We start from the raw sequence: 72089 nt of genomic DNA, 5'->3' as shown, positions 1-72089 counted from the left end.
TCAATTAATGGAATCCCTGTCAATCAAATTTATTTCCTAGATATTTGATCACTGCGCATGTCTGATAGCTTGTCAATTTCTGAATGTTGTCATCTAAGAATCACCCATTTTCTAGCTTTGACTTTTTTCTTTAATATGATTTCATTTGTAGAAGCATTTCCATAAGATCTGGCTCAAACAAGGGTTTCCATTATCACCATTGTTATTCAGTATTGTACTAGAAACATTAGCTTTAGCAATAAGAGAAGAAAAAGAAATTGAAAGAATCAGAATAGGCAATGAAGAAACAAAGCTATCATTCTTTGCAGATGATATGATGGTATACTTAGAGAATCCTAGAGAATCAATTTAAAAACTACTTGACATGATTAACAACTTTAGAAAACTTACAGGATATAAAATAAACCTATACAAATCATCAACATTTTGATATATATTACTAAAAAAGCCCAGCAATAAGAGAAAGAGAAATTCCATTTGAAGTAACTGTAGACAATATAAAATATTTAGGAGAATACCTGTCAAGATAAACCCAGGAACTATATGAATGCAATTATAAAATACCTTTTATGCAAATAAAGTCAAATCTAATAATTAGAAAAATATCAGTTTCTCATGAGTAGGCTGAGCTAATATAATAAAAATGGCACTTCTACCTAAATTAATTTACTTATTCAGTGCCATACCAGCTACCAAAAATTATTTCATAGAGCTAGAAAAAATAATATAAAGTTTATCTGGAAGAACCAAAGGTCTAGAATACCAAGGGAATTAATGAAAAGAAAGTCAAGGGAAGTTGGCCTAGCTGTACCAGATCAAAAACTGTATTATATGGGGGGTGGAGCAAACTTGGCAGAGTCAAAACAGGTTATTGCTTGAGTTCTCCTTCAAATCCCTCAAACACCTGTAAATAATGACTCCAAACAAATTCTAGAGCTATAGAACCCATGAAATGACAAGTCTCCAGCCCAAGACAGCTTGGATGATCACTGAAAAGGGTCTGTTGCATTGTGCTGAGAGTAGAGCACAGCCCAGCATGGGTTGTACCAGGAAAGACCAGGCTAGAACAGACCTGGCAGAGCAGGCCTCATGACACTGAATCACCGAGCTGTGGTGGTTTCCAGACTTCTCAACCCACAAATACAAAAGATAACTTAGCAGGTCAGTGGGAAAACTCTGTTGGATCTGGGTGAGAGAAGGGCATGGTTGGGCCCCAGCCCTAGGGTAGTGGAGGTGGCTGAGGCAGCAACAGCAGTGGCAGCTTCATCTGGAGATCCAGGCCCACAGAAGGTGGGGGTAATCAAGTGGCTGATCAGAGAGGGAGTGTAGGGATCTCTTTGCTGGTCCTGAGGCAGGATTCTCTTCCTTTTCCCTACTTGAGTCTGGGTCTCAGTTCTGGTTGGTGGTCTTGGGGTGGGGAGGAGTGCTGGTGTGCAGAGCTTGTGGTGGTGGTGGAAAGGAAGTCCTCCTGGTAATTACATGGCAGAAGAGAGTGCTTCAGATCACTCAGAGACCAAAGCACAGGCCAAGAGAAGAGTGAACACCTCTCATTGGATCATATCACCTCAGAAAAACTGAAAATTTGTAGGTGAATAGAAGTAGCTCTGAAAACAGCTGGGCAAAACCCCAGAAGCTTAGGACAGAGCACTATCCACTCTGGAGACAGAGTTCTACCTTTGCAAAGTGCTAAAAAGTCAAGTAATTGGCTGGTAAAATGAGCAGACAATGTAAAAAGCTCAGACTATAGAATCTTACTTGGCAACAAAAAAGATCAAAACATACAGTCAGAAGAAGACAACAACGTCAAAGATCCTATATCAAAAGGCTCCAAGAAAAATATGAAATGGTCTCAGGCCATGGAAGAACTCAAAAAGGATTTGGAAAAGCAAGTAAGAGAAGTAGAGGAAAAATAGGGAAGAGAAATGAAAGGGATGCAAGAAAGTCATGAAAAATGAGTCAACAGGGAGACCCCCCAAAATACTGAAGAAAATAACACCTTAAAAATAGACTAACCCAAATGGCAAAAGAGCTGCAAAAATCCAGTGAGGAGAAGAATGCCTCAAAAAGACAAATTGGCCAAATGGAAAAGAACATCTAGAAGAAAATTATTTCTGGAAAATTAGAATGGAGCAAATGGAAGCTAATTACTTTAGTAAAAATCAAGAAATTATAAAACAGAGCCAAAAGAATGAAAAAAATAGAAGACAATGTGAAATATCTCTTTGGAAAAAGCACTGACCTGGAAAATAGATCCAGGAGAGATCATTTAAAAATGATTGGACTACCTGAAAGCCATGATCAGAAAAAGAGCCTAGACATCATCTTTCAAGAAATTATCAAAGAAAACTGCCCTGATATTGTAGAACCAGAGGGTAAAATAGAAATTGAAAGAATCCACCAATTGCCTCTTGAAAAAGATCCTAAAAGGAAACCTTCTAGGAATATTGTAGCCAAATTCCAGAGTTCTCAGGTCAAGAAGAAAGTGTTGCAAGCAGCCAGAATGAAACAATTTGGGTATTGTGGAAACACAATCAGGATAACCCAAGATGTAGCAGTTTCTACATTAAGGGATTGAAGGGCTTGGAATATGATGTTCGGAGGTCAAAGGTGCTAGGATTAAAACCAAGAATCACCTGCCCAGCAAAACTGAGTATAATACTTCAGGAGGAAAATGGATATTCAGTGAAATAGAGGACTTTCAAGCATTCTTGATAAAAAAAGACCAGAGCTGAATAAGAATCAAGAGAAGCATGAAAGGGTAAACAGCAAAGGGAAATCATAAGGGACTTACTAAAGTTGAACTGTTTACATTCCTATATGGAAAGATGACATTTATAACTCATGAGACCTTTCTCAGTATTAGGGTACTTGAAGGGAATGTACATACAGGCATACATACATGCATACATACATACATACATACATACAAACGTATATACACATACATGTACATACATACAGAAATATATATATGTATGGGCACAGGGTGAGTTGACTATGATGGGATGATATCTGAAAAGATAAAATTAAGTGGTGAGAAAAGAATATATTGGGAGAAGGAGAGATAGAATGGGATAAATTATTTCATATAAAAGAGGCAAGAAAAAGCTGTTATAATGGAAGAGAAGAGGGGGTAAGTGAAAGGGAATGAGTGAATATTACTCTCATTGAATTTGGCTTAAGAAAGGAATAACAAACACACTCAATTGGATATCTTATGCTACAGGAAAGTGGGGGGAGAGGGGATAAGAGAGGAGTATGATAGAAGGGAGGGCAGATTGGGGAAAAGGGTAGTTAAAAGCAAACACTTTCAAAAAGGGACAAAGTCAAAGGAGAAAATTGAATAAATGGGGGATGGGATAGGATGGAGGCAAATATAGTTAGTCTTTCACAATGTGACTATTATGTATGTTTTTTGCATAATGATACATATATAATCTATATTGAATTCCTTGCCTTCTCGAAGGAGGGTGGGTGGGGAGGGAAGAAGGGAGAGAATTTGGAACTCAATGTTCTAAAAACAAATATTAAAAATTGTATGCATCTGGGAAATAAGATACACAGGCAATGGGTATAGAAATTTAACTGGCCATACAAGAAAGTAAGGGGGAAGGGAATGGGGGTCGGGGGTGAAGTGATAGAAAGGAGGGGAGACTGGGGAAAGGCGCAATCAGAATACATGCCATCTTGGGGTGGGGGGGAGGGTAGAGATGGAGAGAAAATTTGTAACTCAAAATCTTATGGAAATGAATTCTGGAAACTAAAAATAAATTAAAAAAGAAAAAGACTATTATAAAGCAGCAATCATCAAAACTACTTGGTACTGTCTAAGACATAGAGTGGCCAATCAGAGGAATAGATTAGGTACATAAGACACAATTGTCAATGACTATTTTAATCTACTGTTTCATAAACCAAACTACTTCAACTTCTAGGATAATTATTTGATAAAAACTCCTGGGCAAACTGGAAAATAGTACGGTAGAAACTAGGCATAGACCAACATCTTATACTATATACCAAGGTAAGGTCAAAATGGGTACACAATTTAGACATAAACATTGATACTATAAGCAAATGAAAGCAAGAGATAGTTTACCTGTCAGATCATGGAGCATGGAAGAATTTATGACCACCAAAAGATAGAGAACATTATGAAATGTAAAATGGATAATTTTTATTACATTAAATTGAAAAGTTTTTGAAAAAAAACAAAGCCAATGCAACCAAGATTAGAAGGGATGCAGAAAGCTGGGAAACAATTTTTAAAACCCTGTGTCTCTGATAAAGCCCTCATTTCTAAAATATGTAGAGAACCGAGCCAAATTTATAAGAACACAGGTCATTCTCCAATTGATAAATGGTTGAAGCATATGAACAGGCAGTTTCAGGTGAAGAAATTAAAGCTGTCTATAGTCATATAAAAATGCTTTAAATTACCATAGACTAGAGAAATACAAATCAAAACAATTCTGAAATACATTCACACATCACACCTTATCAGACTGGCTAACATGACAAAACAGGATAATAATAAATGTTGGAGAAGATGTGGGAAAATTGGAAAACTAATGCATTGTTGGTGGAGTTGTGAACTGATCTAATCATTCTAGAAAGCAATCAGGAACTATGCCTAATGGGCAACCAAACTGTGCGTAGCCTTTTGTAAAGCAATATCACTACTCAGTCTGTATGCCAAAGAAATCATAAAAAAAGAGGAAAGGACCCACACGTACAAAATTATTTATAGCGGCTCTTTTTGTGGTGGCAAAAAATTGGAAATTGAGAGGATGCCTGTAAATTCCAGAATGGCTGAACAAGTTGTGGGATATGAATATAATGGAATACTATTGTTCCATAAGAAATGATGAGTAGGCAGATTTCAGAAAAACCTGGAAGTGAATTGATGCTAAGTGAGGTGAGCAGAACCAGAAGAACATTGTGCACAGTAACAGCAACACTGTGTGATGACTAACTTCGATAAACTTAGCTCTTCTGAGCAATGCAATGATCTAAGTCAATTATAAAAGACTTGTGATGGAAAATGCTATCCAAATCCAGAGAAAAAACTGTGGATTCCAAATGCAGATGGAAGCATACTATTTTCTCTCTCTAGTTTTTCATTCTAGGGGTTTTGACCCTTTGTTCTGATTCTTCTTTCACAATGTGGCTACTGTGGACATTTGTTTAATATGACTGTACATGTACAGCCTATATCAGATTGCATGTCATCTTTGGAAGGTCTGAGTGGAGGTGAGGAAATTTAGATCTCAAAAACTTATAAAAATGAATACTGAAAACTAAAAATAAACAAATAGCTTTAAAAAATCTTAAGATTCAAAAAAAGATTGTATTTCCTAGATTTTATAAAATCTCCCATTTTATCCTGTTATGATCAAATAATAAGCATTTATTAAGCATGTATTCTATGTCAGGCATTGTGCTCTCCGATGAGGATAAAGAAGGGAAAAAATTTTTAAAACAGCACAAACCCTTAACCAGTTTCCATTCTAATGTATGAAAACATGTATATGCATATATGTATTCTATATATACATGTATAAACATGTAAACCCTGTACCAAATCCCATTTGTATGAAACTCTCTCCTCATTGGTGGAGATAAAGGCCTTGCCTTATGTGAGTGACTGAGCAGTATTGGCAAGAGACAAAGAACTTTAGTTCCCAGCCACTACCCCTTTAGGTGTCTTCACCTGAGAGTCCCATTTTAAGATTCCTCAACCTTTGAATTTTCAAGGTCAAGTTGGCTTCTAGCTTTAAGAGAGTATGTGGAAGAGGCTGGGCCTCACTTCAAGTTGCTTAAGGAAGGGTCCAGGAAGTAATGAGAGGAGTGAGAAGTCTCCACCATGTCTCCATTCCCAGTTTGCTACTGTAGAGATTTCAGGGAATTTCCCCTGTGGTGAGATCCAGGATGCTCTGTCCTAGGTGATTTCTGCTCTGATTTGGATAAATAGAGTTCATTGTTGTTCTCTATGTGTGTTCATTTTGGAACTGGTATTAAGTGGGAAAGAGGTAAAGGCCTGGGTATAGAGCTTAGGATTTTCCTTCTGGCCCCTCCACTGAAATGTTAAAGCAATCAAAAGTTAGCTCAATAAAATCATATACCCCAGAGCCCAGGTTAACAATATTTAACAGATTATCTTGATATACTTCTATCCCAGACTTCTCTCTTTGTGAGGAGAGCAGACTGGTGACAGCTAGTGCCAACCTCCTTCTTCTCCTCATGTCAGGAATAAAAAGTCTTGCTTGGAGAAAGGTAAAGGGAGAAGAGGCTAGAGATGTGTCTTCTGCCTCCCTTTGAGATGCACAATGACATGGCTCTACTGCACTTCGTCTCCTTCCCTACATTTGGGGTTGTCTTTTGCTCATACATGCACACACATACTTATGCACTGCGTATCCTGTACACATGCATGTATGTTGTTCTTGTTGTTCATTCAGTCACGGCCAACTCTTTGTGACCCATGATACTGGGCTAGTTTGCCATTTCCTTCTTCAGAGGAATAAGGCAAACAGGGGTTAAGTGAATTTCCCGGGGTCACCCAGCTAGTAAGTATCTGAGGGTCTATTTGAATTCAGTTCTTCCTGGCTCCAGGCCCAGCACTCTATCCACTGAGCCATTTAGCTGCCTCTCTATCTATATATCTGTCTATATCTATATGTAGATATGTATGTTTGTGTTTGTATGTGAGTGTACATACACACAAATAGATTGAACGAAACCATAGGATAGGGAGGGTACTAGCAGCTGGGGAAACTAGCAGAGAAGGCTTCCTAAAGAAGGTGGTGTTTGAGCTTTATCTTGAACAAAGCCAGGGATTCTAAAAGGAGGCAGAAGTGAAGAAAGAAAACATCCCTTAAAAAAAACAACTAGTTCAATGGCTTGGCAATGAAAGATAGAGTGTTGTATGGAAGGAAATGGACCAATATGGCTGTACCATAAAGTGCATGAAGTGAGTAATGTTTAAGAAGGTTGGAAAGGATGGTGGAGCGAAGATAGCAGAGTAAAAGCAGGGGCTTGCTTGAGCTTTCCCCCAAACCCCTCCAAATACATATAAAATGACAAATTCTAGAACAACACAACCCACAAAATGAAAGAGTGAAACAAATTTTCAGCCCAAGACAACCTGGAAGGTCAACAGGAAAGCTCTGTTGCACCAGTCTGAGAGAATAGCATTGTTCAACATGAGCCATGGTGGCACACAGCCTGAACAGGCCTCATGGGACTGAATTACTGGCAACTATGACAGTTTCCAAACTTTACAACCCACAACTATCAAAAACAACTTAGAAGGTCAATAGGAAAGGTCTTTTGGACATGTGTCAGAAAGGAGTGTGGTCAGGCCCCAGCTCCAGGGTGGTGGCAGCAGGGGCTGCTTCTGGAGCTCTTGGCCCACAGACAGTGGGGGAATAGAGTGGCTAATCAGAGGGGGATTGCAATGATCTCTTTGTTGGCACTGAAGCAGGATTCTCTTGCTTTGCCCTGCTTGGATCAGGATCTCAGTCCTGGTTGGTGGTCCTGGGGTGAGGAGGAGTGCTGGTGTGGCAGAGCTTGTGACAGCAGTGGAGAGGGAATCCTCTTCACAGTTCCAAGGCAGAAAAGAGTGCTTGTGGTCACTCACAGACCAGAGCACAGGCCAGGAGAGGAGTAAACACCTCTCCTTTCATCATACCACCTTGGAAGAACTAAAAATTTACAAGTCCCTAGAAGTATCTATGAAAAGAGCTGCAGAAAACCCCTATAGCTTGTCACAGTACACCCTCCACACTAGAAGCAGAATGCTACCTTAACAAAGAGTTAAAAAGTCAAGAAATTGGATGGGAAAATAAGCAAACAGTGGGAAAAAATCAGACTATAGAATCTTACTTTGGTGACAAGGAAGATCAAAATATACAACCAAAAGAAGACAACAAAGTCAAAGCTCCTACCTCCAAGGCCTCCGAGAAAAATATGAATTGGTCTCAGGCCATGGAAGAGCTCAAAAAGCATTTTGAAAATCAAGTGAGAGAAGTACAGAAAAAATTGGGAAGAAAATGAGAGTGATGCAAGAAAATTATGAAGAAGCTTGGAAAGGAAGGAGAGAGATTTAAATTCCAAACATGGCAATTTACATTTGATCCTGAAGATGACATAGAGCCACTGGAGTTCCTTGAGCAGGGGGGTGATATGGTCAGAATTACATCACTTTGGCAGCTATATGAAGGATGGATTTGGAAGGGAGATGCTTTAGGCAAGGTAATCAGTTACAAGGCTTTCACAATAACTTGGATGAAAGGTGATAAGACCCTTAGTAGGTAGGTGCTAGTATGGGTGGATATGAGAGATGTAAAGATAGAAATGGCAAGATTTAGTGACTGATTTTATATATTGGGAAAGTGAAAGTGAGGAGTCACAGATAACACCAAGGTCATGAACCTGAGTTACTAAGAGGGATGGTTGGATACTTGGCAGTAATAGGGAAGTTTGGAATAGGGGTGGATCTGGAAGATGTGATAATTAGTTGTATTATGGACATTATGAGTTTGAGATACCAAGGGACATGCAATATGAACTTGTGCTCAGAGGAGGGGCTAGGGCTAGGTATTTACAACTAGAGGGCGCCTACCTCTTAGGGTTGTTGTGAGGACAAAATGCAATATTTACAAAGTGCTTAACACATAGCCTGCTACATAAAAATAATAATAAGGCACTTAATAAAATTTTGATGGTGTGCATATGTTTGTGTGTATGTGTGTGTGTATATATAATATATATATATATACATACATATATATTATGAAAAGGATGGGTGAAAGAGAGAGACAAAGAGACAGAGACAGAGAGAGAGAGCTAATAATCATCAACATAGGGAGGATAATTAAACCTTGAACCAATGATAACCAATAAAATCACTAATAGAGGTATATCTAAAAAAATATACAGGGCCTAGGACAAAGTCTTGGGTAATGTACATAAGCAATGAATATTACATGGATAAAAAGCCAACAAAGAAAACCAAAGAGCAATCTGACAGGTAGAAGAAGAACCAAGAGAGAACAGTGTCACAGAAAACCAATTTTTTTTTTTAGTCAAGATAATTAGGATGACACAGAGCAAAATGACTAGGGTTTTCTTCTGTCTAGTTAATAGTTCAAACCCTTTGTATTTTACTTATATCTTTATTGTTGATTTCTTTATTCCTTTGACTGATTTTCCAATGACTATGAAGGTTTTAATTTTTGAGGGTCAGAACCATAAACTGGAGACAAGTGTAGGTTTGTATTAAAAAAAAAAAAACCCTCCACATCTCTGTAAACAAGATTTTTCAGAGAGTGAGCTAACCAACCAATTTCAGTATTTTCTTTTCAAATTTTTTTTAATTGCACATCAGAGATAAGTTGGGTATGGAGACCATTCTTGGTAGCTATTTCTTTTTATTGTAGTGAGATTTTATCAGAAATTGATGTGATATTATCCAGGTAGGCTATTTCTTCCAGGTGAATGTCTTTGCTCTTGTCTATTGTTATGTCTGAGGGGAAAAAAGGGTCAATTTGTTAAATAGCACCAAAAACCTTAGAGACACTGGGTATTTGCTCCTTAAAATTCATTACGAGTATCGATTCAATTTTCACTTTCTGTGCTGTTTCATAGGTTGAATAAAGGATAGCATCAAAGAAATATATAATCAATAGAGAAGGTAACCAAATAACATAGAGAGAAAGAGGAGTAACAGGCAGCCTGAATTCTGCACTAGTATCTTCAAAATGTAAAAAAGTGCTTAGGAGATGATATGTATGTGAGAAGTTGAAGAGGAATCCCACAGGATACAAAGGTGTGTGCAATCTAAGATTTTTCCTAATAGAGATAATACCATTACTTGTTATATTAGAGATCCATTAAAGAATTATTTCCTATTTTCCATGTACAAGGCCCTGTATGCTAAGCCACAGGGATATAAATATAGTACCTGCCCTCAAGGAGCTTATATTTTGCTTAAGGGGAGGGATACTACATACAAACAGCTCAATAAATATAAGGTAATTTGGAGAGAAAGAAAGCACTAAAAATTGGGGAATCAGAAAAAAAAAAACTTAATGAGCTGAGTCTTGAAGGAAGAAAATTAATCAAAAAGTGATGGATGAGGAGAAAGTACATACCAGGCCTGTGCAAGTGAACAGAGGCAGGAGATGAAATATCCAGTTTGGAGATCAGCTGATAAGTCTGTTTGGATCAGGCAAAGGTTATATGAGGGGAATGAGATAAAATAAGTCTAGCAAGGAAGATTGGAAACAGATTTTAGAGGGCATTTGAGGCCAGACTAAGGCATTTTTATTTTATCCTAGAGGCAGCAGAAGACTACTGAAGAATTGAGAGCAGGCAATGATATGGGAAAACTTGTGTCTTGCAAAGATTATCTTGTCAGCTATGTGGAAAATGGATTGGAGAGAAGAAAAGACTGGAAGTGGGGGTGGTGTCAATTTGGAGGCAACTACAAAAATGTCAGTGAGAAGCGATAAGGATCTGAACTGTGCTGGTGACAGTGTGAATAGAAAGAAGAAGGCCAGTTTGACAGATATTGAGGAAACAACTTATTGGATATCATTGTGGAGGGAGACAGTCAAGGATGAATCCAAGGTTGTAAAGTTAAGTAATTGTTAGGTGAATTAGGCTGACTTTTCTGGACTTCCTTCTTTTATAGACCTCTTTTGGACATAGCTCAAATTTCAAGCTGTCTCTAATGGTCGTAGTTTGTTCTCTGGCTTCCCAGTTTTCCCTATTTAGAATGTTTCAGATTTCTTCCCTGTTATCAAAACATTCATTTGTATAATTTCTATACTATTATGAACACTATTGTGTTATAAAAAAATGATGAGCAAGATAGATGGTTTAAAAAAAAAACCTGGGAAGACATATGAACTTATGCAAAGTGAAATGAGTAGAGCCAGAGGAACATTATGCATGGTAACAGCAACACTTTAAGGATGATCAATTGTGAAAGACTTAGCTATTCTGATCAAGACTGATCCAAGACAGAAAGACACATGATGAAAAATGCTATCCACTTCCAGAGAGAGAACTGATGAACTCTGAATGCAGATTGAAGCATACTTTTAAAATTTTCTTTATTGTTTTGGTTTTGTCTGTGTTTTCTTTTGCAACATGGCTAATAAAAAAACATATTCTACATATCCTCATTTGTATAATCATGATCAAATTGCTTGTCTTCTTAAGGAGACAGGAGAGGCAGGAGAGAAATAGAAATATTGGAACTCAAAATTTTATATTAATGTTAAAAATTTTTTACATGCAATTGAGAAGATTTAATGAAATAAAATACATTAAATTTTAAAAATGAAATAAAATTATATTCTCTTCTCTGAGTCCCCTGCCACAATGTCTTAGACTCCATGGAGAAATAAAGCTGGATGTAAGAAATGAGCATAACTAGAAGCCAGAAACAATGTTAGAAAAATAAAAAAAAAACTGGGGTAATTTCTCTTTTTCAGGTCTGGGAATAGCTTGTCTACCTGGTGTCTGAAGGCTAGTCCAAGTTCAGCAAGGTTCCTTGAGAGGATTACCACAGCGTGATGAATGTTTTGAGTCATAGAAGCTCAGGAAGACAATTTCCCAATTACAGAATGGTTTGCTATCTGTGTCAGTGAAGGGATTTTGAACAAATCACAGATCTTGAAGTATAATTAAGGACTTTTGACTTTCTAGATAATCACTGTCTACATTTACATGGTAATTTACTTCTGTTACTTCATTTTAGCTGCTCAAAAACAGTCCTGTGATGTCATAGGTAGTATAAGTACCGTTTCCCCCATTTTACAGATAAGGAAATTGGGATTTAGAGATGCTGAGTGACTTGCCTAAGGACACACATCCAAAAAGAAGCCAAGCTCTTATCAAATCCAGACTCCTTTCCAAGTCTTCTTTTCTTTCTTCTCTACTACACTGACTGTCTTTCAAATTAAGGAGGCAGGACCCAGTCTCTTAGAGGAGTTTTCCCTCACTGTGAATGAGAAGGCTATATTTTCTGATAGCTTCCTTTTAAATGAATTAATTTCTACTCTTAAGAGAGTAACACTAGGAGAACTTGGCATTTAGAGGAATCCTTTACTGAATTATCTTTACTACACTAATGCATCCTTTTGCATTATGAATAAGCACCCCACTAGATGTTTTGTACATTCTTACCTCTGTACATTCACTTTTCTTAAAATCAAATGCAGCTTTATGCCTGGTAGTCAAGACACTAGTAATACTCAGAAAAAATTTTTATGTTCAGGACAAATAATAATAATAAATCATATTTATAACACTTTAGGACTTAAAATATTTCCTCATAACAATCTTATATTATTAAACTATTTTAATTCCTGTATATAATTGAAGCTGAGGGGTTAAGTAAATAGAAAAACCACTACTACTGTATAGGTAAAATTTTTGTTATTAGCTGTCTTCGTGCTTGCTTCTATCTCTTATTTTCACATGCCTTTTTAAGGTTTTTCTTCAAATATTGTTGAGGTAAGAACTCATTAGTGTTTTGACCATTTGAAACATCCCTTAAGATAAAACAACCAAATTTTAATTTTGTATTCTCTAAAGAAAAAAAGATAATAAAAGTAACATTGCCATTTGAAGATCTGAGATGAAAACTGCTTAAAGGCATTCATTTGGTTCAAATTGGTATCACTCTAATTAGTACTGCTTTTAATTTGTCACTTTATTGTATGAAACAGGGTTACTGCTAGGGCCTCTAGATATGCATATATGTCAAAATGATTCCAGAATTCCTGTTTCTTTTCCATGCCCACATCAATTACAGCAGATGGATCAGTTTTTCATGGCATTCTGAAGTCTAATAAACAAATTATACTTAACCTGGAGAGTCTTTGAGACTTAGAAATATTCTCTTTCCTCAAAATTGCTGACATTTGATAGATTCATTTGTTTTCTGGATTGTGATGAGAATAACATAATAGCTAAAGGCATATTTTGGAAATAAAAAGAGAGATTCTTAAAAAAAATAAACAACTTCTACTTATTCTAAACTTATTTTTTTATGTGAAGAGTTTCCGATAGACTGCCTGAAAATATTTATCTTCTAGCTTATGGTTGATAATCAGTAATGATTTTGCATGTTAAATGAAATTATCATAACATAGAAAAGCAAAAAAATGCAACGTTTCTAAAATAGGATGCTTTGTGATATGGGATGTGCTGGCTAATTCGTGGCTAATATGAAAATAGTTTTGGTGATTATTCTTGTTTTTGAACATGTTTCAACAATTTAGCAGTTAACACTCATTTCTTAATTCTTGTAGCTCTAAAGATAATTTAATATCTATTTGATACCTGGGGAACTTACAGTCTTTAAAATGCAATGTGAAAGTGGATTATGATTATTATCATCTTTTAATTTGTTAAAAAATTTCAAATTAATTCACATTGGTCAGAGGAAGGGAGGGAGGGAAGAAGGAGAGAAGGAAGAATGGATGGAAGGAATGAAAAGAGAGAGCAAGGGAGGGAAGTTAGAAAACTATCTGTTTAACCATTAAAAGAAAAATAATTTAATAACAGATACTATTACCAGTCTGGCTGTTTGGAAATTGGGTCAGGAGTGGGAGAAAGGGCCTACATCCTTACATGGATCCTTCTAAGAAAAAAGTTATCAGGAATGAGTAGTTGTCAATGGGTCATAGACAGAGGCAACTTTCCCCTATATATCTTAGAGACAAACAGGGACGCCACCCCTGCTGAGCACACTATAATTTGGCATATCTTGCAACATAGAAGCTTCTTTGCTGCTTTGGAAATTCAAGAAAGGACAGCTGATCAAACTATATCCCCACCAGCTAGAAAGATCATGACTAACAACATATTATTTGAATAGAGTAATAGGCAGCATAGAATAAGCAGCACAACGAACAATTCTTCTGGGATGTATATCTTGGCCTTGTCTTCTCTTCCCATCTTTAAAATTAAAATATGAGTTGGATTTAACCAACTATTAATTTAACAGAGTCATAGAATCTTAATGTTAGCAGGATGACAGGCAGGGAAAGAGATGATATATTATTAGAGATCATTTAGTGAAACACATGTTGGGCATGGATCCTCTTTACATGAATCCTTTTTGTACCCCCAGCACTTAGTACAGTGTCTGGTACATAGTAAGTGCTTAAAAACATTCAATGATTGACTATTGGTTTACAATATTGCTTAATATAGGTCAATCCTTTCCCTGGCTGAGCACAACAAGGAGCAACAGTATCCATTTTTTGATAGCTGGGATTATTAGAAAATTTATCCTCATCTGAAAAATTATAGTGATCTGAAGCAATAGTATACTGAATCACAATTTTTCTGATGGAAGCCTCCACTTACCACTCCTAGCTCTACCCTAGGTTCAAGAAGAATAAGTTTAACTCTTACGGCACATACAAAACCTTTAATTGCTAGAAGACAATTATCAAGTCATCCTATATTTTTTCTACTCCATACTAACCATTTCTAGGTCTTTCATCAGATCTTCATGTGACATTGTTTACCAACTAATAATTTTTAAGAATAAATGGCTTCTTCAATGAGTTCTACCATATTGTCTCAGACTATTTGGTAAATGTGGATGCTGTCCAAAGAAGTTCGTTGACATCATTAGGTGATATCCTGACTTGTGCATGAATTGGATTTAATTGAGATAGAGTGGCACAAAGTCATCAGCCTCACTTTTTTTTTTTTGCTAGGGCATGACAAGATATCCAAAATCAAAGACACAATACCACATAGTCTTAGGAGAGCTATGAATAAATGTGGATGGCAAATACTCATCCTCACCTTTCCCTCATCTACTTCTCCTCTGGATAGCTTCATATCGATCTGGAATACATATCTCAGAAAATCCTCAGAGATCTTAGTTAGGGAACCCAGTTCCTTCTCTGCTGAGATGTATTAATTATAGCTACCATTTCCATAATGCTTTATACTTCCTCACAACTGTGTACAATAGTCAGTACCCATTTAGCAGGTAATGAAATTGAGGCTTAGAAATTTTAAGTAACCCATCCATGTTAAGGCAAGTAGTAAAAGACAAAAAAAGGCACTAAATGATTGCCTCTTGATTTCAAGTCCAATGCTCCTTTCATTGCGCCTACATTGACTACTACTAATTGCAACCTTGAAATTCTTCTTTTTAGAGAAAGAAAATTAAAATAGACAACCATAGTGTTAGTCCTACACTACATTCACTTGTGTTTACCAAATTTCCATTTCCTTACACTCATCTTTTTGTTGTTGTAGTGATTGTTTTAGTTTGGTCCAGACCAGTTCCAGGTATAAGAAACTCTCCCTACTGATGCAAGTAGAAAATCTCTCCAATGATGCAGACCACAACTTAGAGTCTTAGAGAGTTTTAGGGTTAGTGGACAGGGGTTAAGAAATGCCAAATGACTTCAAATTGTAAATTCAAAGATGCAAAGGAACTTGGAGGACTTCTGGTCTAAACTCCTTTATTTAACTATAACTTTGGGTATCATATGCATTGGTGGCTCACAGGGAGGAAAGAATAGACATCTCATTGGGATACATAAAGACCTAGAAGTGGTATTGCTGGGTCCACGGGTATGCACATTTTTATAGCCCTTTGGGCAAAGTTCCAAATTGCTCTACAGAATGGTTGGATCAGATCACAACTCCATCAATGATTGCTTCAATTTCCCCACATCTTCTCCAACATTTATCATTTTCCTGTTTTGTCATTTATCCAATCTGGTAGGTATGATGTAGTATTTGATAGTTGTTATGATTTGCATTTCTCTAATCAAGAGTGATTTAGAGCACTTTTTTCATATGGCTATAAATAGATTTAATTTCTTCCTCTGGAAATTGCCTATTCATATCCTTTGACCATTTATCAATTGAATAATGACTTGTATTCCTATAAATTTGATTCAGTTCTCTACATATTTTAGAAATGAGGCCTTTATCAGAGATACTGACTGTAAAAAATTGTTTCCCTGCTTTCTGCTTCCCTTCTAATCTTGATTGCATTGGCTTTGTTTGTGCAAAATTTTTTGAATTTAATTTAATCAAAATAATCCATTTTGCATTTCATAATGTTCTTTATCTCTTGTTTGGTCCTAAATTCTTCCCTTCTCCATTGATCTGTCATGTAAACTATTCCTTATTCTCATATTTTGCTTATAGTATCAGGCTTTATATCTAAATTGTATACCCATTTTGATGTTATCTTTGTATATGGTGTAAGATTTTGGTCTATGCCTAGTTTCTGTCACACTATTTTCCAGTTTTCCTAGAAGTTTTTGTCAAATAGTGAGTTTTTATCCTAGAAGCTGGAGTCTTTGGTTTTATCAAATAATAGATTACTATAGTCATTGACTAATGTGTATTGTGTACCTAACCTATTCCACTGACCCACCACTCTATTTCTTAGACAGTACCAAGTAGTTTTGATGATTGCTGTTTTATAATACCATTTAAGATCAGGTACAGCTAGGCCACCTTCCATTGCCTTTCTTTTCATTAATCCCCTTGATATTCTGCACCTTTTGTTCTTCCAGATGAATTTTGTTATTATTTTTTCTAGGTCTATAAAATATTTTTGGTACTTTGATTGGTAAGGTGCTGCATAGGTAAATTAATTTAGGTAGAAACATCATTTTTATTGTATTAGCTCAGCCTACCCATGAGCAAATGATATTTTTTCCAATTATTTAGATCTAACTTTATTTGTGTGAAAAGTGTTTTGTAATTGTGTTCATATAGTTCCTGGGTTTGTTTTGGCAGTTAGACTTCCAAATATGTTACAATGTCTACAGTAACTTTAAATGGAATTTCTCTTTCTATCGCTCGTTGTTGGGTTTTGTTAATAATATATAGAAATGCCAATGATTGATGTGGATTTATTTTATATCCTGCAACTTTGCTGAAGTTATTATTTCAAGTAGTTTTTTACTTGATTCTCTAGGATTCTCTAAGTATGCCATCATATCATCTTCAAAGAGTGATAGCTTTGTTTCTTCGTTGCCTATTCTAAATCCTTCAATTTCTTTTTCTTCTCTTATTGCTAATGGTAAAATTTCTAGTAGAATACTGAATAACAGTGGTGACAATGGGCATCCTTGCTTCACCCCTGATCTAATTGGAAATGCTTTAAGCTTATCACCATTATGTATAATGCTTACTGATGGTTTTAGATAGATACTACTTATCATTTTAAAAAAGATTCCATTTATTTCTAGGCTCTCTAGTGTTTTCTAATAGGAATAGCTGTTGTATTTTGTCAAAAGCTTTTTCTCTATCTATTGAGATAGTCATATGATTTCTGTTAGTTTTATTGTTGATATGGTAAATTATGCTGACAGTTTTCCTAATATTGAACCAGCTGTGTATTCTATGTATAAATTCTACCTGGTAATAGTGTATTATCCTCAAGATAAATTGCTGTAATCTCTTTGCTTAATATCCTATTTAAAATTTTTGCATTAACATTCATTAGGAAAATTGGTCCATACTTTTCTCTCTTTGTTTTGTCTCAGCACCATATTTGTATCATAAAAAGGATTCAATAGGACTCTTTCTTCCCCTATTTTCCCCAATACTTCATATAGTATTGGAATTAATTGCTCTTTAAATGTTTGATAAAATTCAATTGTAAATCCATATGGCTCTGGAGATTTTATCCTAAGAATTAATTGATGGTTTGTTCAATTTCTTTTTCTGAAATGGGATTATTTTATTTACTTTTCTATTAATCTGGGCAACTCATATTTTTGTAAATATTCATCCACTTAACTAAGATTATCAAATTTATTGTCATACAGCTGGGGCAAAGTATTTCCTAATCATTGTTTTATCTTCCTCTTCATTGGTGATGAATTTACCATTTTCATTTTTGACACTGATGATTTGGTTTTCTTTTTTTTTTTTGTAAATCAAATTAAGCAAAGATTTATCCATTTTATTGCTTTTTTTTCATAAAACCAGCTCTTAGATTTATTAATTAGCTCAATATTTTTCCTAATTTCAATTTTATTACTCTGTCCTTAGGCTTTCAAAATTTCTAATTTGGTATTTAATTAGAGATTTTTAATGTGTTCTTTTTTAAGCTGTTTTAGTTCCATGACCAATTCATTGATCTCCTCTTTCTATATTTTATTCATGCAAGCATTGTGAGATATAAAACTTCCTCTAAGAACCACTTTTGCTGCACCCCATAAGTTTTGGTGTGTTTTCTTATTCTCTTGGATGAAGTTATTGATTGTTTCTATCATTTGAGCTTTATCCACTCAGTCTTTAGGATTAGATTATTTAGTTTCCAATTAATTTCTAGTTTTGTCTTTCCATGGTCCTTTGTTACAAGTAATTTTTATTTCATCTTAATCTGAAAAGGATGCATTTAATATTTTTGCCTTTCTGCATTGGTGTAATACACGGTCAATTTTTGTGTAGGTGCCATGTACTGAAAGAAAAATTCCTTTCTATCCCCATTCAATTTTCTCCAGAAGTTAACCATATCTAACAATTCTAAAATTCTATTCATCTCCTTGTAATGGCAAGCAAAGTGGGACTTTTTGTTGTCTTTTGTTTTGGAGTGCTTCTCAGCACTAAAACAATCAAGTGCTTTTGGTTGAGTCTTGTCTTTGCTTGTAGGAAAGCCCACACCCTTCTGCTAATTAGGTTATGAGATGTGTGAATACCTTGAGAGGCATGAACCTCTCTGACCCTGACGAACTGTATATATACTCTAAGGTTAGCATTTTGTTTGGGGCTCACTCCCTGAAGGGTGTCATGTGATTTGACCACAGGCAACTCTGGGTAGCCATAAAAGAGCCCCCAGGCATTGAAAAATTCAGATGTTGGTGCTTCTCTCTGTGGCAACTATGCATGTAATGTCTTGGACAGACAGCTAGAAGTCTGTTGGCTGATTTGTGTTATTTTTCTCTGTTTGTATAATTTTTGATTGTAATTTCTGTTTGTGCTTTTTCTGAAGTTCAGGGTGCTGATTTTTCCCCCTGAACTAAGTGAATGATATATGTATGTTTAATTAAAATGAGATTGTAGACCTCTTAAAGTTGCCTTCTTTATAAAAGTAAATCAAAGAACCTGCACTAGCAGCCTTCCTATGTGCTGATACTATTGGTCTTACATAACCACAGTAGTGGGCAAGTAGCATTATTTTTATACTCCGTTACTTCTTTCTTGTTTATTTTGTGTTTAGATTTGTGTAGTTCTGAGAGGGAGAGATTGACACCCTCTACAAGCATAGTTTTGTTGTCTATTTATTCCTGTAACTCCCTTAACTTCTCCTTTAAGAATCTGGATGCTATACCATTTGGTGCATATATGTTTAGTAATGATATTACTACATTATTTGTGGTTCCTTCTAGCAGGATGTAGTTTCCTTCCTTATCTCTTTTAATTAGATCTATTTTTTGCTTTTGCTTTATCTCAGATCAGGATTGCTACGTGTTTTTTTTTTACTTCAGCTGAAGCACAATATATTCTGCTCCAGCTTTTTTCCTTTACTCTGTATGTATCCCTTTGCTTCAAATATGTTTCTTGTAAACAACATATTGTTAGATTATGGTTTTTATTCCACTCTACTATCTGCTTCTGTTTTATGAGAGAGTTCTTCCCACTAACATTCACAGTTATGATTACTTACTGTGTCTTTCTCTCCATCTTATCCTCCCCCGTTCCCCCCCATTTATGCTTTTCTCTCTCCTTTCGCTCTTTCCCTCCTCGTGAAAATTTTGCTTTTGATCACTGCCTCCCTCAATCTGCCCTCCATTCTATCAGCCCCCTCCCTTTTCTTTTCTTTTCCTCTACCACTCCTTCCCTCCTTTCTATCCACCCCCCCTTTACTTTCTCCTTTCCCCTTCTACTTCCTCTAAGGTAAGTTCAATTTCTATACCTAACTAGGTATGCTGTTCTCTCTTTAAGCCCAATATGATGACAGTAAGGTTCAAATAATGCTCATCTCCCTCTCTTCTTTCCCTCTCACGTGACATAATTTACCTTTTCTGCCTTCTCCTTTTCTCTTCTCCTAGTACAATACCTTTTCACTACTAAGTTAGATATTTTTATCATCACATCAAAGTCAACTTATACCCACATCACATGCTCTGTCTATATATACACCTTCTAAATGTCATAATAAAGATACAGTGCCCAAGAGTTACAAGTATCATCTTCCCATGTAGGGATATAACATGTTGTTTTTTTTTTCTTTTCTGTTTACCTTTTTATGCCTTTCTTGAGTCTTGTATTTGAAAATAAAACTTTCTGTTGAGCTCTGGCCTTTTCATCAGGAAGATCTGGAAGTCCCCTATTTCATTGAATGTCCTTCTCTTCCCCTGAAGATTATGCTCAATTTTGTTGTGTAGTTCATCCTTAATTGTAATTCAAGCTCTTTTGCCTTATGGAATATTATATTCCAAATCCTCTGATATTTTTTTTTATTTAAAGTTTATTTATTTAACATATTTGGTTTTCAGCATTGATTTTCACAACAGTTTGAATTACAAATTTTCTCCCCATTTCTACCCTCCCCCCCACTCCAAGATGGCTTATATTCTGGTTGCCCTGTTCCCCAGTCAGCCCTCCCCTTGCGTAGCAATTTATCTTGCCCTACAAGAAAGGAAGGGAAAAGGGGATCCTCTGATATTTTAATATAGAAGTTTCAAGGTCCTGAATAATCATGACTATGGTTCCATGATATTGAAATTGGTTCTTCCTGGCTGCTTGCAGTATTGTATCTTTGACCTGATAATTTTGGAATTTGACTATGATATTCCTTGGCATTTTCAATTTGGGATCTCTTTCCAGAGGTGATCGGTGGATTCTTTCGATGACTATTTTACTTTCTGGTTCTAGGACCTCAGAGCAATTTTCCTGGATGATTTCTTGAAAGATGCTATGCAGACTCTTTTTTTTTGATCACAGCTTTCAGGTAGACCAATAATTCTTAAATTATCTCTCCTGGATCTATTTTCCAGATCAGTTATTTTTCCAATGAAATATTTTATGCTTTCTTCTATTTTCCCATTCTTTTGATTTTGTTTGATTGATTCTTAATGACTCACAGAGTTCTAATTTTTAACAAATTGCTTTCTTCTATCGTATTTTGTACCTCTTCTTCCATTTGGACCATTTCATTTTTTAAGGAGTTTTCCCTTCAGTGAGTTTTGTCCCTCCTTTTCCACTTGGTCAATTCTACTTTTTAAGGAGTTGCTTCTTCAGTGTACCTTTTTTGCATTTGATCAATGGTATTTTTTTAAGAACTAGTTTTCTATAGCCAATTTTTGCCCTTCATTTTCCAAGCTATTGACTTGCTCTTGCATACCTCTCATTTTTTTTTCCAACTTTTTTCTGCCTCTATTTTTAAAATCCTTCCAAGGACGGCAGAGCCTACGTAGCAGAGTAAAAGCAGAGACTTCCTTGAGCTCTCCCCCAAACTCCTCCATATACCTGTAAAAATGACTTTAAACAAATTCAAGAGCTGCAGAATCCAAAATATGACAGAATGAAACAAATTTCTAGCACAAGACAACCTGGAAGGTCAAGAGGAAAGGTCTATTGCAACCAGATGGGAGAGGAACTCAGTCTAGCATGAGCCACACAGTACAGACATATCTGGAGCAGGTCTCAGGGGACTGAATCACTGGTAGCTGTGGCAGTTTCCAGACTTCTCAAACAATAAACACCAAAGACAACATAGAAGGTCAGTGGGAAAGGTCTGTGGGACCTGGCTGAGAGAGGAGCTGGGTCTGGTGCCAGCCCAGGGTGGTTGAGGTGGTGGTGGCAGCAGCAACAGCAGCAGTGGCTGTGTCTGGGAGCTCCCAGCCCACAGATGGTGGGGAGATCTACCAGTGGATCAGAGGGGGATTGCAGGGATCTCTTTGCTGGTGCTAAGGCAGGATTTTATTTCTTTGCCCTGCTTGGATCTGGGTCAGAGTTGTGGGTGGCATTCCTGGGGTGAAGATGAACACTGACGTGGCAGAGCTTATGGCTTCAGTGAAAAGGTAATCCTCTTCACAGTTCCAAGTCAGAAAAGAGTGCTTGTGGTCACTCATAGACCAGAGCAAAGGAGAAGAAAGGAGTAAACACCTCTCCTTTGATCATACCACCATGGAAGAACTGAAAATATACAGGACCCTAGAAATATCTCTGAAAACAGCTGCACAAAACTCTTGAAGGTTGGGACAGTACACTCTTCAGACTGGAAGCAGAGGTCGATCTTAACAAAGAGTTAGAATGTCAAATATTTGGCTGGGAAAATGAAGAAAGAGTGGGAAAAAATGAGACTATAGAATCTTACTTTGGTGACAAAGAAGATCAAAACATACAATCAGAAAAAGACAACAAAATCAAAGCTTCCAAAAAAATATGAATTGGTTAAAGGCCAGGTAAGGGCTCAAAAAGGAGTTTATAAACCAAGTAAGAGAAATAGAGGGAAAAAGAAAGAGAAATGAGAGTGATGCACTAAAATCATGAAAAACGAGTCAACAGCTTGCTAAAGGAGACCCAAAAAAATACTAAAGAAAATAACACCTTAAAAAATAGACTAACCCAAATGGCAAATGAGGTCCAAAAAGCCAAGAAAGAGAAGAATGCCTTAAAAAGAAGAATTAGCAAAACGGAAAAGGAGGTCAAAAAGGTCACTGAAGAAAATAATTCCTTAAAAATTAGAATGGAGCAAGTGAAAGCTAGTGACTATATGAGAAATCGAGAAATTATAAAACAGAACCAAAAGAATGAAAAAAAATTGAAGATAATATGAAATATCTCATTGAAAAAAACAACTGACCTGGAAAATAGATCCAGGAGAGAAAATTTAAAAACTATTTGACTACCTGAAGAGCCTAGACATCATCTTTCAAGAAATTATCGGGGAGAATGGCCCTGATATTCTAGAACCAGAACCAAATAGAAATTCAAAGAATCCACCAATAACATCCTGGAAAAGATCTCAAAAGGAAAACTAGAAATATTATAACCAAATTCCAGAGTTCCCAGGTAAAGGAGAAAATATTGCATGCAGCCAGAAGCAATTCGAATATTGTGGAAACACAAAAAAGATAACACAAGATCTAGCAGCTTCTACATTAATGGATCTGGAGGTCAAAGGAGCTAGGATTAAAACCAAGAATGACCTACTGTAACAACAATGTTACCAGCAACTTCTGTTGGGGTGAAAGACCAACAACACCAGCATACGGCTGCTAGCACAGGTTCTTTGATCTGCTTTTCTAAGGAAAGCAACTTTAAAGGGTTAACAATTTCCCTTGAATCAAACATACACATATCGTTCACTTAGTTCAGGGGGAAAAGCCAGCACCCTGAACTTCAAGAAAATGTAAACAGAAATTACAAACAGAAACAATATAAACAGAGCAAACATAGACAGTTATCAACAGACAGGCCTCTAGCTGTCTGACAAAAGAATTGCATTATTACCAGAGAGAGAACGACTGACATCTGGGTTTTCAGGCTGGGGTGGGGGTGGGGGTGGGGCTCCAGCAGCTACCCAGAGTCTCATCTGGTCAAATCACAAGACACTCTTCCAGTGAGTGAAAGCCCCCCCCCCCAAAAAAAAAAACACTAACCTCTGAGTTTATGTGGCTTGTTCACAGTCAAAAGATATCACAACTATGTAATCCCTCATGTGATGCTTCTTCAGGTGTCTCAACCATCTGACTCAAACCTATGTGAACTAGGCTTTCCCTTGACGTAAGGAAGTCATCAAAGACTCCTGATTTCATCAAAGAAACAAAGGCCAGACTCATCAAAGGCACTTGATTACAACAATGGTCCAAAAGAGAAAACAGTAAAAAAGTCCCACCCTAATTACCAATACATCTACCCTGCAAACCTGATTATATTATTTCAGGGGAAAAACTGGACATTCAAATAGAAATAGAGGACTTTGAAGCATTCTTGATGAAATGACCAGAGCTGAATAGAAAATTTAGCTTTCAAGTACAAAATCAAGAGAAGCATGAAAAGGTAAACAGGAAAGAAAAATCATAAAGACTTATTAAAGTTGAACTCTTTGCATTCCTACATGGAAAGACATCTAAAAAATAAAATTAAAGGGTGAGAGAGGAATATATTGGGAGAAGGAGAAAGGGAGAAAGAGAATAGGGTAAATTATCTCCCCTAAAAGAGGCAAGAAAAAGCTTTTACAATGTAGGGGAAGAGGGAGGAGGTGAAAAAGAGTGAGTGAACCTTACCGTCATCAGATTTGGCTTAAGGAGGGAATAGCATACACATTCAATAAGGTCTCTTACCCTACAGGAAAGTAGAGGTGAAGGAGATAAGAGTAGGGGGATGATAGAAGGAAGGGCAGATTGGGTGATGGGGTAGTCATATGCAAACACTTTTGAAAAGAGATAGAGTGAAAGGAGAGAATGGAGTGGGATAGAATGGAGGGAAATACAGTCTTTCACAACATGGCTATTATGGAAGTGTTTTGAATAACTACACATGTGTAAGCTATATTGAATTGCATGTCTTTTCAGTGAAAGTGAGTGGGGAGGGAAGAAGGGAGAAAATTTGGAACTCAAAGTGCTAAAAACAAGTGTCAAAAATTGTTTTTACATGTAACTGGGAAATAAGATATACAGACAATGGGGTATAGAAATATATCTTATCCTAAATGAAAGTAGGTTGAAGGGGATAAGAAGTGTGGGGTGGGGTGATAGAAGAGAGGACAAACTGGGGGAAATGATAATCAGAATGCTTGTCATCTTTGGGTGGGAAAGAGGGGAGACATGGTGAGAAATTTTTGAACTCAAAATCTTGTGGAAATGAATTTTGAAAACTAAAAATAAATTTATTGATTTGAAAAAATAATAAAATCCTTCCTGAGCTCTTCTAAGAAAGCTTTTTGGGCTTGAGACCATTTCATATTCCCCTTTGAGGTTTCAGATGTGGATATGTTGACCATGTTGTCATTTTCTGAATTTATGCCTCAATCTTCCCTGTCTCCATAGTTAGAATCTATGGTCAATGTCTCTTTCTGCTTTTTACTCATGATGTTTGCCTATTTCCTGGCCTTTAAAGTAGAGCTCTCCTTCTGGAGCACAGCAGGCTGCACATGCAGGCTTCTTGTGCTGGGGCTAGGGACTTAGTCACTGGTTTTGTGTGCTGGGTGCTGGCAGCTGGAGGCTGTAGGAGTCTGGAAGTTTACTTCAGGCTGAGTTGGAGTCAGTAACACTGAAGCTCTCAGAGAAGGTGGGTGGTGGTGGTGGTTTGGCCCCTGGAAGATGCCTACTCACCAGGGCTGCTCTGAAGCACCAGAAGGTTTGGCTGTTGGAGGATGCCTGCCAGCCTGAAATTGTGCTTCCTGGAATTGTGCTGTAGCACAGAGAGGTTTGGCTGCTGGAGTCTACCAATTTCCTGTCTGTGCCAAGGTACCCAGGGAGTCCTGGTGTTGTTGTCTGCCTGCTCCACCACCCGGGGACTCAAGATCGCCCACTGGTTTGTTGAGGTAGGGCTTGCAGCTGGCTTGCTGTGATACCTCCTTACCATTAATCCCCCAAGCTTCATGGGTTGAAAGACTGCTGCACCCTTTCTTTGTGATGGCTCAGCTGTTCTAAGTTTTTTCCTGGGGCAATATTTTCTGGGTTTTTAGAGGTTCATAAGGAAGAGTGGGAGTGACTTACTTCTCACTCTGCCATGTTTGCTTCAGAGTTGTTGTTAGTATTAAATGAGGCAATAGTTGTAAAGTTTTCAGCATAGTGTTTGGCAAACATTAATCACTTAATGAATGCTTCTTACCTTCGCCACTGTGTGTCCATAAGCAAGACTTGAATACTGATCTTTCTAGCTCAGAAACTAGCCCTCCTTCTACTATACAATGCTGCTCTCAACACTTATTATACAGCGTAGGGTAAGAGAATATAATAATAAATAACAAATGAGATAAAATCACTGAATACGTATAAATATAGATTGCTATGAAAAACAAGCAGAAAAAAGAAAGAAGGAAAAGAAAATGTGACATTTCTACCAGAGTTACAGCCTATTTTCCTTAGAGTCTATCCTCATGAAACAGAAAACACATTATATTTGAAGTCAGGGAACAGTTTCAAATTACCCCGCGATAACTACCTGTGTGACCTTTGGCAAATAATTTAATTTCTCTGGGCCTAAACTCTAGAATGAAGGTGTTGGACTAAATAATCTCTCAACTCCTTTTTGATTCAAAATTTATGACCCCATGATCTTATTTGAGGCCACAGGGATGTGGGCATATGTTTATTTTTATAGTTCTGTATGTGTTCAATGTAGTCTTTGGCAAACTTCTTGAAAGCAAAAAAAGTGAATTCCAATGCTAGCATTATAATATTAACATTTCAATTGACCAGAACTGCTAATAAGGATCTATGAATTAACCAGGATTGTTTTTAGTACTCTAGATTGGGGAGAGAAAAAAAATAACATGAAAGAAGTAGGCAATTTCTCTTTCCTCCCTTCCTTCTTCCCTTCCTCTCTCCCTCCACTTTCCCTTCTTTTTTCCCTTCCTTCTTCCCCTTTGAACTCTTTCAACCTTTGTTCTTCCTTCCTTCTTCCTTTGTTCTTCTTTCCTTCCTTTCTTTCTTCTTCCCTCCCATACCTTTCTTACATCTCTCTTTCCCTCTTTTTTCTCCCTCCCTCCCTCTTAAAAGTGGAAATTAATTTTCAATTTTCCTTTTTAAGGAATTGAAAGATAATAATGATGTCCCACTTTCACATTGAACTATAATTTTTGAAATTTCTTCAGTCATCAAATAAACATGAACATACATATCTTTAGTATTCTGCAAGAACAAAAAGAAACAAATGTGAATTGACATGTTTTTTTAAAACATGTTCCATCCTAAGCATTATTACAATAAGTGTTTTCAGGTTACCCATGCACATTCCATTTCACAGTGTCCTATTTTACAAACATCCTATTCTACCACTTTTTCCTGGTGCTTTTGTTTCCTTGGAAGGATCCTTATTAGTATGCAGGTCCTCTCCATCCATTTCCAAACAGCCAGACTGGTAGTGAAACCTGTTATTAAATTTATTACATTTCTATTAATTATTGAAATGGCAATTTTCTAACATGTTTCCTTTGATTATGGTAGTCTCTTCTCCATTCAGATGACTTTCCTGGAGTTTCTGGTGTTCTCTTCCTGAGGAGGACCTGGTCTCTCTTCCTATGTCTCCATCCAATAATAGTTTGTTAATACACATGATTCTGTATAGATGTGCAGGATTCTCTTCAGAACAAATCCGATGATAGAGGTAGATTAAGTGTCTAGATTAGAGGTAGTATTCAAACAAAAGTTTACTCACAGTGGGAATTAGAACTCAGGAAGAGAAGAATTCACACTTTGTCTATAGCATTCATACCTTATAATAGACACAAGATGGAACTTTTTTGGCTCCACTTTGGTCATACCTGTACATTATAGATAGGTCACATAAATCTTATTTTACTCCCTCTAAGCATGAAGAAACAGAACCTCAGTGAGGTTACATGACTTGCCTAAAGTCACATAGTAATAACTGGTAAAGAAAAGAACTAGAACCCAAGGAAGGTGTTTTTATTATTATGCCAAAGTCCTTTACCAATTTGTATGTTTGACTGATTTTTCCCCCCTAGGATTCTTGGCCAAAGTAATTTGTATGTATTGCAAAACAATAACAATGAATTCTACCAAAGGCTTACTCTGAGAAAAAGTAAGTGCTTTCTTTGATGCTCTGTGAAGTCCATAGTTATCATAAAGCATGTGTTCACCATTTTCCAAATCAATGAACAAATATTGTTAACCTATGGCAGCAATTATGGGAGACCCAAAAGAAGTTTAAGATAAATCTTTCCTAATGAGAAGGGCTCCACCTGTTGATTATACAACATTTACACACCTGAAATCATGAGAAAGTAATATAAAGCAATAAGTAGTCCTGTGTAAAATGTGTAAGGTGCACATCATATTATTCAGGATGAAGAGAGAGCGCAGGCTGGAGTAGGGAAGGAGGAAATGATATTTACACTAACCCTGGAATAATGGGTAGGCTATATACAATGTGGTAGAGGGAAAAAGAGTGTAAAACAAAGAAACAAGGGTTTAGACTGCACTAGAAAATATAATTTCACAAATTAGATCCTTGTAAAAATGTTCTGATAATGAAGACACAATTTCTGAAGATTTTTAAGAAGAGAGGTAAATGAGTCAAAGAATTAAAGAGAAAGAGCTGGTAGCAAAACAAAGAGCTAATCTAATTAGAGCTCCTAATTGCTCTCCTGAATTTAGTTCTTACCCCACCTATCTGCTAGACAATAGACTTTGCATAGCTGTCTACTAAACAGCTTTATCTAGCTGTCCCATTGGTATCTCAAATTCAACATGCTCAAGATTAATCTTTAGTCTTGGACACAATTAAATGTTTTATCTTTCCTCCCAAACTCACCCCTCACTTATCCAAACTAATCCTAATTTATTTGAATGGCCATTAACTTCAGAGAAACACAAGTCCTCAGTTTAGGAGAATAATTAAGGGCATGAGCATGCTTGTAACACCCAGAATGTTGTAATAGAGAAAAGTCATCTCCAAGACAGTTGGTCTTAGAGTCAGAACTGGTTTTTAGTCTTGGCCTTTCATTCACAAGCTGTTAGGATCTAAAAACTAATCATTTCATGCCTTTGTCTCATTTGATTCAAATATGATTTGGACAATACATTTATCATTTCCTTGATCAAAGGTTTGTTGCAAGATGACTTCTTTGTGACATTTTAAAAGCAATACAAATGTGAATTTTTAGTATTTTGGCACTCCAGTGACAACAAAATACTGACTGGAACCCTGGGTACCTATTGATTGAAGAAAATCTCTTCAGGGTTTAAGATCTTCTGATATAGAAGAACTTACTCCACTATAAGCTCCATAGGGGTATGGACCCTTTGGGTTGAATTTTTTATTTTCCCCAGGGCCTAGGTAAATGTTCTACACAAAGAAAGTACCTAAGAAAATGTTGTTGAATTAAGAGAAGCAACATGGTATAGTGGTTAGGGAGCTGGCCATTAAATCAAGAAGACCTGGCTTCAAATCCTGTCTAACACATACTGGCTATCTTATCTTAAATAAGTCACAAAATTCACTCTTGGTATTCTCAATAGTTCTCTAAGACTCTAAGTTACAAAGAATGTGCCAACCTGCAATGGTAGAGAGGTAGCTTCCTCAAGTCAGATTGTCTTGTGTTGAAAAAAAAATCACTTCTTAACTTAATCTTTATTGAATTAAAATAAATTACATGTGATGATTGATTTTATGGTATATGCTAATTTGCACTTATTCCAGGTACCATAAGCAGAGGTTTCTAGGAGCTAGAATAAGTTGCATTATGATACTTTTTCAATATGGATGAGGATATATTTGTATTAATATATGCTGATTTGGGTCCCCCTTGTGTGTTTGAAAAGAAAAGAAAGAGAAAGAAGAAAAAGTTACTTTATGTAATTAATATTTTTCCTACTTGTTAATTTCATTTTTCTAAGTTGTCAGCAAATTATGAAACATACCTTCAATATGGAAAGCATACCAGTCCTCAAAGCAAATATACTCATAAGAGAAGTTATCTCTGGAGGAAGCCTCTTTCGCATAAAACAGATCTGTTTCAAACTCTTTTGATTTGACTGATGCCTTCAGAAATTTTTTTTAAAAAGCTCACCCTTTAATGAGCTACATCAAATATATCAATGCATTATTGGAGATTTCCCTTTTTTTAATGTAATGAGGTAAATCACCTTGAAAAGAAATGCACTTTTTTGCATCACTATTTCAGATACCATTTGTTAAGTGAGTAAAAACTGTATCCATCATATTTAGTGCCCCATGTCATCCTTTCAAAAAATTAAAATGATTCTATAATTTGACTATTTCACCATATTTGAGCCCTCAGTGCATTATTAACATTAAAATAACCTTTTCATACAGGTTATATGTCCCTAATTAAGTGGGGACAAATGTTGCTAGATGGCAGATGCCTTTCCCATCTGGATTATCCCACTTTCCTTCTGTCCTTCCATTTCTCTATGTAAATTATCTCTCCTTAAATGCTTTTCCTAAGACATGAAAAGTGAGGGATACAAATCAGTAGAAAGATAAACATTTAAAAATATATGCCAACCATAAAACAGCATTTGATTTAATTTTGTACTCTGGCATACATAGCACAATTAGATAAATGATACTAATAGGTCTAATGATTCTACCAATAGTTGCATGCAAGCTCCTTTATTCTGAGAGTATGTAATTGATAAACATTCTGTGCCAAACATTTTAGGTACATCACCAAAAGGAAAATGGCAACAGTGTTAGTAGTAGAATGCAATTTTTAATGAAATATTTTTTTCAATTCTTCTAGTAATATTATATAGTATTTGATATCTATATTTAATAACCATAGTTCAATATGCATATAGTTAAGCATTGTTTCTTTCTCTCTGAATCATAGGCTGGGAATTGTTAATCATCCTCCTTGCTAGGGAGAGAAGATAGTAGCAAGATAAAGAAAGAATCATCTATATAGAAGATTTATAGGTGAAAGAACAACATAGCATACAGTGCTGATGTCAGAAAGCGTACTCCCAATACTTCCTTACCTAAAGCCTGTCCCAGGGAAGCCCTGAACCTAAAAAAGTTTAGAAAAATTTCTATGTGGTCAAATGTGGAGAGGAACTATGGACTTCTCCGAGGGCATGCATGTGAGCCATTTGTTTGTTTCTTATGTCTCTTACCGTGAATTTTTTTTTAAATTGGCCACTTTGTGAGCCTGAGTGCTAGTAATGGAATCTGCTGTGTACCTTTGAAGTAGCACCAGACACTCAAATTACCGGGTTTCACTTGGGTTGGACTAAGAGAAATAAGAGTACACAAAATGTTGTTCTGTTGCTGTTCAGTTATTTTTCAGTTGTATCTGACTCATCATGGCCCCATTTGGAGGTTTTCTTGGCAAAGACACTAGAGTGGTTTGCCAGTTCCTCCTCTAGCTCACTTCACATTTCAGGAAACTGAGGCAAAAAGGGTTAAATGACTTGCCCAGGGTCACACAGCTAGTAACTATATGGGGTCAGATTTGAACTCAGGATGATGAGCCTTCCTGACTTCAGGCCCAGGGCTTTATGCACTGTACCACCTAGCTGGGCTACACAACATTTACCTGGGCTCTTTGTACAGGCAGAAGGCCACTGACAAAATAAGAGCTTGGATTCTCAAATCTCCCTCTTGCTTATTTGCTTTGCCAACACCAGCAATGCTTATGTCTCAGTTAATCAGCCCGATCCTTCCTCCCTCTCTATATGGGGAATAAGCAATTCTTAAAAATTGAACTTTCTGTCCGACATGTTAGCTTAGAGCCAGGAACACCAGGAGTTCCTGAAGCCTCACCATGTCACCCAAGGATGATAAGAAGAAAGATGCTGGCAAATTGGCCAAGAAAGACAAAGATCCCATGAACAAGTCTGGGGACAAAGCTAAGAAGAAGAAGTGGTCCAAGGGAAAAGTTCTAGACAAGCTCAACAATCTGGTTCTGTTTGACAAAGTAATGTACAACAAACTCTGCAAGGAGGTCCCCGACTATAAAGTTATCAACCCTGCAGTAGTCTCAGAGAGACTGAAGATCCAGGGTTCTCTAGGCTGAGAAGCCCTCCAGGAACTGCTTTGTAAAGGTCTGATTAAGCTGGTTTCCAAACAGAGAGTACAAGTGATTTTGCCAGGAACCCCAAGGATGGAGATGCTCCAGCTGCTGAAGATGCATAAAATGGTTCAACATTTTCTGTACATTTTCAAAAATAAACTTATTGGACTAAGAAGAAAAAAATTGCAATGGGAGCCTTGTGGTCATAGGTGAGAATTTCCAGTGATTATATGATGGGTTTGATTCTATGACATCCATGTTGTCTCCCTGCATTACTGTCTCAATATATAGCCTTTAAACAGAATGTTTCCCTCTGGAAATCTGGCAATTTCCTTTGGGTGATAATTCTGATATGTTGAAATGCTAAAACCTAGTAGCTGAAAGGCTGAAATAAGAGAGTAATTGTATTTCTGATACTCACTTAAAGTAAAGGGAGAAAGACTAAGTTCATTAGGGTAACACTAAAAAGAAAATTTAATCTTGTAAGGGAGTTGTTCTTAAAATGTGGTCTGAAGAACCCTGAGACCTTTTCATGGGTTTCTTCAGCTCAAAATAATTTTCATAATAATGTTAAGATGTTATATGCCTATTAATATACTCCACCCTTTTCCTTTTCTGCAGTTACTTCTTGTATTTCAACTAAAAGAAAATATTACAGTAGATTGAATCCAGAAGTAGATATAAGAATTCAGCTGCCTTCTATGAAGCAAGACATTAAATAGATTACACACACACATCTAAATATATATATATATATATATATATATATATATATATATATATATATATGCATATATATATGTCAATGCCACTTTTCTCATTATTTTTTTGTTTTGGGAAATAGTTATTTTTCATAAAATATGAATGTTAAATGAAATGGGTTTATTAATGTTATTTTAAATGAATTTATAGATATTTTACAAATTGTCAGTTTTAATTTCTAATATAGTAAGTATGAGCAGGAGTTCTTTGGGGTCCTCAATAGTTTCAGAATATAAAGGGAACCCAAGCCCAAAAAAGATTGAAAAATGCTCTTGTGGAGCATAGAGGTTTAGTAATGGTTTATAACCAAATGTATCAAAACCAAAAGAATCCAGAACACAAATGAGCAACCTAAAAACATGACTTGTAAAATCTTTTTCTAAAAAAAAGTTTATATTAAGACAGTTATTGATAGAATGTCATATTATTATCTTTTTGGTTGCTTGTCACTCATGAAGCAAACAGGAAGCTTGTTTTTCTGCTCCTACCTTAATTTGAATTGATTTTTATTCTGACTCATCAGGATGCTGAATGCTTTAACCATTCAAAGCCACAAAATTTTTCTTTACTTTAACTTCTGTTTGACTAGTGAAAAGCCTTTGGGTTCAGGCCTCACAACATACTGATTCTGCTTTCTGAGGATCAGAGTAGCCAAGTAGACTGCACATTTGCCCATTTTATTTAAAGAGATTCTCTTTCACAAAGCCATGGCAAGCAATGAAATTCATTATCAAAAATCCAAAATCAGTTCTGTGAAGCACACTTTGGCTGCCACAGTGACCATGTAGAGTGGCTGAAAAGGGTAAAGAGCATGTTTAGATTCATATAGTTTTCAGATTACCTATGCCCTTAATTTAACAGCAGGCACTCGCCCTGTGAGACTCTAGCCAGGGACTAATGAATGAAAACACTACTGGAGGAGCTGTATTCTATCCATCTAGGTACTTCATAAATAAAACTAGAAGTTAAAAGGAAGTTGCAGCAAAACAGAAAAAAAAGACTTACAGGTTCTCTCAAATAAAGGAGCTGGCACAGGTAGTTTTATCATTTTATCCATAGGTGATGAGAAACATCACTTCTTGGAATATTTGGTCATTTTATACAGCAAATCTGATGATAAATATTTGAAAGTGACCACTATGAAAGTAGATGCAGCTTCAGTAGTAGCTACTGAAGATGAAGAACAAAAAGATGCTATAACAAGAAATCAACACATATCATGGGATTTGGAGACATAAATGGTAAAGATGCCAACAAAACCATATGGGAGAATTCAAATCAAGAACAAAGAATTTTAGAATAGATTTACCAAATACAGAAAAGCACACCATAAATAATTACTACAAGAAAACAATTAGGTCATGTTGGACATGATGAACACTGATTAGGATCTAAAAAAATAAAATTGATTTTATTTTATTAGCCAGGAAGACTCCTTATTTAATATGGAAGTTATTCCTGGATCTATTGTCTTGAGTATGGTCAAATCACTTACTTGCCAAAGATAAAAGTTAGTTCAAAAGTAGAAAAATGGATGAATATAAAAGATAGATTAAAAAAAAACTAATTTAACCTGACCTGTTAACAAAGTTACTAGTGCCAAAAACTATGCTATATCGATGATAGAAAGTGTATTTATATCAATGATGATACTTTGATACAAACATTTAAGCTATGTTAATTAATTACAATAATGAAGAAATCAAAAGAATCTAAAACATACCTTTGTCAGGAAACAATGGACTTATTTGCAAAAAAGGGATACATGACAGGCAAAGGCAGCACCAGTTTAGAAGTTAAATTCATTTGTAAAATTTCACAGAAATGGATGATGAAAGATTTATGTAGTGCCACCTTAAAAATGGGGGGGGGGGGCAAGCAGTATAAGGTCAAATGACTTTTTTAAAAAAGTTTGACAAATAACCCAATTAAGCAAAGTCATCCAAGGACATTTAGTGGTCAAACTGAAAGGAAGACAACAAACTTGAAAAATATGCAAAGATTTTTTAAAACAAGTTCTTTTCACCATCATCAATTGAACCACCATATTGAGATTGACATCATAATCCTAGATATTTCTATAGAGAATGTCCATGATAGAGGCATCACAGTCATGACAGTGATCAATGCTTAATGTCTCTGAAGGATGATACCAAAGGAATGACAGTATTTTGAGATATATTCTTTCTAAAAAAAGACATTGGAAGAACATAAATAACTGATGTATGCACATATATGAATGTATTTTAGAATGTCTCTAATACACATACATATATATGTATATATACATGTGTATATATGTATATCTATATGTATGTATGTATATATGTGTGTATATACATATATGTATATGGAGAGAGAGAAAGAGAAAGAGGCACACAGAGAGAAAGTTTGTGGATATAATCTACATATTCATTGAATGAATCTTTATTGAAGAGATGGGATTTAGGGGGTTCAGAAATGACTAGTACCTCTGATGTGAGGTGTGCCAAGCCTTTTTAAAGGCTACTTTCTGCCTTTGGTGTCCATCTGCCACCCAATTCTCACATGTGGTTCCAAGAAGCTGTAGCACGTATAATAGCCACACTTCAGTAAACAGTTTCATCAATTTTACTAGATTTTGCCTAGTTTTCACCAGGTTGAGGGTAATTGACTGACCTCAAACCATAAGTTGGTTAGGGAGGTATCAACCCCAAGCATATGAAGACTTCTCCCACTGGAAGGGTAAATGAAAACAATTTGTTCCTGTGACCATGAAGTTGGATGAAGCAGGCACTGTGGAGCACTTAGACTTTGGTTAGGCATCGAAGATGCCAAGGCCATCCACTACATCCTGGGCCATTGCCAGTCATCTGAACTTTGGTCTTACCACTGGACTTTGATTACTTCAGAAGATAAAGTGAGACCAATGAATTCAAACAGCTCTGCTTCACTTAAATCTAATAAATACATGAATCAACAGATATCACCCATACCATTTAACCATTTTTGCTAACCTCAAATATCCTGTGGTGGTAGGCAAGTGACAAAGAAACAGGTGCAGATACATTGAAATTGTAATTCCAACCTTGCAGACAAGCGACCCAGGCCATAGAATAATTTTCTCACTGGACTGAAGCAGCAGTTGCATTTTGCAGCCCCCAGGTATCTGGGAAGCCTTTTTAAAGGACTGCATTGCCCACCTCCTGTCATGAGGAAAGGGCTAGAAAAGGTGCCCTAAAAATTTTCTGCTTCACCCAACCCTCACCTGTTTACAGCAGTAGGTGAAGATCCTACCCTGTGGTCAAAATACCAAAAAATTACAAAAATTCAGCAGGTATCATATAAAATAGTAGTCTGGAATGAAACAAGGCTTTCAAATAAAGGCCAGCTTACTAAACTGGTAGCTGGATACACTTTTGTGGAGTGGCCACCATGGTGTGCAACACCATGAAGCTGGTTTTGGTTTTGCAGTCAAAACCAATCTAGTCAACAAGCTTGTTTGTCTCACCAAAGGAGTGAACATCAGGCTTATGACAATGCAATTGGCACTTTCAGGAAAAGTGCCGCACCACCACTATCAGTGCATATGCTCCCACCATGATGAACCCTGATGAGATCAAGGAAAATTTTATGATGACCTAGTGACCTCATTATCAAAGTGCCAAAAGAGGGCAAGCTTCTAATTCTGGAGACTTCAATGTCAGGGTTGGAACAGACAATCAGACATGGCTAGGAGTCCTTGGGAGAGGAATTGGAAACAGCAACACCACCAATCACTTAGTATTGAAGACTTCTGCCATGACTTTCTCATCACTGACACTGTCTTCTATTTACCTAAATGCAATAATACTACATGCATGTACCCTCAAAGCAAACACTGGCATTTAATAGACTGTCATTGTAAGGAGAAGAGACCGAGAATATCTCCAAGATCAACATTCCCATTCAACATAAGTGGCTGCCCCAAGGCAAGATGACTACCAGAAGACTTAATGTCAACACATTAGAGCACTTCTTTAAGTGTGAACAGTTGGTTGCTAACTTGGAGGGAAAGCTAAGCCAACATATGGTTGGCAACATTGGAGAAGGAAAAGAGTGGGCAGCTTTAAGAGATTTTGTGTACAGTAGCACATTTACTCATCTGGGCCAGAACACTCACAAACATCGAGATTGGTTTGACAGAAATGATGGGGAAATTCAGAAGCTGTTAAATGAAAACCAAGACTCCACAGGGTTTACCAGAAGGATAGCTCATCTGTCTCTGAGAATGCTGCATTTAATGCCACTAAAAGTAAGGTACAAATGAAGCTTAAAGAGATGCAGGACTCTTGGCTAAGTAAGAAAGAAGATAAAATTCATTTTTACACTGATCACAATAATACAAAACACTTTTATGATGTCTGAAGGCTATTTATCAGCCAAAGACTTACTACGCATCTCAACTACACAGTGATGATGGAGCCACATTTAATCAATGTGAATCAATGTGAAAAGAACATGACATTGGAGAGGTGAGCTTGACTACTTCCATAGTGTTCTCAATAGATCATCATCAATAAATGCTGAAGCCACTCACTGTATATCTCAGGTCGAAGGCAATCCTTCTCTAGATGAAATTCCAACTGAAGAAGAGGTTTAAATGAAATTAGGCTCCTTTCCTGTGGCAAACCACCTGGTTCTCATTCTATTCCAACTGAGATTTACAGGGAAGGTGGTCCATCAATCAGACAAAAGTTGATGAAAATCTTCTGGGTTATATGAAAAGAGGAGGTTATCTCCCAGGAGTTCAAGGATGCCTCCATTGTCCATCTCTATAAAGGAAAAGGAAATAAAAGGAAATAACCCTCTCTTAGTTATTGATGGCAAGATTCTTTCCAGTGTCCTCCTTAATAGGCTTATCCTTCACCTGGAAGATGATCATTTACCCAAGAGCCAGTGTGCCTTCAGAAAGGGCTGAGGAATGGTTGATGTGGTGTTTGCTTCCTGTTAGCTCCAGGAGAAATGCCAGGAGCAGAATAGAGCTCTGAACACAATGTTATTTGATTTGGCCAAGACTTTTGATATTCAGTTGGGAGAGCTTATGGAAAATCATGGCAAAATTTGGTTACCCAGAGAAGTTCATCAGTATTATACATCAGTTTCATGATGGCTTGCTTGCATGGGTTCTGGACAATGGATGATGCTCTCACACTTTCCCGGTCACCAAAGGAGGGAAGAAAGGCTGTGTGCTTGCTCCTTGGTTTTTTAGCATGAAGTTTTCTTTGATGTTGTCAGATGCCTTCAACAAGGATGAAAACAGCATCAAGACCAGCTATTGCACTGATTGTATATTATTTAACTTGAAAAGTCAAGAAAAAAGTGGAGGGAGAGTTGGCGCATGACTTTTTGTTCCCAGATGATTATGTACTCAATGCAGCCTCTGAAGCTGGGGTACCACAAAGAATGGAATATTTCTCTGCAACTTACGCTAATTTTGACCTAACAATTAAGACCAAGAAAGCACAAGTTCTCCACCAGGTAGCACCACACCATCCATATGTAGACCTATTATTTACAGCAAATGGAGAAATTTGAATGCTATGGATAAGTTCACTTTCCTTAGTAGTATACTTTCTAGGGATGTACACACATGTTGCCAGAGATGGTCAATGTTTGAGAAGCTCCAAATCAAAGTGTGGGAGAGAAGAGAGAGATATCATACTGCCTACCAAACTAAAGATTTACAAACTTATTGTTCTGACCTCATTGTTTTATGCCTGTGAAACCTGGACAGTATACCAGCATCATGCCAGGAAACTAAATAATTTCCAATTGAATTGTCTTAGGAAGATTCTGAAAATCACTTGCCAAGACAAGGCACCTGACATTAAGGTTTCTTATGCTGAACTGCCAAACATTCAAACTCTCTCACAGAGAGCACAGCTCTAATGGGCTGGCTATGTTGTTTAAATGCCAAATATGCATTTGCCTAGAAGACTATTTTATGGAGAACTCAGACAAGGTGGGTACTCACATGAATGTCAGAAGAAGTAATATAAGGAAACTCTCAAGGTCTTTCTGAAGAACTTTGGAATCAAGTGTGAGACATGGAAAACTCTGACACAGCCCTGCTCAGCAAGGTGTGCCCTCCTTAAAGAAGGTGCTGTGATCTATGAGCAAACCAGAATTATAGTAGCTTGAAAGAAATGTGAGATGGGAAGATTTAGAGACATTTGCATCCCAAATTTTCATATGGGCTTTTTGTGCCCAAGCTATGGTAGAGCTTTCTGAACTTGTATTGGTCTGATCAGCCACAGTTACATGCACTGTACCTTGACCCCGAAACAATAGTGTCATTTGCTCTTCTTTGAGTATGAAGAACAATAATCACCACCAATGTAGTCATTAGAATAGGAATCATAGGTAGGTTTCCACAAATGATGTCAATATCAGACCATGTATATATGATTGCATAATCAACTATAAATGCAATAAAATAAGTTGCAAAAAATACAAGATATCACTGTGTTTATTGCTTGTTGACTTAAAAAATGATCAAATACTTAATCAGTTGAATTCAATCACTGAATCGAATTGGCCAGTTTTAGAATCCTATACAAAATGATCCATTTGGTATATTAACAGTTAAAGATTTAAAAACATATATATTGAACAATTTTATCTTCTAAGAAGTACAAAAAGCACTTCTGGGCTATTTCATTAATTCTTAGACCACAGCTGTGAAAAGCATCTGCATTTGATCAATATAGTTATGTTATCAATTATTTGAACAATTTGTCTATATAATTCTAACCTTCAAGAACTATTTATTCCATTCAATTATTCCATTCCATGGCCCATTCAAACAGGGCTAAATCAAGTTACATGTCTGAAAGTAGCATTATATATAATTTGACTACAATGATGATAAAATGGAAAGGTCATATATGTAATAATAAAAGAAACATTTAGGGGCAGCTAGGTGGTGCAGTGGGTAGAGCACTGGCCCTGGAGTCAGGAGGACCTGAGTTCAAATCCGACCTCAGACACTTGACACATGTACTAGCTGTGTGACCTTGGGCAATTCACTTAACCCCAATTGCCCTGCCAAAAAGCAAAAAAAAAAATAAAAGAAACATTTAAGTTATATAGATATATAAAAATGTCAAATGAAAATGGAAAAATTTAGCTCTCCAAAAATCTAGGAGGTTTTTTTTTTAATATGATAATGTACATTAAAAAAATTGCTTATTTTTTCCTCTCTGATTCCAAACAACAATGATGGTCACTAGAAGATAATTATTTGGGAAATAATATCCGTATGTTGTCAAGTCCTGTGGTTTCTATCATAAAATATCTTTCAATATTGTTTATCTTATATATTCTTTTCAGTCTTGCTAACACTAGCTCAAAATAGTTATGCTTCTTACTTTAATGAATGAATGAATACAATGTTCAACTTTTAAAAAATATTTATTTTTAGCTTTCAATATTCACTTTTAAAGGATTTTTGTGCATATACATGTATTTATGTGTGTATACATACACATGTATGTACATATACATATTTGGTATTATTTTATCATTTATATTTCTTTCTTTCCTTTATATTAATTAATTTTTGGTTTTCAACATTCACTTTCACAAGATATTGTTCCAAATTTTTTTTCCATGTCTCCCCTACCCCACCCTAAGATGACATGCATTCTGATTACCCTTTCCCCCAATCCAGTCTCCCTTCTATCACCCCCATCCCTGCCCCTGCCATTTCTTATCCCCTTCTCTTCTATTTTCTTGTACAGTAAGATAGATTTCTATACATCATTGCCTCTATATCTTATTTCCAAGTTGCATGTAAGAACAATTTTTAACATTTTTTTTAAAACTTTGAATTCCAAATTCTCTCCCTTCTTCATTCCCCACCTACCCTCATTGAGAAGGCAAGCAATTTGATTCAGATTATACATTTGTAATCATGCAAAACACTTCCATAATAGTAACGTTGTGAAAGACTAACCATATTTCCCTCCATCCTATCCCACCCCCCATTTACTCTATTCTCTCCTTTGACACTATCCCTTCTCAAAAGTATTTGTTTCTGATTACCCCCTCCCCCAATCTGCCCTCCTTTCTGTCATTCCCCCTTCTCTTACACCTTCCTCCCTACTTTCCTGTAGGGTAAGATAGATTTCCATCCCCTATTGAGTGTATATGTTATTCCTTCCTTAAGCCAAATCCAATGAGAGTAAGGTTCACAAATTCCCTCTTGCCTCCAGCCTCTTCCCCTCCACTGTAAAAAAGCTTTTTCTTATCTCTTTTGTGTGAGATAATTTACCCCATTCTACCCCTCCCTTTCTCCTTCTCCCAGTACATTCCTCTATCAGCCCTTAATTTTAGTTTTTAGATATCATCCCTCCATATTAAACTCACCCTGTGCCCTCTTTCTCTCTCTCCCTCCCTCCCTCTCTCTCTGTCTCTCTCTCTCAATCTATTTCTGTCTCTCTATCTCTCTTTGCCTGTCTCTCTATGTCTCTGTATCTCTGTCTCTGTGTGTATATGTATGTATGTACGTATTAATGTATGTATATATTCCCTCCAACTACCCTAATACTTAGAAAGGTCTCATGAGTTACAAATATCATCTTTCCATGTAAGAATGTAAACAGTTCACCTTTAATAGGTCCCTTATGATTTCTCTTTCCTGTTTACCTTTTCATGCTTCTCTTGAGTCTTGTATTTGAAAGTCAAATTTTCTATTCAGCTTTGGTCTTTTCATCAAGAATCCTTGAAAGTCCACTATTTCATCGAATGGATTCTACTCAGTTTTTATAGGTAGATGATTCTTGCTTTTAGCTCCTTTGACCTATGGAATATCATATTCCAAGTCCTCTGATCGCTTAATGTAGAAGTTACTAAATCTTGTGTTGTCTTGATTGTGTGCAATACTTGAATTATTTCTTTCTTGCTGTTTGCAATATTTTCTCCTTAACCTGGGAACTTTGGAATTTGGCTACAATATTCCTAGGAGTTTTCCTTTTGAGACCTTTTTCAGGAGGTGATTGGTGGATTCTTTCAATTTCTATTGAAATTGAATTGCAGGTTTCCTTGATAATTTCTTGAAAGACATTTCACATTGTCTTCTTTTTTCATGCTTTTGGTTCTGTTTTATAATTTCTTCATTTTTCATAGAGTCATTAGCTTCCATTTGCTCAATTCTAACTTTTAAGGAATTATTTTCTTCAGTGAGTTTTGGGACCTCCTTTTTCATTTGGCCAATTCTGCTTTTTAAGGCATTCTTTTCATTGCCTTTTTGGACCTCTCTTGCCATTTGGCTTAGTCTATTTTTTAAGGTGTTATTTTCTCCAGTATTTTTGGGTCTCCTTTAGCAAGCTGTTGAATCATTTTTCATGATTTTCTTGTATCACTCTCATTTCTCTTCCCAATTTTTCCTCTACTTCTCTTATTTGACTTTCAAACTCCTTTTTGAGCTCTTCCATGGCCTTCGACCAATTCATATTTTTCTTGGAGGCTTTGAATGTAGGATATTTGACTTTGTTGTCTTCTTCTGATTGTATGTTTTGATCTTCCTTGTCACAAAAGTAAGATTCTATCGTCTTAGTTTTTGATGTGGTTTGCTCATTTCCCCAGCCAATTACTTGACTTTCTAGTGGTTTATAAATGTAGGACTCTGCTTCCAGTGTGGAGAGTGTACTGCCACAAACTTCAGGAGTTTATTGTAGCTGTTTTCAGAGATACTTCCATCAACCTGTAAATTTTCAATTCTTCCAAGGTGGTATGATCAAAGGAGAGGTGTTTACTTCTCTCCGGGCCCATACTCTGGTCTATGAGTAATCACAAATACTCTCTTCTGCTTTGGAACTGTGAGGATTCCCTCTCCACCACCTCCACATGTTCCACTATGCCAGCATCCCTTCTTGTCTCAGGACCACCACCCAGGACTGTGATCAAAGTTGAAGCATGGGCAAAGCAAGAGAATCCTGTTTTGGCACCAGTGAAGAGATCCCTGAAAACCCCCTCTGATCAGCCACTTCATCTCCCCACTGTCTGTGCCCTGAGAGCTCTGGAAGTAGCTGCTGCTGCTGAATCTTCAACTTTTACCAGAGGTAATATTCCTAAAACACAAATGTTGATGTATTAAACCTATGGGAAATAGGAGGTTAAATTTTTTGTGACCACCAAAAACTAATTTTTTGCATATAATTCTTGGTAGCAAAAATTAATTGTGATAGCTCACACAGTAATCATGAAATCATCCATAAAATGCAGGGGAGAAGAGGGGCAAAGAAGGATAGGACAGGGAAGGGCAGAGGAGGTGATTCCAGAAAAACTCAGGAATTAAAAAAAAGGGAAAGAGGCAACCTACCTTCTCTAATCTCCCTTTTGCCTCCTGGTTGATCTGTTCCCAGGATGAAAAGCACATGAATACTTGAAGTCAGGAAAGTTACATGAATTTTGAGGATTGGCTGTATTTATTAAATGTCTACTATGTTCTGGGCATTCTGTTAAGTGCTAGGGAAGAAAAAAGAAGCAAAAGACAGTCACTGCTCTCAACAAGAACATGTGGTGGGATATAACACTTGGCTTGCAATCAGGAAGACTCATCTTTATGAATTCAAATCTAGCCTCAGACAGTTACTAGCTGTGTGATCTTGGGAAAGTTACTTAACCCTGTTGACCTCAGTGTCCTCATCTGTAAAATGAGTTGGAGAAAGAAATGGTGAACTCCAGTCATGAAGAATTGGATATGACTGAAATGAGTGAACAGCAACAAGCTCTCAAGGAGCTTACAATACAGGGGGAGAGACAACATGCAAAGAGAGATGTCCAAACAAGCTACGTGCAGGATAAAAAGGAAATAATGAACAGAGAGAAGGCACTAGAATGAGGAAGTGTTGGAGAAGGTTTCCTGTAAAAGATGGGATTTTACTTGGGATTTAAGGGAAGCCAGGGTGGGCAGCAGTCAAGAAAAGGAGGGAGAGTGTTCCAAGCATGGAGGACAGCCAGAGGAAATTCTGGAAGCTAAGAGATAGAATGAATTGTAAGTATCAGGTTCAAAATGTGAGACAAATTTAATCCAAAAGAAAAAAAAAAACACTTGATACTGGGGACATGAAGGAAAAAATGAAATATTTTTACTGCCCAAGAATTTGCATTCTAGCATTCTAAGGAGGGAGGAGGGGGAGAATAACTTGAAAAAGGTGCTGGTGAAGGACATGTGAAGGATACAATATGTAAATGATTTATATATGTATGTATGTGTGTGTATATATATATGTATATATATATAACATCTATATCTATGTAGATGTGATATATACATATAAATTTTGGGAGAAAGGGTATAGTTTTAATATAAAGGTTAGTTTCTTAATAATGGAACGTAATTCTAGAAGGCACTAATGTACGGTAAAGAAGGATAGGAGCGCTAGACAGATGGGATGTGGATATTAGGTAGGAGCGAATGGGGGTGGGGTTTACCCAGGTAGTCTGTGCCTTAGAACCACAAAGGTTTTGATAGAGTCAGAGAAAAGTGGATAGCCACGTAGTAATGAGTGAATGGTGATTTAACTATTCCCTAAGCAAGAGGCAAAAAGGGGAGGTAGGATATTTATATGATAACAAGAAAGATGAAAAATCTGAGCTTCCATTTGATGGTCAGCTCTTAGAGTGCTTGAGTTCTGGCTTGGATGGTTATAGAGAAGTGAGGCATATTGGAAGTCCTCATCCTCCAATACTTAACCAAGTCTGCTCTACCCCAAAGTTCACTCCAGTGCTCATAGGGTCATTTCCCTTAGTGTGTGTGTGTGTGTGTCTGTGTGTGTGTGTGTGTGTGTCTGTGTGTGAGTGTGTGTGTGTGTGTGTGTATTATGAAGTGGAGGTACTCAAGAGTCTTTGAATCTGGATTGTAGAGGGGGGAAGCCAACAGGACAAAGATTTTCCTGAGTCAACGTGTATATAAAGTCTACTAGTTTTGTCTTTTCCATGGCATATAAAGAGTTAATTAAAATCCTCACTTTGACTGGAAACAATAACAGAATATTCAAGTTCAAAGATTATAGTTACTTGGAGAACATTTTGAAGGTAGTCTGGCCTTGTTCCATTAGCATCTGTATGCTAGAATCTCTTCTTACCCACAGACAAATGTTGGTATAGACCTGCAATTGGATTTTTCTTTTCTTCATCAGGAAATTCACTCTTATTCACTTAACATGATGTCCTTTTCAGTTAACGTGAAAAAAAATTCTAGTTTCTGCTTGAAATCAAGAAAAAAAATTCCTTATAATTAGAGGTATAAAAATTGAAATAGGCCACTTCTGAAAGCACAGAGTTCCACTCACTGCTAGAGCATTCAAGTTAAGCTTGAGTGGTTATTTGTTTTGGGTGGTATGGGAGGCACTGAGACTTCAGGCAAGGATTGGACTAGGTTACCTCAGTGGTCATTTACAATACTGCATGTCTAGTATTCGATTTCTTGTGGAAAAAAGTAGGTCTCTGAATTAGGAACACTTGGATTCAAGTCTTTGACGCATATTGACTGTGTGACCCTCAGAAATAAAACTTTTTCAGAATTCCAGGCAACTCTCTAGGACTAAATTAAAGAGAAGGTAGAGGGTTGTATGGTTCAAAGGAATTTCCTAAACCTGGAAGTCACTATTTCAATGAAATCAAAGGTCCAGTCAGAATCACTATTCCTCTGGTTTAGAATTAAATCTGAATCTATGAATAACAAAGTAATATTAAAGGAAAATCTCAGTTTGAAATACCATGCCCTGGATAACAACAATTATTTGCCTAAAGGAGAGGGATCAAGAAAAAAAGTACTTTATTCAATATTGCGTTGTTGATTCCCACTCTTTCTACCACTCCAGTAATGGAAATAATATTTCTTCTCTTCCTTGAACATTTTCAATAGTTCAAAAAACTCGAATTTTAAGTTCTTTCTCCATCCAATTTATTATGGACAACTGCCACAGTCCTGGAAAACTATTTAGTATTTGCTTGGTCTCTTCATATAATTTTCACTGGAAATGGACTTTTAATGCCTTGACACTAAAGGGAATCCCAAAACACATGACTAAAACTTCACTGCTGGAAAAAGTAATGACTCTGTCTAAAACAATTGTAGAAACTTAATTTCCCTGTCTATGTGAATCAATGTCCATTGAATTGTCCCATGGATAAATAGACCAACAAAAGCACACCATGTATTTTAAAAATGTGTCTATGTCCTGAAATCTGCAAAAAAATCACTTAGTTTGGATATGAGTCATTTAACCCAGTTGTGACTTTTTTTGGCTCAAAATTGAGCACAAGGAAAGGCTATTCTTATCTTCCAAAGAAGCCAGTGATGCCTCAGGTGTGATTCTTAAAAGATTATGGAAAGAATACTAACAGAATTTTTAAGGACTTCTGGATTTCTGTACTGTAACAACAAAGTTATCAGATTTTTATAATTCAATTTAATAAGACTAGACTATGCAGGTGGTATCATTTATTTTCATCATCAGACAAATGTTTGTAAAAATAAAACTGAAATGGTTTGCCATTAAATGCCTACCTTCTTTCTATCAGACATACACATATACATATAAAGCCTAAACTCAGTCCCTAAAATAATGAAAAGGGAAGTTCTGATCATTTGGACGTTCTTACTAGAATGGTTTAGATTGTAGCATGCGATATCTGGAAGAGACATTAAAGAAAATCTACCAAACATTTTGTTTAACAAATGAGGAAATTGAGTCCTGGAAAACTAGGTGACTTGGCCAAGGTTGTGTAGAAGTTAATGGTAGGCCTAAGATTATAAACCAGGTCTCCAGACTACCATTCTAATTTTCTTTTCATTTTATGTTACTTCCCATTTTTGGTACCAACCTAGATACTGCTGAAATCAATAGAATATCTTTAAAATCCTTCCAGAATCTGGTTTCCAACTTATCACATGCAACTTCATTTTGCTCCAGCTAAATATGTTTTAAAACATAGTACACCTTCTGGGCTATCTCCCCCACCTTGGCACTCAGTTTAAAGACTGGAAGGAGGGTGAGGGATTATTAAGTACTTTCAGATTCAAAGATACTTTGTGGTTTCTACTAAAACTTTTAGTTACAGAATTGTACTGATTAATTAACCTTTAATAGTCAGTCTCCAAACACAATTAGCTAAAACAAAATAATTTACTAGGTTGGCATAGTAAGAGTAGTAGCTACAAATTTCCACCCTTCTCCCTGGAACCTATGGTATATTCCCTTGAACAAGCCATCAATTAACTACCTAAGGAAATTCCCCAGGACCAGAAGGATACATGAGTAGATTCTAACAAACATTTAAAGAGCAACTAATTCCCATACTACAAAACTATTTGGAAAAATAGGCAAAGAAGGGGTCTTACCAAATTCCTTTTATGATACAAATATGATGCTGACACCTAAACCAGGAACAGTGAAAACTGAGAAAGAAAATTGTAAACCAATTTCCCTAATGAAAACTGATGCAAAAATTTTAGATAAAATTCTACCAAAGAGATTACAGCAATATATCACAGTGTTCATGCACTATGACCGAGTAGGATTTATTCCAGGAACGTAGGGTTGGTTCAATATTAGGAAAACTATCAGCATAATTGACCATAAAAGTAACAAAATCACCAGAAATCATGTGATCATCAAAGAGATGGAGAAAAAGCTCTTCACAAAATGCGATACCCACTCCTATTAAAAACACTAGAGAATACAGGAAGAAATTAAGCTCTCCTTACAGAAGCCAGTAGAAGGCAATATAATAAAGTTATATTTGTCTATAACCATCAGTAAGCGTTATCTGTAATGGGGATAAGCTAGAAATCTTCCCAATAAAATCTGAGGTAAAGCAAGGATGGCTATTATCACCACTATTATTCAGTATTGTACTAGAAATGCTAGCTATAGCAATAAGAGAAGAAAAGTTAATACTGCTGATGGCAACACCACACAGTCAGGAAACCAAGCAGAAGAGACTGGGCCTTTTGACTGGATTTGCTTTCCTTATAGGAGTTGGTTTGGGCCCTGCCCTGGACTTATGTATTGCCATCCACCTTAGCATCATTCCCGTCTCCTTCCTTGGCACAGCAATGATTCTCAGCTGCTTCACCTTGAATGCACTCTATGATAGGCATCACACCTACCTCTTCCTAGGAGGTATTTTGATGTCAGTCATGAGCCTGATGCTGTTTTCCTCCCTTGGAAACTTCTTCTTTGGATCTTTTTGACTTTTCCAGGCAAATCTGTACGTGTGACTGGTGGTCATGTGTGGCATTGTCCTTTTTAATACTCAATTCATAACTGAAAAAGCTGAGAATGGAGATAAGGATTACAACTGGTACTGTGTTGACCTCTTCCTGAAGTTTGTCACCCTCTTCTGGAAACTCATGATGATCCTAGCAATGAACAAAAAGGACAAGAAGAAAAAGAAGATGTAAGACAACTGTTCAGTCTGTCTTTCTTTGACTCCCTTCACTCATTCTCTCATCTCCTCTTTGCACAAATTACAGGATGCATGTTCTGTGATAATGAAAAACAACAGAAAAGAAAAAGAAAGTGAAAGAATTAGAATAGGCCATAAGGAAACAAGCTATCACTCTTTGCAGGTCTACTTAGAGAATCCTACAGAATCAACTAAAAAAAACTAATTGAAATAATTAACAACTTTAGCAAAATTGCAGAATACATAAGCATACATAAATCTTCAGCATTTCTATATATTACCAACAAAGTCCAACAGCAAGAGATAGGAAGAGAAATTCCTTTAAAAATATGTGGAGACAATTTAAAGTACTTAAGAGTCTTCTTACCAAGAAAACCCAGGAACTATACGATCTCAATTAAAAAAAAAAACACTTTTCACACAAATAAAGTTGGGTCTAAAGCGCAGGAAAAATATTAATTCCTCATGGGTAGGCCAAGCCAATATAATAAAAAAGATAATGTTACCAAAATTAATTTACTTATTCAGTGCCATACCAATCAACCTACCAAAAAAAGCTAAACTATTTTATAGAGCTAGAAAAAGTGATAACAAAAGTCACCTGGAAGGAAAAAAAAAGTCAAGAATGTCAAAGGAATTAATGAAAAAATATATATAATGGAAAGTGGTCTATCAATGCCAGATTTCAAACTGTATTAAAAAGTGGTAATAATCAAAACTGTTTGGTACTGGCTAAGAAATAGAGTGACTGATCAGTGGAATACATTAGGCACACCAGACAGGGTAGTAAATAACCAGTGTAATCAAGTGTTTGGTAAATCCAAAGCCCACACCTTTTGGAACAAGAACTCATTATTTGACAAAAACTGCTTAGAAAACTTTAAAACACTATGGCAGAAACCAGGTACAGAATAACATCTTATACATATACCAAGATAAGATAAAAATGGGTACATGATTTAGACATTAAATGGGATGCCATAAGCAAATTAAGAGAGCAAGGAATAGTTTGCCTATCAGATCTATGAAGAAGGGAAAGATTTAGGATCAAATAAGAAATAGAGATAATTATAAGATGTAAAATGGATAAATTTGATTATATTAAATTAAAAAGCTTTAGCACAAACAAATCCAATGCAACCAAGATTGGAAGGAAAGCAGAAAACTGGAAAACAATTTATATCAAGTGTCTCTGATAAAGGCCCCCTTTTGAATTTCCCAATAGGAAAACTACTAAGAATATTGTTGCCAAATGGCAGAGTTCACAGGCCAAGGAGAAAATATTGCAAGCAGCCAGAAGGAAACAATTTGAGTATTCTGGAAATGCAATCAGGATAATACCATATCTAGCAGCTTCTTCATTAAGAGATCAGAAGGCTTGGAATATGATATTCTGGAGGTCAAAGGAGCTAGGATTAAAATCAGGAATTACCTGCCGAGCAAAACTGAGTATGATCCTTAAGTTAGAGCAGTTAGAGCTGGAGGGTTGTGATACCCTCTGACCCTGAATATACTCTGAGATTAGAATTTTACTTTGAGGCTCACTCATGGGAAGAATGTTCATGTGATGTAGCCAGATGAGACTCTGGGTAGCAGTTAAGGAGACCCCAGGCTTTGAAAAATCCAGATGTTGGTGATTCTCTGGTGAATATGTATGTATTGCTACGGTCAGACGGTTAGAAGCCTTGTCTGTTGATTTGTGTTAACTTCTGCATGTAATTACTGCTTGTAATTCCTGTTTGTGTTTTCTCTGAAGCTCCAGGTGTTGATTTTTTCCCCCTGAACTAAGTGAATCACACACACACACACACACACACACACACACACAAAATGGCGTGTGTGTGTGTGTGCGTGTATATATATTTATATATGAGTTTAATTAAAGTGAGAATATAAACCCCTTTAAGTTGCTTTCCTTAGAAAAGCAGATCAAAGAACCTGTGCTAGCAGTTCTCCTGTGTGCTAGCGTTGCTGTTTCTTACATCTCCACAGCAGCTGCGAGCAACATTGGTGGTATAGATACATAAATCTATCTTGCCCTTCAAGAAAGTAAGGGGGAAGTGGATAAGAGGGATTGGGTGATAAAAGGGAAGGCAGACTGGGGGAAGGGGTAATCAGAATGTACGCCATCTTGGGATGGGGGAAGGGGAGTGATGGAGAGAAAGTTTGGAACTCAAAATCTTTTGGAAATGAATGTTGAAAACTGAAAATAAATAAATTAATAAATAAAAACAACACCTCCCTGAAAAAATTCTTTTTGAGCTCTTCTGGTAGTTGTATGTTTTGATCTTCTTTGTCACCAAAAAGAGATTCTATAGTCTAAGGGTTTTTAATGCTGTTTGCTCATTTTCCTGGCCAATTACTTGACTTTTTACCTCTTTGTTAAGGTCTGTTTCTAGTGTGGAGAGTGTACTGTCCCAAGCTTTAAGGGTTTTGTGCAAGTATTTTGAGAGATACTTCTTATGGTCTGTAAATTTTCAGTTCTTCCAAGCTGATACGATCAAAGAGAGGTGTATACTCCTCTCCTGGCCTGTGATCTGGTCTACGAGTGACCACAAGCACTCTTTCCTGCCTTAGAACTGTGAGAAGGATTCCTTCTCCACCACTGGCACAAGCTCTGTGATGCCAGGGCTCCTCCTCACCCCAAGACAACCACGCAGTTCTGTGACCCAAATCCAAGCAGGCCAAAGCAAGAGAATCCTGCCACAGTGCCAACAATGAGATCCCTGCAATCCACCACTGAACAGCTGCCAGTTCTCCACACCATCTATGGCCCTAGAGATCCAGAAGCAGGTAATGCTGCTACCTTCATCTCCTCTGACCTGGGGTAGTAGCCAGACCATGCTCCTCACTCACCTAGGTCCCAACATACCTTTCCTACTGACCTTATAAGTTATTTTTGGCACTTATGGGTTAAGAAGTACGGAAACTGCAACAGCTGGCAGTGATTCAGTACCTTGAGACCTGCTCCAGGTTTGCTGGGAGGGTCATCTGTGCCTGCACAGCCAGTGTTGGTCTACATTCCTCTCCCAGCCCAGTGCAACAGACCTTTCCTGTGGACCTTCCAGGTTGTCTCTGCACTTGAAATTTGTTTTATTCTGTCATTTTGTGGCTTCTGCTGCTCTAGAATTTGTTTAGTCGTTTTTGTAGGTATTTGAAGGGGTTTGGGAGAGAGCTCAAGCAAGTCCCTGCTTTTACTCCATCATCTTGGCTCCACCCTATTATTTTTTTAAAAGAATTGCATAGTGCAATTGAGGAGGGAGGAAAACAGCAATCAATCTGATTATTTGACAGTATATGAATAAATACATTGTATGTTCAGTGCAATTTTTTTCAATATTGAAATGATTGGTTAATACAGCATTGGTTCACCTGGCTTGGCATATATATGTACTTTACAAATTTCACAGTGTTTTGCAGCTAGTATCTCATCTTGAAATGAGATAGGTGGCTTAACAGACCAAGGGCGTAGAGTCAGGAAGATTTAAGTTCAAATTCTGCTTCAAGTACTAACTAGTTGCATCACTATGGGCAATTCACATTACCTCTGCTCTGTAAAATGAAAGCATTGGACTCATTGGTCTCGTAAGTCCCTTCCTAGCTCAAAATCTATGATCTTATAATTTTTTATGATTTCCTTTAAAGTTCAACCCTTAGAGTTAAGTATTACAGATATTATTACACCCATTTTACAGATGAGGAAGCTGAGTCTAAGAGGTCAAATCACTTGCTGATGGTCTTGCAAGGAGTAAGTGTCAGAGGAAGGATTTGAACTAAAAGCTTTCATGTCTTACAGTCAGCACTCAGCACTAATTCCATTGCACCCCAGACTAAAGTACACACTTAGAAGTCACTTACTATAAACTCACTTTGATTCTACTTAAAATGTTGCGTTTTAGGTCTTATAATTGTCTTAATATTCTATTTGTTCATTTGCTTCATAATATTTGAATAGCTATTTTTGTAATTCACTGTGTATCATGCAGATGCCCCTACAGATAAATACAACATTAACTTAGCTGATCCAGTCCTTTTTTCCCTACAAAGTGCCCAAGGTACGATTTGGGTTAGAAAAAAAACTCTCTATGCTACAGTTACACTATGAAATTATCGCATTTACTAAACATACCACTGCTCAAGTCCCTGAGGAATCTAAATTCATGAACCATGACAATAGGAGTTTCTGACCACCAGTAAACAACGAGAGAGAGGAGAGAGAGAGAGAGAGAGAGAGAGAGAGAGAGAGAGAGAGAAACAGAGACAGAGACATAGAGAGACACACAGAGAGAGAGACACAGAGCCAGAGTCAGAGACAGAGAGACAGAGAGAGAGAGAGAGAGACAGAGAGAGACAGAGAGACAGAGAGAGAGACAGAGAGAGAGAGAGTACCCTATATTGAGTCATGTAGAAGAGTCATGGGAAGGCATTAAATTTAACAGACTTTAAGAAGGCCTAACTTAATCAGAAAAGCTTCTATGTGGCTCTGATTTAACCCAAACCTTTCTCTCATCTAGTTGTTATTGTTGTGTTTTAATTAAATCCGTTTAATTTGATGAAGATGATTCTTGAAGACAAGGAAGTGGGTTGGAGTTCAAAGTATCCAGTTTTGAAAGGACTCATGTCTCTTTTTAATATAATGTGAACCTGATTAAACTGCCCAAATTTTGAACCATCAAGTAAAAACATGATATCTGTCCCATAGCCATTACCCATGTCCCATTACCCATTACCCATAGTAATTCAAGGAGAGATTCCTTGAATTACAAATGGAAATAGAATATTTCTCTATAGTTTCAATTTATGTGAGTCTCCTAACACACCATCAAAGAAATAGTAGATGTTGTTATTGGACAGAATTTCACAGTTGTAATTTTAAGTTTTCTTCTGTAAGAAGAAAAGGACCTACTTTCTTGTAAAGAGGCTCTCTTTCCAAAAGAACTAAAATCTCTCTGGCTCAAGATTTCCTTTACATTTTTCCTCTGAAGATTGTATTGAACTTTTCTTGAAATAATAGACCATGGGGTTTTCCTCCTGCTCACCCCAAAAGTAAACACTAATTTTCTGTTGCTTGCTTTGATGGTAAGAGCTTTAATTCATGAACAGTACCACCATGAATACAATATAAAAGAAAAAGTGATAGTTGATTCTTTAGTTGGGGAAAAATGGACAACTGAATTAACTGTACCACTCCATTTCTTCCCTGACGTTATATGGATCTTTACAAGTCGCAGTTCCTATATCCAACCTTCCTTCAGGGGCATTCACACCTGAGTGTCTGAGGCAAGGACCTTTCAAGTTTATAAGTTCAACCATTGATAGAGACCATTTACACAGACCTTTCTTCATTTCAGTTAACCTCTTAAGCGGCTCTAAACTGGAAGGATAATAGATAGGTGAAAACATGAAACAACTACTTAGTGAATGCTCTGAAACTCTGCAAGCTACTGAGAGATACTACCTAGGCAATCACAATGGATTTGTGACTGAAGCATGCTGTGGAGTCATTTCTTTGCTTTCAAATGGGCAAATCCTATTTATACTTGTCTGCAACGAGATCTTTATACTGCAAAAATTTTAGTCAAAATCATTAGTTCAGCCTTCATAACTCATACTTATATAATGCCCAAACCCTTATATGATTTCATTTGATCCTAACAACAATCATGCAGAACTATTACCTGAGGAAGGTAAAGTGACTTTTGCAGCATGACTTTTGGAGCTAGTAAATGTCTAAGGTTGGTATTGAAGCCAGGTTTTCCAAACATCAGGTCTTCATTACTGTCTGTGTGACCCTAGGGAAGTCACTTAACCTCTGTCTGTTTCAATTTCTTCAACTGTAAAAATGGAGATGATAATAGCACCTACCTCATAGGGATGTTGTGAATGTCAATTGAGATAATATTTGTAAAATGCTTTACGTGGTGCCTGGCACATAGCAGTAGCTTACTAAATACTCCTTGCTCTGTCTCTTCCTTCCATCCTTCCTTCCTCCCTCCCTCCCTCCCTCTCTTCCTTTCTTTCTTCCTTCCTTTGTCCCTCCCTCCCTTCTTTCCTTCCTTCCTTCCTTCCTTCCATGCTTCCTCCCATCCTTCCTTCCATCCTTCCTTCCTTCCTTCCTTTCTCCAAGTCCAGCACTCTGTCCACTATACCACACTAAATGCTCCAACTTCTTTGTCTCAGAATTAACACCATAAGCACAGACACACATATTAATTCATGGTTCTTAACCATTATTGTGTTATGGACCCTTTAGGAAGTTTAATGAAAACAATGGACCCTTTTTAGAGGTAGTTAGATAGTACAGTGGATAGAATGCTGGTCCTAAAGTCAGGGCAATCTGAATTTAAGTCAAGCATCAGATATTTACTACCTGTGTGACCCTAGGCAAATCACTTAACCTCTGTTTTTCTTTACTGCCCCTGTTTCCTCAACTGTGAAATGGGAATGATCATAATACCTACTTCCCAAGGTTGTTGTGAAAACCAAATGGTATAAAATTTGTAAAGCAATCATCCCCACTCTCGGCACATAGGTACTTAAAATTCATATTTCTTTCCTTGTAATAGTATTTTTAAACACCTTTGTGCCTCTTCTCAGTATAATGTTTGTTGCCCACATTCATGATTGAAGGAATGCTAAATTTTACTTAGAGGTTAGTGAAATAAAGATGTATTTTTTTCCAATCCAATCCTGGTTCACAGACCCATTGAAGTATATCTACTAATCAATGGACCCTAGGTTAAGAACCCCTGCATTAAACACACACACATTCACACACACACAAACACACATATGCCTATATGCTGACTTTGCTTTGTATAGTGATGTAGACAATGCTATAAATCTTCTGAGTGAATTTGGAGATGAGGAAAAAATATGATAACGGCTGCAATTTATATAATCTTTTATATTTACATAAAGTTTGCCTAAAAGGTAGCCAGCAAGTTCAATGAGCCTTATTAAAAGATAGACACATTTTATAATTGTCAAAAATGAAACACAAAATTTGAGTCCATTGTAATATGGAGCATCCATATTAAAATTTAAGGAGAAGGGAGTCTGGCTGTAACAAATTTTTTAAAATGAGTCACAGTAACTATTGTTATGCAGAAGTGTATGTTTGGTCCAATGCCATACTGCAATGAATCTGGATCCAAATATGTGCACATGTCCTATGTTGTGTGTGGTCTATAGTCTGCAATGGTGAAGTCTGATGCACAGGGGAAGGAATCCAGGGAAAACAGAAGAATTTTATATGATACCTGATATGTTTAATTAAATCAACATACAGTATTACATTTATCAAAGGCAAGTTTTGCCACAAGCAATAGTTATTGTGGTCTGCTGTTACTTCTCATAATGGATTTCTTCACTCCTCCCTTCACTCCTCTCAGGGCCTGCCAATCTCTCCATAACCATTTAGAGTTATGTCTTTTGGGCTCTTGAATGCTGGGGAGATACGGTTCTTTGATTCTGAGAATTTGATGTTGTGTAGGAATTTGGGCAAGAACTGGCTAAGGTCAAGAATATGTTTTTCTATTTTCAATAGAACCAGGAGAATTCTTAAGTCTGTAAGAACTTTTGAGTTGAAATACTATTTCACATGTTAGCTGTGCGACTTGGGCATACTATTTAACCTCATTCGGTTTGGTTTTTCTTCAGCAAAATGAGTATTACAATGACAACTACCTCACAAGCTGTTGTGAGGATCATATAAAATAGTATTTGTAAGTGCTTTGCAAACCTTAAAATACTATATAAATGTTAACTATTAATATAGTTATATTCAGTGAAAAATAAGGTGGAAATCATATTCTTTTCATCAACAAATTACCTCACTCAGACAGACAATTATTAAAGATCATAAAATGTTATAGTAGGGTCAGTCTTTCCACAATACCAGAAAGGTGAATTACTTGGGATCCCAAGATTTGGAGTGATAGTAAATAGATGATTCTTGTTTGCAATCCCAGCTCCTTTGCCCTCCAGAATATCATATTCTAAGCCCTCCGATCCCTTAATGTAGAAGCTGCTAAAACTTGTGTTATCCTGACTGTGGCTCCACCATACTTGAATTATTTCTTTTTGGCTACTTGCAATATCTTCTCCTTGACCTGTAAACTCTGGAGTTTGGCTATAATATTCCTGAGAGTTTTCAGTTTTGGATTTGTTTCAGGAGGTGATCAGTGGATTATTTCACTTCTATTTATCCCTCTAGTTCTAGAATATTGGGGCAGTTTTCCTCAGAAATTTCTTGAAAGATGGTATCTACACTTTTTTTGATCATGGCTTTCAGGTAGTCCAATCATTTTTAAATTATTTCTCCTGGATCTATTTTCCAAGTCAGTTGTTTTTCCAATGAGATATTTCACATGTCTTCTGTTTTTTAATCCATTGGTTTTGTTTTTATTGTTTCTTGATTTCTCATAAAGTCATTAGCTCAATTCTAATTTTTAAGGAAATATCCTTTTCAGTGAACTTTTGGACCTCCTTTTCCATTTAGTTAATACTGCTTTTAAACCATTCTTTTCTTCCTTGGCTTTTTCTACTTGGCCTAGTCTGTTTTTTAAGGTGTTATTTTCTTCAGTATTTTGTGTGTGTGTGTGTGTGTGTGTGTCTGTGTGTGTCTGTGTGTGTTTACTCATTTTTCACGATTTTCTTGCATCACTCTCATTTTTCTTCCCAGTTTTCCTCTACCTCTCACTAGATTTTCAAAATCATTTTTGAGCTCTTCCATGACCTGAGACCAATTCATATTTTTCTTGGAGGCTTTGGATGTAGGAGCTTTGACTTTGCTGTCTTTTGAGTGTGTGTTTTGATTTTCTTTGTCACCATTGTAACTTTCTATAGTCAGAGGTTTTCTTTTTCTGTTATTTGCTCATTTCTCCAGCTCATTACTTGATTTTCAACTTTGTTAAAGTAGGGTTCTGCTTCCAGGGTGGAGGGCACACTGTCCCAAATTTTATGAGGTTTATGCAGTTGTTTTCAGAGATACTTCTAGGGACCTATAAGTTTTCAATTCTCCTAAGGTGGTACGATCTAAGGAGGGGTGTTTACTCCTCTCCTGGCCTGTGCTCTTGTCTGTGAATGACTACAAGCACTCTTTTCTGCCCTGGAACTTGAGAAGGGTCTCATCTCCACTGTGCTTGCACACTCTCCTCCTTGATACCCTAGTGCTGCCCCCCAGGCCTGAGCCCTGGATCTAAGTATGGGCAAAGCAATTGAGTCCTGCCTCAGTGCTAGCAAAAGTCCTGTAATCTCCTTCTGACTAGTTGTTCAACCTTCCTACTGTCTGTGGGATTAGAGCTCTGGAAGCAGCCACTGCTGCTGAGGCTGCTACTAATTCAGTCACTCCCAAGGAATGCTTCTGGATTGCTGTGGCCAGGGCTGTGCTGGCACAGCCTTTGTTGGATTGAGCTCCACTCTCACCCAGGTGTGACTGACCTTTCTTGCTGACCTGCTAAGCTGTCTTTGGTTTCTGCTATCTGAGAGGCCTGGAAACTGCCACTGCTGCTACTAATTCTATCACCCCAAGGCCTACTTTGGGTTTTCTGGGGCCTGGTCTCCATTGGTGCGACCTGCCTTAGATGACTGTGCTCCTCTCTCACCCTTATGCAACAGACTTTTCCTGCCAACCTTCCAAGTTCTCCTGTCCTGGAAATTTGTTTCACTCCATCTTTTTGTGGGTTCTGCTGCTTTAGAATTTGTTTAGCATCATTTTTAAAGGTGTTTGGATAGATTTGGGGGACAGCTCAGGTGAGTCCCTGCCTTTGCTCTGACATCTTGGCTTTGCTTCCCTAAGAGTAAGATTTAATAAGCCCCTTAAGTAGAATGTAGATAGATGGAATATGTAATGTATAATAGAGTCAAATGTAAAAACGTAGGACAAGAATCAGAGAGTCATTGGATCTTATACTCAAATGGATGTTTGATCTCCTTATCTCCTTAATTTGAGGTTGTCTTCTAACAGTTCTGATAGAAATTTATCCATGCTTGATCATCCTGTGTCACTCCTATTCAAGTCTTCCTGGTAGTTTGCTACAAAAAGTCAACAAAATATTCTAGAGGCCTTCTTCAATTTCTCTGGACGTTGTGAAGGTACTTGGAGAGTATTCTGACCACCCTCTCTTTCATCCTTGTCATGAGACTAGTCCATTTTCTTTTCCTATGATATAATTACTTGTTAAATGCTTTTATTCTTATTTTCATTGGATTCCCTCATTGGTTATACATCGCAGCCTACTTATATCTACCCTGCCCTGTATGTGCTACTTGTCTTAATTCCAGAAATGCAGATATAATGTTGGCAGTAAAAAGAAAGGCCTTCACATTCATGGGAAGCTTAAGGTCTTTTAAAGGAGCTTTGTAATTTCCCAAAGGCAACCCAGTCTGCTTTCCTCCTCCTCTTCAACTGTGGACATAACTAATTGTCTATAGTATTTGTCGTAGATACGGATACTAGTGGACAAGCTACATCAGTTATTGCAATTTGGACAGTTGATATTTTTTATCCACTTGGTTTTTCCTATGTCAATGGTCATGCCATACACTTTTGAGTGGTTAAAGATCCTTTCCTGCTTGGTTCTAAAGTTTTATATGACTAGCACAATATCATCCATAAATGGGAGCATCTCAAGGACCTCACTATTCAAAGAGAAACCCTCTTCAAAACTATACTGTGGTTTGGTAATTAAGGTGGGACTTTTTCTTTTTACTGTTTTCTCTTTTTTAAGGTGGGACTTTTTTAAAAACTGTTTTCTCTTTCAGAAGCTAAAGTAATCAAGTGCCTTTGATTAAGTCTTGCTAGGTGTAAGCCCCAGGCCCACGCCCTTTTGCTGATTAGGTGTGAAGCCTTTGGACCCTAAGAACAGTATATAAATTCAGAAGTTAGCATTTGATTTGGGGCACTCACTCACTGGAAGAGTGTCTGTGATTTGACCAGACAAGACTCTGGGTAGCCACTGGAGCCCTTGGCTTTGAAAACCTGGATGTTGGTGCCTCTCTTTCTGGTAACTCTTTGTGTAATTCTTTGGTCAGGCAGCTAGAGGCCTGTTGATAACTGTATGTGTTTTCTCTGATTATATTGTCTCCGTTTGTAATTTCTGTCTGTATTTGTTCTGAAGTTCAGGGTGCTAGATTTCCCCCCTGAACTAAGTGAATTATGTATGTATTTTTGATTAAAGTGAGCTTGTTATCCCCTTAAAGTTGCTTTCTTTAGAAAAGCAGATCAAAGAACCTGTGCTAGCAGCCTTCCTGTGTGCTGGTATTGTTGGTCTTACATAGCCACAGTAGCAGCAAAGCATTGTTGTTACGTATAGTTTAACTCCTGGATCACAGGGGTAAAAATTTTTGTTAAGCATACTTCTCTCTGTTTTATACTTCATCAAATGTTTCTGATCAGAGGCTATTTCTTTTGACTTATGTCTTTTATTTCTTAAATCTTTCAAGGAATCTTGATGACTTTGTTTTATGGTGAGACGCTGTTTTACCTCAACCAAATAAAATATTTTTCGTAATCAACAAATAATCACCATAATGGAATCTTATATTCTCTCCAACTTCCATTAAATTGTGAATGATGAAGAAGTGAACCTTTGTTGAACACATTTTTTAAAATATGCTTGTTCCCTATTAATATCATCACTCAATTCATGTAGGGATAATTCATGTTGTGTACATGAGAAAATAGGCAAAAATTTCTGTACTTAATATCTACTTAGTTATTTTTTATTTAGTATTAAGGAGGTTTAATTTTTTTCCATTCACTTTCTATGTTCCCTTCTTCCATATCCATTGCAGATTAGTAGTTCAGTACTCTCCCAGTTGTGTCTCTTCCAGCCCATATCTACTCCTTATACATTTAAACTGAAAAAGCCTGATTTTCCTTATTACTTTCCTGATCTTCTAATGGATATTTCTACAGTTACCTCCCCTATAAGCACATCTAGTTCTCTATGCTGACAATTCTCAAATTTACTCAAATATACAGCTCTCTGATGACCTCTAATCTCACATCTGGAGCTGCCTTTTACATGTCTAGATTTCAAGGTGATATCTTAAATTCCATATTCCAAAATGGAATTTTGAATCCTTACCCTAAACTTCCCCTGCCACCTTCCTTATTACTGTTGAGGGCAACATTTTACTCTCAGTCCTTTAGCTTTCCAACTTATAAGTCATTCTGGTCTCCTTATTGTTTCTCACCTCCAATATTCAATCTTTTCCCAGGGCCATTTGAAACATTTGAAAAGTCTTCAAAACATCTCTGTTATATACCTTCTTCTTTCCTTTAACACTGCCACCACTCTAGTTCCTACTCTTATCATGTCACAACTGGACTAATGTATTCACCTCCTGACATATCTGCCTACCTCAAATCTCTCCCCACTCAACTATATCTTCCATTCAACCACTAAGGTGATTGTTCTAAAGTGCAAGTCAAATGATGTCACTCCCTTATTCAAAAAACTCCATTGGCTCCCTATTGCCTCCAGAATCAAATACAAAACCTTCTGTTTGGCAATCAAAGCCCTTTATAACTTAGTCTTCTCTTATGTATATGATTTTCTTACCCCTTACTCCTTGTTCAACGTTCTTTGATCCAGTAACACTATTCCACAAACAAGACATTCCATTTCCTATCTTTGGGAATTTTCTCTAGCTGTCCTCCATGCCTGGAATGTTCCCCTTCTTGTGCTTTACCTACTGACTTTCCTTGCTTTCTTTAAGTAGCAACTGAAATCCCATCTTTTACCAACCCCTCTTAATTCTAGTGCATTTTGTCTATCAATCATTTCCTATTTATCATACATGTATATGAATATATATATATATATATACCTACACATACACACACACACACACACACACATATATACACACATATATGGGTGTGTATGTGTACATATATGTATAAGCATAAAATCTTGCTTTGTATATATTTGTTTGCATGATGTCTCTCACATTATCCTATATGCTCTATTCTATATGGTCCTTGAGTGCAGGGATTATGTTTTTTTCCCTTTTTGTATCCTCAGAGTTCAACATAACACCTAAAACACAGTGGTCACTTAATAAATGTTTATCAGTTGATTGATTCTGTGATGATAGGGTTCAAGAGTAGAGGTTTTAATCTCCTTGATGTTGAAAAAAAATTTGTTACCAAACTATTTACAGATCATTTCCATTTTTTTCTCCCATTTGCCCTTTCCTGTTCTTGGCACATGAATTTACACTACCCATAATGATCCATCATTCTTCTTCACAAGATTTTGGAAATGAGTTTAAGCCTAAAATCAATGTAACCTTTGGCAATTCTCTATTTTTAGGTACATCAAATATTTACCGACTAAGACACTTTCTGTACCTTTTTGTCTTATTGTGACAACGAATTTATAGTCATTAAACTTCAATTCAAAAGTATTGTAACTGGTATGGATATTATTTTTGATGTCCATTTCCTATTTTTCATTGCTGGTTTAGCTGTTTCAATAGTTCAAAATGAATTATTTCAATTGTATGCAATAACTTTTCTTCATTGTTATTTTCTTTTTGCTAATTCTGTTTATGTGAAGCAGGGTGCAAATAGGTTACTTTTTCTTACCTATAAACTATTTCCATTTTAACAATGGCTTTGAGATACAATGCCTTACCCTACAGGAGAATTTTTCCTGTAGGAATTTTAGGGACTAAAAGCCAAAAGGGAAAACATTTCTTGGGCAGATGGGCCATTTAAAAATCCCAAAATGATTTTTAAAAGATTTAGAGAAATGTATGAACGTCATCACACTTGACCATCCTAATAGTTCATGTCTAACAAATCACATTTCCACCCAGAACCGTCTGGGCTTCATTCTCATTTCTTATAACTCTGCAGGAGATATTTTGGGCCTGCTTGGGAAAGTTTCTGTTGTGTTATAGTTGGGATGAGAATCCTGTCCAGTGTCCTGAAGTAGAAAGCCCATCCTGTTTTCCCTCAACATTTTAGTAGATACTTTGGCAAGAAGTTGAGACCCTTGAACATATTAAGAGATGGAGAATGCTTTATTTGCCATCTGCTATACATTTGGAGCTTGAACCAATAGAAACTATTTATATATGAAGACAGAGGATCTCTTGTTCAAGAAAAGCCAACTTTTCTTGTATCCATATTTTTTACTTTCCCATGCTACTCCTCCTCCCAAAATGTTTGTATGAATTCACCCTAATTCTCATTTATAATATTTAGGAAGTCACAAACATTAGAAAGGAGGAAAATAAAACTTTATAACACCTCTAAGTCACCATTTAATGTAGTTAATGTGGATTGTAGAAATATTTTTTATTCTCTTTTATTCATCTGAATAAGCACTTATTTTGTCTCCCTCCCCTTTCCCTCACTGCTGGTGGGGAAAAAAAAAAACTCATAACAAATGTGCATAGTCAAACAAATTAATGTCCACTTTGGCCATGAGCAAAAATCTGAATATCATTCTACATATTCAATTCACACTGAATTTCTTTAAAAAAGACATAGATAGAGAAATGAAGGAAGGAAGGAAGGAAGGAAGGAAGGAAGGAAGGAAGGAAGAAAGAAAGAAAGAAAGAAAGAAAGAAAGAAAGAAAGAAAGGAAGGAAGGAAGAAAGAAAGGAAGGAAGGAAGGAAGGAAGGAAGGAAGGAAGGAAGGAAGGAAGGAAGGAAGGAAGGAAGGAAGGAAAGAAGAAAAAAATATTGATCAAGGAAGGGTTCTAACCCGGGAGTCGATATATTTCAGGAAGTCTAAAATTTGGAATGAAAAAAAAAAAACTACTTCACTATTTTGATATAATAGATTTTCTTTGTAATCCTAAGCATTTTATTTTATTCACTCAAAAACATTATTCTGAGGTCATATATTTCATCCGATTGCCAAAGATGTCCATGATGCAAAAAATGTTAAAAGAACCCCTGAGACAGGTAACTAGATAGATTGATACATACTTTCATTTATACATATTTCTAAGACTACCTTATGCATTTTATTAAAATTCGTGTCCCTAATATTGCATTAATATTCTTTACATTTCTAGGTTCTCTATTGGATGTGGATGACATTTCATAACTTTGCTATGCTTAGAGCATGCATTAGACAAATGTTCAGACAGAAATTGTTTAGACTATCCTGAAAATTCAGAATGCTATGCCTGTCATTTAAATTTAAGGATGCTTCTGTCTGGACCAGAATCAATGAATTTTAAATCTAGCACCAATCTATTTGATAATTGGGTTACCTATGGAAAACAAATGTTTGAATGCATGGTCCTATCCATAGATTAATATTGTTGATTAATTCTGCAGTAAGTCGTGTCCTAGTTGCTCCTCTCCTCTGCCTCCATCACACTAGCACACTCAGTTGTTTTTGTTTTTGATGATTTTCCATTCAAATCATTGTATCCAGATCCTATTATCTATTTCCAAGATAGTGACCCAGATACTGCAAGAATTTTTTTCATATTTTGAAAAGTGACCTTCAACAGGTGAAACAGTGCATCTCTTGCCTTTACTTGTACAAATATGGGTCTACAGATGTGGAATAGACCATCAATGATCAGGTACAAATGGTCAGGCAAGTGTGATGTGTTGTTCAGTTTTGCTAAACTACTTTTTCTTTTTTTAACTTTTGGTCAAGAGATATCTCCCTGCATAAGAGAGGAGAAGGATATAGCCAGAAATAAATGTGATGTGAAAAATCAATTTAAAAATTTAATTTAAAAAATTTTTGAATAAATATTTTCTTCATTTAAAAAAATAAAAAGGTGATTTTCAAACTGTATTCAAGGTAGGCATAAACCTCTTAGATAATATTTTTCAATGATATTGTATTAATGCTAATTTTAATTTGACATTGCTGAAACTTCTCAATAAGCACTTCTCCAGTAGAACATTTCTTGAGGAGAAAAAAAATATATAGTAAAGTTAAGTAAAACACATCAACATGTTTACCAAACCCGATAGCACATGCCCCTTTCCACCTATCTAACAAAATTTATGTGCCTCACTGTTGGGCTTTTGAAGTTATGATTGGCCAGTGCATATATTAGAGTTCTAAAGTCCTCCATTGTTGTTCTCCTTCATACTATTGTCATGATTGAAAAATTGTTCTCCTGATTTTACTATGTGGATCTGAATTTATACTTTCAAAGTCATCTGCAAGTCTGAGAAATGAAGAGAAACAGAAATTATTTTCATATATTTACTTAATATTTTCCCAATTACACATAAAAACAATTTTAACATTAATTTTTTAAAATAAATTGAGCTCCAAATTCTCTCCCTTCTTCCCCTTCCACCTCATTGAGGAGGCAAGAAGTTTGGTATAGATTATTTATGTGCAGTCATGCAAAACATTTCCAATTTAGTCTTGCTGTGAAACATGAAAATAAACCAAAAAACTCCAAGAAAAATAAAGTAAAAATATTTTGACCTACATTCAGACTCCAATTCTTTTTCTGGAGATGGATAGCATTTTTCATCTTAAGTGCCTCAGGATTGTCTTGGATCTTTGTATTACTGAGAATAGCTAAGTCATTCATGAGTGATAGAATATTGGTGTTACTATGTACAATCTTCTCCTGGTTCTGCTCATTTTATTATGCATCAGTTCATGTAAGTTCTAGTTTTTTTTTTTTTCTGAGAGCAAGCTGATCATCATTTCTTATAGTACAATAATATTCCATCACAATCATATACCACAACTTGTTCAGCTATTCTCCTATAGATGGGCATACCATCAATTTCCACTTCTCTGTTATCACAAAAGGAGCTGCTATGAATAGACATATGTCCTTTTGCTTTTTTGTTTTTTATCTCTTTTATATACAGACCTAGTAGTGGTATTGTTGGGTCAAAGGGTATGCTTGCTTTTATAGCCCTTTAAACATAGGTCCAAATTGCTTTCCAAAATGGTTCAATCAGTTCATAATTCCATTGAGAACATCTCAATTTTCCCATATCCCATCCAATATTTGTCATTTTACTCTTCTGTCATATTGGCCAATCTCATGGGTGTGGGGTGGTAGCTCAGTTATTTTAATGTGTGTTACTTCAATGGTAATTCAGAGCATTCTTTCATATGACTCTAGATAGCTTTGATTACTTCATCTGAAAACTGCTTGATTATATATTTTGACCACTTATCATTTGGGGAATGGCTCTTCTTTTAATAAATTTGTCTCAATTCTCTATATACTTGAAAAATGAGGCCCATATAGATGAACCTGCTACAAACATTTTCAAACTATATTTCCCTCCATCCTATTCCCCACCCCATCCCCATTTATTCTACTGTCTCTTTTTCACCCTGTTCATACTCAAAAGTGTTTTGCTTCTGAATACTGTACCTATCAATCCCTCCTCCCTTCTATTAGCCTCCCCTTTCTTTTATCTCCCTTTCCTCCTACTTTTCTATAGAGGAAGATAGATTTCTGTACTCAAGGGACCATGCATGTTATTCCATTTCTGAGCCAATTCAATGAGAGTAAGGTTCAAGCTCTCCCCACCCCACTTCTCCCATCTTCCCCTCCATTATAAATGATCATTCCCACCCCTTTCATGTGAGATAATTTATTCCAATCTACCTCTTCCTTTCCATTCTAACAATAAATTATTTTTTTCTCACCCCTTAATTTTACTTATTTTAGATATCATTACATTATATTAAACCTACACTTAGTGTTTCTGTCTATGTATACTCCTTCTAACTATCCTAATAATGAGAAAGTTCTTAGGAGTTACAAGTATCATCTTTCCAAGTAAGAATGTAAACAGTTTATTGAATCCCTTAAGACTTCCCTTTCCTGTTTACCTCTTATACTTCTCTAGAGTCTGGTATTTGAAAGTCAAATTTTCTATTCAGCTCAGGTCTTTTCATCAAGAATGCTTAAAAGTTCTCTATTTCATTAAATATCTATTGTTTCCACAGAAGGATTATATTCAGTTTTGCTGGGTAGATAATTCTTGGTTGTAATTCTAGCTCCCTGGCACTCCAGATTATCAGATCCCTAGCCCTCTAATCCTTTAATGTAGAAGCTCCTAAATCTTGTGTGATCCTGACTGTGGCTCAATGATACTTGAATTATTTCTTTCTGGCTGCTTGAAATATTTTCGCTTTGACCTTGGAGCTCTGGAATTGGGCCATAATATTCCTGGGAGATTTAATTTTGAGATCTCTTTCAGCAGGTGATTGGCAGATTCTTCCAATTTCTATTTTACCCTCTGGTTCTAGAATATCAGTGCATTTTTCATTGATATTTTCTTGAAAGATGATGTCTAGGTTTTTTTCTTATCAGTATTCAGGTAGTCCAATAATTCTTAAGATATCTCTCCTCAATCTCTATTCCACTACCTCTCCCAAGCTGAGAAATTCTTTTTTTTTTGAGGGAGGAAGGCAGGGCAATTGGTCACACAGCTAGTAAGTCGGTCAAGTGTCTGTCTGGATTTAAATTCAGGTGCTCTACTCACTATGCCACCTAGCTACCCCCAAGCTGAGAAATTCTTAAAAGAATATGGTGCATGGGTGCAGAACATTGCAAACAATAAGAACTGTTGTTCATAATGTGTTGATTGGTTTTGATTATTTTTCTCCCTTATTCATCTTTTAAAAAATATTATAAGGTGTGGGTCTTTGTGGGGAGTAAGAGGAGTGATACAGGGAGAAATGTGTTTGATATAAAAATAAAATATATCAAATATATTTATTAATTATAGTATAAAGTGACTATATAACAAAGCCATTACATAAGTATAGGCATAGAAATATATTTTATACATATCTGTGTATCTACCTATCTCTTTATCTATGTTCTTAAATTTGTGGGCTACTTCCTGTAGTATTATGGAAATAGTAAGAAAGAGTAGATATGAATTCTGGCCCCTGCTCTTCTATTCAATAGAAGTGTGATCCAATTAAATTCATCAATCAAATCAGAGGAATACATTAAATGGCCTTTAAGCTCCCCTCTAGATCTAAAATGCTATTTCTCCCTTTTACTTATAAGGCCTCACCACCACCACTACATGGATGTCAGAAGATGTCCTTTTGAGATTTGTATTCCATCAGCTTCTTTAGAGACTGAATGAATCACTTTATTATAATTTCATCAAAATAAAACTTTATTCTTTAAAAGAGATAATGCTTTTTTTAAAAAAAATGTTTTTTCCAAATACATGCCAGTTTTAAAACTTACCTACCTCTCTTTTCTACCTCCCTCAAATTTTACCTCTCTGGCAATTTTTTTAAAGAGAGCATCTACCCCTAGCTCATAGCCTTGATTTCAAAAATCTGAGATATTCCCCACCTAACTGCAGAGGACTAGCAATATGCCTTCTCCAGTCATCCAAAGAGAATCTTAGGCTCTAAAAAAGTGACATTTTAGGATTGAAGCAGCCACCAGCCTCTATTTAGCTTTCCACATTTTCAGAAGCAGTCATGGATTCCCACATTACTCTTAAGTATCTTTAAAATGGCTGTTTCCCTTGTACGTTGTTTAAGACTTTTCTACTTGGAAAATAAAGCATTTGAGAACTGAGGGAGAGTACTGTCCTCTGAGATTCTTATATTCCATATAAAAGAGGGTGCCATCCTGCCTTGTGGCTCTCCAAAGTCTCACTTAGCAAGAGTGATTTTTTTTTGCTTTGTTTATTGCTTTAGAAAAGTGGAACTGGGACAGCCCTAGAAGGATGTTGACATTTTCCGAAGTGGCTTGGTGACCTGGGGTTGATTTTTCCCTTCTTAAGCCCTCCTCATCTATTTGCATTAGCACTTGAGAGCACTTTACTGTTTATGCAAATGGTATCATCCAACTAAGCCTGGATTCATTATCTGTGAAGCTATCAAAGGATAACATCTTAAACAGAAATAATCCGCCCCAGAAAACTAGTCCCCCCCAAATCAAAATCTCGACAGTTGGGGTATTATGAGTAATCAGTGTTGATAATAAAATCCTTGAATATGATGGCAGATGCAGGGTAGAGAAGATTTTGAAACAGGTGGTGTTCCACAGAAAATCATAGAAAAAAGATGAAAAAATATGTCTTTGCAGGTCCATCAGTGAATGAGGATAAGAAAAAGGCATGCTGAATGATTCCTTGGATCATGAATAGGAAAAAAAAAATGACTACATGTGGTGACATAAACCCAACCTCTCTCTATGCATGTGTATTTCCACTTTACCTGCAGATCTCAATAAGCAGAATGTAAGATTCTTGAGAGCAAAGACCACTTTATTTGTTGTCTGTGTTCCAATACCTACAACAGTGCACAGAGTACATCATGGGGGCTTAATAAAGACTTGCTGAATTGAACTGATGCAGGTGATTTATACTAATTGTGGCCACTGCTATCTCTTATTTTCATCATCTTGCTAAACTGCTACAATGCCATACGTCAACATTTCATATTTTAAATACTCTAACTGCTCCATCTGCCAAATATTGAACTCACCTTAAGTTTTCTACATCTTTCTGAGTCACAATTCTTTATGTAACCGAGCCGTCTTATCAAACTTTCTTCATGTCCCTCTTGAAACTTCTTTGTTTAAATTTCCTGAACACTACCTCAGAGAACTTCTTTTTCTTCTTTATTATTTGAGATGCTTCTTATTTCAGATATTTAGGCTTTGGGTAGATAAGACTTAAAATCCTTTTCAATAAGGTCTTGACTAAAGTATTGATATCCATTGTTACCACCTCTGTTTAACACAGTGTTCAAACTAGAAGCTGTAGAAGTAAGATAAGAGAAAGAAATTGAGGGAAAAGCATAGGCAAAGAAAAAAAAGCACTGAATTTTCATTTTTACACATATATGATGATATATTTAGAAAAACATAGGCAACTAAAAATTAATTACTTCAATAAAGTTATAGAATGTAAGATAAATCCACTCAGGTCATCAACATTCCTATATATAACCAACAGAACTTAACAAGGAGAGTTAAAAGAAAAATTATGTTCAAAATAATTAGAGAACCTATAAAATATTGGAAGTGTATTTTCTAAGATTCACCCAGGACTATATGAATCTAAGTATAAAACATTCTTTGAAGAAATAAAGACAGACCTAAATAATTAGATACACATTAATTCCTTGTGGTTATGTTGAGCCAATTTAATAAAAATGTCAATAGTACCTACATTAATTTCTTTTTCAGCACTTCAACAAATTCCCAAAATAATATTTTCTAGAGCAAAAAAATGACTGTAATATTCATATAGAGGAACAAAAATATCAGGAATCTCAAAGGTTATAATGAAAAAAGTGGGCCTATCATCAGGATTCAAATACCACTATAAAGCAATAATGATTTAAACAATTTGGTACAGATATACATACTTTTGTATGTATGTATGTATCTACATCATATATATGTATATATATACACATATATGTATATATATATATATATATATATATATATATATATATATATATATATATATGTATAAAGAGAAAGCAAGAGAGACAGAGAGAAAGACAGAGAGAGAGGCAGGCAGAGACAGAGACAGAGAGACACAGAGAGAGAGATGAGTGAAACTGACTAGGTACACAACATACAGAAGCAAACAAAATAGTGTAGCATTTCCGAAATACAGAGATCCCAGTTACTGAGGGAGGAAGACTCACTACTTGACAAAGCTGCTGAGAAAATTGGATGATATAGTTGAAATTAGATTTAGACCAACATCTCGTACCATGTAGCTATATGACTTAAACATTTAAAAGTCACTTAATATACAAATTAGAGGAGCAAGGAAGAAATTACCTTCCACATTTATCAATGGGGGAAAAATTCACAGTTAAATATGTAAAAGGATAATAGGGGTAATCTTGATTATGTAAAATTTGTGTACAAATAAATCTAATATAAAAAAGAGAACAGAAACAAATAATTGGGGAAAATTTTTGCAACAAGGTTCTCCTATTAAAGCCTAGTTACCAAGATGTATAAGGAACAATTTCAAATTCATAAGACTAAGACCTGTTCTCCAATAGATTGTCAAATGGTATGAATAGGTACTTTTCAAGAGAATAAATTCAAATTAATAATAATCATATAAAATGTTTTAGATTATTAATAATTACAGTAATTAAAAATAAAGGAATTTTAAAGTTTTACTTCATAACAACCAGACTGTTAAAGATGAAAAAAAGAGGGAAGTTACAAATATTGGATGGGCTATGGAAAAATAGGTACAATATTACAGTGTTAGTGGATCTGTGAATTGGTCAAATTACTGGGGAAAGCAATTTTGAACTCTTCATAGAAAACTTCAAATTCCATGCATAGCCTTTGAACAAGCTGTCATTCTCTCTCTCTCTCTCTCTCTCTCTCTCTCTCTCTCTCTCTCTCTCTCTCTCTCCCTCCCTCTCCCCAAACATATAGCTACATATGTATGTACACATATATGTATGTGTATATACACACAGTAGCTCTTTTGGAGGTAGCCCTAAATAGGAAATTAAGAGCTCTTCTCTTGGGTAGTGGTTAAATGAATTGTGATTTGAGCACAGGATGGATAAGACATAATTCTGTATACGAAACTTCTGGAGATTTTAGTGAATTGAAAACACAGTATAAGAAGTCAACAGTGTGATATCAACCAAAAGAAAAACAAAGGAAAACAAAACTAAAATAAAACATAAATTCCTGGTGAAGTGAGGCATCCAGAATAAATGGGGATGTTCCCTTTTTTTCACTACCCTATGTAGACCACAGCTAGAGTACTGTTTTCAGTTCCATGCAATACATTTTAATAAGGATATTGACCAGCTGATGTAGTTTTAGATAAGGTTGTCCAAAACATTCAGGCTGTTCACAACCAAGCTATATCAAGACAATGAAGCAGAAGTCGATGTTTTTCTGGAACTCCTTTTCTTTCTCCACAATCCACTGAATGTTGACAATTTGATCTCTAGTTCCTCTGTTTCTTTGAAAACCAGCCTGCTCTTCTGGTAATTTTCAGTTCACATATTATTGAAGCCTGTCTTGCAGAATCTTAAGCATAATCTTGTTGGTGTGTGGGCGTGTGAGATGAGCACAGTTGTTCAGTAATTTATAAATTCTTTGGCATTGCCCTTCTTTGGGACTGGGATGTAAACTGATCTTTTTCAATGCAGTGGCCATTGTTGAGTTTTCCAAATTTTTTGGCACATTGAGTGCAGCTCTTTAACAACATCATCTTTTAGGATTTTGAATAGCTCAGCTGGAATTCCATCATCTTCACCAGCCTCATTATTAGCAATGCTTCCTAAGTCCCACTTGACTTCATTCTCTAGAATATTTAGCTCTAGATCAGTAACCACACCATCATGGTTATCAGTGATATTAAGAACTTTCTTGTATAGTTTTCTATATTCTTACTACCTCTTCTTAATTTCCTCTGCTTCTGTTAAATCCCTATCCTTTTTTTGTCTATTGTGCCCATTTCTTCATAGAACAATCCCTTAATATCCTGATTTTTTTGACGAGATCTCTTGACTTTTACATTCTGTTGTTTTCTTCCCTTTCTTTTAATTGTTTATTCATGAAAAATCTTCAGATCTCTCCTTTCTGTTCTCTGAAATTTTACAGTCATATGAGTATATCTTTCCCTTTCTTTTTTCCTCAGCTATTTGTAAAGCCCCGTAAGATTGCCATTTTTCTTTCTTACTCTTCTTTTCTCTCAAGAGGAAGCTGAATAACTCTTTCTTAGGATTTTGTAGAAGAAATTTCTTCCTAGATATATAGTAATACAAGATGACCACTGAGGTCCCTTCCATCTCTGAAATTCTTGATTCTTAATATTTCATTTTCTACATAGAATAATCCAAAAATATTTGTTAAGAAAAGCAATATCTCTGTGGGCCTCAAAGATCAGGTCTAGCTATCTACACTGACCTGAATTCACTTAATTTTTAGCCTTTGCATACCAATGTATGCTAGAGGCTGAGAAAAATGTATGAGACCTAAAGGAAAATGCTCTTTGTGGATGGAGAGTATGATTTAAGTTGTAATCAGAGAGACTAAATCTGAGGCTACACTAGGGCAAGTTAGATTTCATGGGAACATCAGACACCAGGGACAAGGAAGAAAGCATAGTTGAGAAGAGATGGCATCATGGCTTCCTTACCTACAATAGTTGGTAGGTTAGTCTGTGAATTTCCCCTTTCCTTGATTAGATAAT

At 36.3% G+C, this 72089-nt stretch overlaps 1 protein-coding gene across 1 annotated transcript; it reads left to right on the top strand.

The window, feature by feature from the left end:
* Positions 1-42347: 42347 nt before the first annotated feature.
* On the top strand, positions 42348-47906 carry LOC118837273 (bax inhibitor 1-like). The gene is given in 2 exon segments (XM_036744177.1): positions 42348-42552; positions 47377-47906. Coding segments are annotated over 2 exon segments (735 nt in total).
* The last annotated feature ends 24183 nt before the right edge of the window (positions 47907-72089 follow it).

This window comes from Trichosurus vulpecula, chromosome 2, assembly GCF_011100635.1.
Source record: "Trichosurus vulpecula isolate mTriVul1 chromosome 2, mTriVul1.pri, whole genome shotgun sequence".
NCBI classification, from domain to species: Eukaryota; Metazoa; Chordata; class Mammalia; order Diprotodontia; family Phalangeridae; genus Trichosurus; species Trichosurus vulpecula.
Note: the sequence above shows the minus strand (reverse complement) of the source record. Positions and strands in the feature narration are given on the sequence as shown.